We start from the raw sequence: 72,089 nt of genomic DNA on the forward strand, positions 1-72,089 counted from the left end.
CGCAGGCACTGGAATGGAATTAAGCACATATTCCGCTATCTTTAAGGTACGATTGACTTTGGATTGTCGTATCGTAGAAACTCTGTGTTTGGTCTAGTTGGTTTTGCAGATGCAGGATATTTATCAGATCCACATAAATCTCGATCCCAAACTGGATACGTTTTCACAATTGGAGGAACTGCAATCTCGTGGCGTTCACAAAAACAGACTTTGGTCGCCACCTCTTCGAACCACGCAGAACTAATAGCGCTTCATGAAGCATGCAGAGAATGTGTATAGCTCAGATCCATGTCAAACCATATAAAAGATGCAAGTGGAATGGTCAGCAGTAAGGAGCCAACGACACTATACGAAGACAATGCAGCTTGTGTTGCTCAAATTAAAGAAGGTTATATCAAGAGCGACAGAACAAAACATATTCCTCCAAGATTCTTCTCCTACATTCAAGAACTCGAGAAGAACAAGGAAGTCAATATCCAATATGTCCGATCAAGTGACAACGCAACAGATCTCTTTACAAAATCGCTTCCGACTACCATGTTCAGAAAGCATATTCATAGCATTGGAATGCGTCATCTACGAGATCTTTGAAGAAAAGACCACTCATATCTTTTCCAGGGGGAAATTACGTCACTGTACTCTTTTTCCCTTGTCATGGTTTTTATCCTAATGGGTTTTTCCATGATAAGGTTTTTAACGAGGCAGTACATAATTCTCTAGTGATGGATAATCAAGGGGGAGTATTGTAAAACAAGTGTGATTAATCCATCAACACATGTCATCACACTTTTACAACTGTCATCACCATGTTAATAAGTGGTATGACTCATAACTTCTTTATTCCACTATAAAATAGAAATTGTACAACATGAGAAAAAGATACAATAATAATACAAAGCTTTTTACTTTCCCCACTCTCGTAGCCTCTCCTTCTTCTCCCTCTCTTTAATATTTTTTGTTTTACTTTATAGAATATATATACACATATAAGTGTATTATAGTTATAGTTTACATCAATTTCACTATTGTAACTTGTAAGTCCTTTTATTTTATCAAAAATATGTGTATATCTTTGGAATAGCAATTGGATTTAAAAAAATTGAGGAGATTGACAGATTGTGGAGGGTGATCACGTGGGCTTTTGGGCCGCGGGGGTCTTGTGTGTATATAGGGGGAGAAAAGTGCAAGTCACGTGGATCATTGAGGGCCAAAATTTAATATTAGTTAAATCACAAGTTTTTTTCTAAGTTGAGATTTGACAGTAAAGTTAACGGTCAGAAACGGTGTTAGTTGAAAAAAGGTGTTAAGAATCACAAGCAATTTGATTGCGAATCATATATTTCGTCGTCGGTGTGCTACACTGAAATATATGCTATTTTCATTTTTCAGCTTTAATTTTTTATTATATTAGTTTCAAGCAATTGCTGAATTATTTATTTTAATAGTTAAATAAACTTTTAACATCAATTTTAACTGTTTCATGTTTTTATGTATCTCTAAATTATTATTTTTAATACGTTCTAAGATTTTTGAAGGAAAGGTTGGTCATAAACTTGAAGAGTACATGAAAGCTCAAACACAAAGACAATGTGTTTTGCAGCTATTTTTTGTTTAAAAAATGTGGGTTTTTGTCAAATATTCACAAAAATATGGCACATAAACTTGTTTAAAATTTTAGGAATTTGGGTATAACTTTTTAATAAGTTCATAAATTTTATTTTATCAAAACAAAAATATATAAATTTTCTAATATCTAATAAGAAGATGTAAACCCAATTTTTTTTATATAGTTGCAACTATACAAAGTAAATGTCGAGAAGTAGTTTTCCGTTGCTTTTTCAATTTTCTATTGTAATTTTTATATATTGTGAATATGATAATTTTTCTATTGTAACCGATCATTGTTTTGATCGTAAATGTAGATAAACGAGAACTACTAAGATATAATAAATAATAAATACTAGTTTAATTTCGAAGAAAATAAACACAATGGTACATAATTTTTTTTTTTTTTTTGCGTAAAAATTGAAATAATCAAAACCCACAATTTTGTTCAAAGAACTTTCTGTTTCTTGTAAACCGTTGAATCTTTGTCACGTGCATCACAGAAGCAGTACTTTATTGATGATGAGTCACGAAGACATAAGTCTCAGATCTGACTGACTACGAATCTTCTTTCGAGTTTCCCTAAAATCCATTGAAACTGTCTACTCAGTTTCTCGTGTCCATTACATCAAATTTTTCTTTTCTTTTATCGAGACAAATACGTTTGTGTGTACTATATAAATTAAATAATTATCATTTCAAAAGAATAAACAATGTCTAGAATTGCCTCATTAACGTAGTCATGCACTCTAAGTAATTATATAATTGAGCTTTTGAATCATGCATGTCCATGATTACTTCTTGTAATTCCATTCAAACATGTTAAGTTAAACGATCTCTAGGTGTTGAAAATTCGTGGTATTAATTCAGCTAAAATATACTCCCTTCTTTTCAAAACATAAGATGTTGTAGAGAAGTTTTTTGTTTCATAATATAAGATGTTTTCAAGTTTCTATGCAACTTTAAGATTAGTTTAATATTTTATATTATGCAGTATTGTTTTTGATTAGTTGAACTTGTTAAAAGTAAAAGCTTATTAAACTGCGTGCTTTTGTTAAAACATTCTATATTTTAAAACGGAGGGAATAGTATAATGGAGTCCATGTTTTTTTTTAAATATGTCTTCTTCTTCTCTATAATTTTAAATCATATTCATACGCTAAACCAACTTATAGTAGTATATATTATATACTAGAAGAAAGACGACGGTGCGTACTGCCTACCAAACTCATTAATGATTTTATTATTGGTGGGTTTTACCCTAATAATCTTATTTCAAATATATTTGTATATAGTATAGTATTTGAATACGACACACGAGACAAGAAAACAAATGTAATTTAAAAATCGAATGTTAACTTTTTGTATCAAGATTATTAATGTAATGTTTTTTGATATCGCTTTCGTTGTTGTGGTGCTATAATGTTATTGTTATCGATGTATCATAGCAATACAAACACATTTGGTTGATGAAAGACATTAGTCAGGTGGCCCGCTGAAAATTAGTTGCCGGTTAAGGATAGACATTATAATCGAGTTGAACACATATCAAACCGATTTTACAATAGAAGACATGAACATAAGACACAATCAAACCAAAAATTAACCGAACCAAAATGGCTTTGGTTTGTTTTCAATTAAAATTTATACTAGTATTTTAATTTTTAACCAAACCGATTAAACAAAAGAAAATGTACAAATTGGTCTACCTTAAACATGTTACCCAAATTTTGCATCACCGTCATCTGCAGTGCCCGTTTTGACTGTTGCAAACAAAAACAGTCATCGTAACGTGATTTGTGTTTGGTTAGATCATGTATGTAGACGGGATCGTGTTATCTGATTCATTCTTGGTTAGTTTTTGTTGTTGTTTTTTTTTTTTTTTGGTATTTCACATGTTGATTTCAAAATTTTCATTTATGGATGCTTTACGATTTAGCCATTTATAGTGTCCATCAAAATATCACCAAAGAAAAAGATCGAATTTTATCAGCCCATGGGCCTAACATTGTTGGTTGTTTTTTGGTCACATCGGCAGTTTATCTCGACGGTCCAAATATTTCCTCACGGGTATGAAAATTATAGAATGAGCTTTAGAGATTGAATCGTCCAATCATCGAGCTGGAATGTACTATGCCTTGTCCCACTGGTTTGTTGAATACGAATCAATATTTGTCTAAGGAAAAGGGAACATTGACTTTTAATGATAAATTTAGTCTTAATAATTTTTTTTCTTGTCTCACATTTGTTCATTCAAGTATCGTAGTTTGTTGCGGATTCAGTTTTTCTAATGCAAAATACTAACAAAAGGGTGTCGTTAGTTAGAATCATATAACAAGATCGTTGACTACATATCAGATAATTGTATTAACTGGATATGTCAAACCTGATATTCGTCCAACAACATTACGATTGTTTGCTAACCATAAAACGTGGTAGATCACGTGTAAAAGAGCAAAGTTTATAGCTATACCAACAACGGTCTATTTGAAGTCAGAGTACATGAACAAAAATAAATTTATATATTTTTAACTGTTGTTCAAAAAAAAAAAAATATATATATATATATATATATATATTTTTAACTATATATTATTTCATAATAACTTATACGAATTTTACAAATTTTTCGGACAATAACATATGAGAAATGTCATGCTGGTTTTTTTCTAACATAGTAATAACAATAATAAAATAGGATATCTTAAATCGAACAATCTAACCAATTTTATTGACTGATTATTATTAGTTAACCCATATGGTGGTGGGCTAAAAGTCATATGGTGGAAGAGTCGTTTTATTAATCTAGGCCATAGATCGATTCTCTCCTGATACGAATTACTCGTTCAGATTGATTTCTCTAGATACAAATTACTTTTTATTTATTATGTTGTCACATAGATATGGGTCTTTGGTTTTGACTCTTTTAAATATCTGGTGAAATGATCTATCCGTCACTACACTTCCTCGAAAAATCAATCTTAGATTTATTAATTTATTAGTTTCTTAAAAGAAAAAAAACACATGGCAAAAAGAAGTTTTATATTCCAGTGCACACTTGAAAAAAACATCATTTCGTAAATAGCCTAAATACATTACAAAGTTTTGATCTCAATTTAAATCTAACTTATTTTTGATCGTGTAATAGTCAAATTCTGACCCTTTTTTTTTAGCAACAAGTCAAATTCTAGTTTAAAAAAAAAAATATAACCTATTTCTGATCGTAAATAGTCAAATACTACTCTAAAGATGAATAATGTGAAAATATTTTTTTGGATGCAACCTGGTTTGGTGATCGATTTGGCTTTGCGGTGATTTGATTGCATTCTGCCATATAAAACAAAGGGAAAATAGCATCCACACCCATTTTGGTGTGGATTTTTTTCAAGAAAACATACTTTCCAAATTCTCTATACTTTCTCAAGTTTGCTGCTTATGTATCCATGTCCCTTTTACATTTTTGTCCTCAGAAAAATAGAAGGTAAGTGGTAAGTTAAAACTTACCTATACTTTATGTTACTTTATTCTCTGCTGTTGGATTGGTTGTTGCCAAATGTTTTAGTAGATGGGAAGATTGTTTGTGGATAAGAAACAAAAGTTGAAGGTAGGGTTTTTGTCTCCATGAATGAGACATGGCTGCGCATGTAGGTTTTGTGTTGTGTGGATAGGGGCGTAAAAATTCAAAGTAGAGAAGGGTGCAATACCTCTGTGTCTTCACTGTCAGATTCATTGCTCTGTAGGGGGGGGGGGGGGGGGCTAACGCCCAAAATCCTAATGAAGCAAGTTGGAAAATTTAATATGAGGAAAAATAGAAAAAGAAAACAAATTGTTTTTGAAGTAAGATTTTGCCGCGGTACCTCAAGGGCACAAGCTCTGTCAATGTCAACATTGGTGTCCTGCAATATTGAAACGATGTTGCATATCCATGTGGATATATAAAACTTGTCAATAGAAAGGTAGACATCGAGACGTGTCCATGTGGATATGTACAAAATGATAGAAAATTATCGGAATTGCTTACCTCAATACTACAGATGGCTAACGCTAGGGGAGTGGCTTCCAACACATTATCAGCGTCAATTTTCTTCATCAAGCTCATCAATTGTTTGAGTAGTCAGATATACTTGATTATAGAGACTTACTCGGAAAGTATATTAATTTGGTAAATAAATACCTCAATACCGTTGGAGGGTGTACCATCAAGGACAGGACTAGGAGCAGGTAATTGAGGGTTGGCATTTGAGTTCCCTATAAATTCCTGTACCAAGCTGGTGTAAGGTTGTAGGGGTTGTGGAGATACATGGTCAGCGGAGTTGACTTGGTTTTGATCAATATGTGTTGCAGCCTGTATATTAAAAATGTATCCACATGGACAGTGTAAGTTTTGCAAACTGAGGTAAATGTTGAAGCTGGAAAGATATGGGATATGTACCGATTGGTCATCGGGGATTGCAGGTTTGGTGACAGTGTCATATACCGGGGATTGCTGTTTTCCAAAAAGTAGTTTAGGTAACAAAAAGGAAGATAGTCGAAGTTTCATAGAAAAGGTACATGATAAGCTCAAATTAATTCCTAGAGCTACTCTCTCAAACAAGAGATCAATGTAGTACTTAGGAGTCGAATCCACAGAGACTCAAGATCAAACACAATAGATTATAGAGTTTTGTTATTACGCTAAACAAGTTAATTTAAATATTAAAAAGCAATGCAAATATTAAATTAAAGCTGTTGTGAATTCAGAAAATCAAAGGGTTAAGCCTAGGGAATTTCTCAGGTAATTATGAAATATTAAATCAATAAAATAATTAAGGTTCGAGCAATAAAAATCAGATCTAGAACTCTAAACTTTTGGTAAAATAAATCAGTTCTCACTGCAATTATTATCTAAATTTAAAACAAGAAAACCCAAATCTCTTTGTAAAATTATAAGTTATAAATCAGCTTTAAGAACAGGTTTAGATAAGTTCACAAAATCACTAAATCAAATCTCTTTGCAGAAAGTAATTTTGCTCATCAATGGTTTAATCAGGAAAACAATTTTATTCTCATATCAATTTATTTCCCTAAGATAATAATTCTAGGTGATCAATCAAGAATTATTGTGAAGAACAACCAAAGATTAATATCATAAATGATTAAGAACCCTAAAAATTTACAGATCTAATAAATTATAAAACCCCTGTGAAAAACCTTAAACCTAACAAACAAATTACTCATACATGTTTAATGAAGAACAAATCATAATTCTGAATAACATGCAATTGAAATTAAAAGAGTAAAGGAAGTTCAAGAAATTCTTCTCTACAAAGCAGTTCAAATTCTCTCTCTCTCCAAAGCTCTCAAGGTCGCAGGAAAATAATAATTGCTAGAAAACAACTTAATGGTTTGGAAAACCCAAAAATACTATATATACATCCTAAAACACGTCCATGGGCTTATGTTGCAATTGTAGAAGACTTTGGCCAAATTTGTAAATCTTCCAATTCTTGTTCTCTTGTCGACTAAACACGGGTATCGATCAATGCTCATGTGGTGTCTGTAACACCCCGACCCGTCCTAAATATAAGAAAAAATCGAGAGCGCTACGTAGGACTCCCGTAGTCGGCCGACCAAGGCTTTCGGAACAAAATCTAATCACCCTGGTCATCCAACCGCGAGCGCCCAACCTCCCGAACATGGCCTAAGGCTTTGCAACCCGTACCGCAAATGAGAGTTGCGTTAAGTCCGGACTAGACTTAATATCAGTTGGAATAACCATTTAGCCTTTGAAAAATTCGAGTCTTTACATAGATATAGTATACGCGAAAATCGCTACCAAAACGTTTATATATAGCTTTCGGATCCTCTTTGAAAACCATACATAATATACATAGTAAAAGAATTTACAAAAGCTGTAAAACCTACATTGATTCACTTGGTCACGTTGCCTTCACTACAAAGATCTTTCGGCTAAGGATTCCTGGAAAAATAGAAGTAGAATCATAAGTAATCTAGTATTACTTAGTGAGACCGATATCTAAGGAAATCTTACCCATCTACCTATAGAAGATCTACTCATCTACCCAAGGAAATACTACTCATCTACCCAAGGAAATCCTACTCATCTACCCATCCCCAAGCAGCAAGCAATACGAAACCAACAATCAAACAAAGATACAATGCAGCAAGCAAGGAAGTGCAATGCATGAAGACTCAAATTTAAGTATGCAGTTGAGATAACAAATATGCATGTTTCTACTCTAAGTTGGGCCCCTATCGAATACATGATCTCCCCAAGGCAATGCCCCCACCCCTAGACACAAAGTCTACAGAGGATATACATTCCTCAAGGCAATGCCCCCACCCCTAGACACAAAGTCTACAGAGGATATACATTCCTTCATACTACATCGTCATGTAGCATCCGGCCGGGCATGACCCGCTCCGAACCTTCGTAAGCCATCACGTTACGGAGTTACACGCAACGCACAGCAGACGACGGGATCCTCATGATTTGCCTAATGCAACTAACTAAATGATACTAACTAACATGCAGCAAACAATAGCAATATAACAATCGGACAGCATAACGGCAATGCGACTAACCGTCCAGCATCACGGCTATACCATCGCGACGCTATATTAACAAACACCCAAACAACAAAACAACTATGCAAGCAAGCAACATCACAATGGAAGCAATCACACAAGCAACATAACAATGCAATATCACAAACAAGAGTATCCAGTCACACAAAAAAAATGGCGTACCAAGTAATCACACAACAATAACAATCAAGTAGTTCCACACCTACGCGCTAATAACTACTAAGCAGTTCTAACTTAGATGCTAAACGCTAAGCATTCCTAAACCAAACACTGATCACTACTAAACAATCTTAATCCTAATGCTAATTACTAAGCAATTCTAGCTTAAGAGCTAATTACCATCCTAATCTTAATTAGCATCTTAATCACAATTAACTAAACTTAATCCTAATTAACTTAATCATGATTATCTAACTTAATCTTGATTAACTATCTTAACCTTGATTAACTACCTTAATCTTACTTAACTTACTTAATCCTACTTAACTAACTTAATCCTAAACTAATCAAGTAATTAGGACTAACCTCAATCAAATAATTAACAAAAGAAAAATTAAACTAACCTATTCACGTGCTACTCACACGTGATCGGGAAACTCACCTTGATTTTTCCCGCACTTCGCAGCTCTCCGCGCGATCGACCTAATATAAAGGTTTTTAGTGGTTTTCGGGTCTGAGGAGAAATGAACGGGGAAGGGGGGTTTTTCTAGCCTCCCATGGTCGGTGTAAGCAAGCAGGACGTGGCTCAAGGCGTTCCTTGGCGTGACACATGGCAGACACTCTTCCCAGCTCCGGTGGCGACACCTAGCGAACGGATAAGGATGACCGGTTTTGGATAAGCATCACGGCCATATGGATAAGGGCGGACGCTGATCGGATAAGCATCACCTTGAGGAAGATCCTGGCCGTCCATTCCCTTAGCAAGCATCCGTGCATCACGACCGTCCGTCCGTTAGCGTACTGGTACGGTCGTTTCCGACCACCGGGTACCGAACTGGCGGGTGATACACAAGGTACCTGCTCGCGTACCAGCTTAAGAGAATGTTGTGTACCAGACCCGTCCTTTATTCGTGCAAATTACTGACGGTGATCCGCATCGACCGGTGATACCACTATCCGCCTTACCGATGACCATTCTGCATTGGCTGGTGCCACCATTGCCCGGATCGCCTATGTCCGCTGGTACTACCATGGCCAACCGTCGAACTTAACCCGTACCAACCTTCCTTAGTCCAACTTTCCTTAACCCTTCCTAATCTCCTAGACCAGCTAAGGCTTCCTAGATAAGTCTAATCCTAAGATCTTACCTACGGGTTCCTCGACCAACTTAGGGACATTGCCGATAGCCTGGCCTTCCATACCGTTTTTCCCATTTGACGAGAATCAATCTTGACATAACATTTCTCTCTCGGTCCTTAGGTGTGCCTCATTACTCTTTTGTATTGGCTCTTCGAATGTCCAAACCAAAATTGTCCTTCCTTGCCGGAATAATGGGTTTTAGTTAGCCGGCCGTGGCAAGGCTGTTCCGTCCGGGTATTAGTCACGGTGAGGGGTATTACAGTGTCGATCGACACTATCACTCTGATCCGACTCCAAGTTTATTTCCTTCGGTAAAATGCTCCAAAATGATCCAAATTGCTCCACATTGCTCCATCCGTGCCAAATTCTTAGACAACCTGTAAAGACTCGAAAACAACCTAGAAACAAATCAAAAGACTCAAAAAGCACACTTATATCATGGTTAAAAACCGTAAAAACCATGATATATCAACTCCCTCAGACTTAGCCTTTGCTTGCCCTCAAGCAAAACAGAAACTTAGACCTGTGAAAGAGGTTTGAAAACATAGAATTCACTCAACTGCTTGTAACTGATCTGCGCACTCTTTATCGCCTTGAATCTCAAGAACTTACTTCATATACTTTGTCAATTGAAAAGCATCAACATTCCTTACTCAAATCCCACAATCCTCTGGAATCTCTAGTCTCACCATTGCCATCTCATTACATAAATTAAAGCAAGTACAGGTGAGTTCTTACCTTGGTGTATCGAATAGTGGCATATGGACTCTCTCCAAGCCAAGACATTCTTCTTACATCTACTTTCCTCTCCTTTTTCTCACTTCCATTTTTTTCCTTTTTTTCTAAACCAAAGGTGTAAGCGAATACCGGGGTCATTGGTAATTTACCTACCCCTCGCTTCCAAGTTTTGTGTGATCATTTGACTCAAGAGTAGAATAATGAGGTCACAGGTAATTTACCTACCTCTCTAAACTAATCAAAATCATCTCATCTTTTATTCTCTATTTTTTTTTCTTCTTTTATTTTTAAGCACTGAAGGGAAGAGAAAGGGAAGACATACTTTGAAAAATTGCACTGTCTTGTATGGCCTGAAGAAGGAGTCTAGTCCACTGATTTCCAACTCCAAAGTAAGAGATTAAATCCGGTTAAAATCCTGATAAAAGTTGAGATAGCGTTGGTTGAACTAGATATCCTTTGAATAAGGGCTTTCAGGATTGTTGATACAGCTCATAGTCTTTTCCACACTTCAGTTCTGAGGTCAAGCTTAGTCAAGAATCATTAGAGTGTTAGCCAAAGAACAAAAACCATTAGTTAGAGATCATAATTCAACAGAAAGTTTTTGAAAAATTTGACTCAATTAAAACAAAAATACGGTTTTGACACAATAAAACAAAGACCAAGTTAGTATTTAGTACTAACCTCCCCCAGACTTAAACAACACTGTCCCCAGTGTTATCAAGAAAGGGAAAAGTTAAGAAACAAAAATGTGTTGAAAAATTGGTAAAGAAAAACAAACTGTGTCGTTTACCCATTGGTGTCGACCGACACCATTGCAGTGTCGATCGACACCCTCGGCGAATGCTGAATTCTTGGCCGAATCTCCTTGTTAGTTGCAGTTAATTTTGTTCATGTGTTGTTGGATCAATCCTTTGATGTTAATTCTGTTAAGAAGCACTCAAACTTCAAACACAGGTTAAAAGCAACATGATAGATAGATAGTTCATAAGTTCAAACAAATTTCAAACACAAACTGACTCAAAGCAAGAATATAAATGACTCAATCCTAAAAAGGGAAAAAGAGAAAGAAAACCATGATTAGAAGCTAAAATTCAGCAGAAACATCATCAAAGACGGGATCAGTATCAGGGGGAAATGGCGAAGGTGATCTGCGCCTAGTAGGCCTGGTAGGACGAATGCAGCCACACTGAGAAAGTCGAGCCATGCCATTCCAGATGGCACGCAAAGCAGAAACCACATAGGTCTGATGAGCTCCCTGGTCCATAGTGGCAGGATCCTGCGGTGGCTCTGGAAACTCAAATGTCGCAGTCCCAGAAGAAGAACCAAACTCAAAACCCCCAGCAGGGTTAGGAGCAGCTGCAGCATCAGTAGTAGTCCGTGAAATGCGATGGCGACGTGAAGGAGGACAAGCAATGTAGTCATCAACAGAAGGGTGAAAACGTAACTGCTCTGGATCATTACTAATGGTAGTAAGATCAGGTCACGGAAGGCGAACAAAGTGCTCTCCTGTGTCATCAACAAACCTCCACAACAAACCCGGTTTCAGCCAATGTGCACTCCTCAAATACTACTCATCCATAAGATGTCTCTTAGTGATAACACTATAACCATCAGTAGGAATTCTTTTGAACTGAAGAATAGCAATAATAAGGCTCCCCACAACCTCTTTCTTAATGCCAGTACCCAGAAGTAGCTTGGTCTGGAGATCAACCAAGTAGTGTGCAAAAACAGCTCCAAAGTTGAGGAGCATAGGGTCACGACGCTCATCAGTAGACATAGAAGGAATCATGTTGCCAACACCACAACTCAAAAGTAGAGCTCTGCAGCTCTCATCTTGTTAGGCTCCATCTTACACTGAAAAGTGGTAGCAACAGCTCTAAGGACATATCTGAGTACAGGATGGCGGACCTCTGATTGAAGCATTCTCTTGGAATTATACAAAGGAGAGAGATCCTCATAATGCTTGGACAAAGCAACTTTTTGATACCAATGGACCCAACCAAATACATCACAAAGATGAGCAAAAGCGATACCATAAGGCACTCCGTTAATGAAGAAATGCAGTTCACCGTCTCTTGCCATTGGTGCCTGCTCATTCTGATAAGTGATCCTAACAAAAGCCATGAATTGTCACACTAAATCCGGATAAAGATCATACTGCCTAGTACAGATGGTTCCTAAACTCATTTTATCAAGCACATCCAAGACCTCATCATAAATTCCCATCCTATGAAGAATAGCATGATCAACAAATCTTGTAGGCTCAATCTCAACTTCCTGCCATGCATTGTAGAGCATTGTCTCATAATCTCCCCAAACACCCACTGGCCTATTGATGAATTCAGGCTTTCCAAGCTCAGCAAGCTTGTTATTGGGCCATTCTCTCTCAGTTGGAATTGGTTGATTCTCTTCTTTTGGCCATGGGAACCGAGATTGGATGGGAGATGGAAGAGACAAGTCAGGTAAAGTCGTGGAAGCTCTCGTCGGAGGTCGCGGAGGCGGAGCAGCTCTCGCCGGAGCTGATGGAGGCGGACGGCGGTTGGTCTGGCGAGTTGAGCGAGTTGAAGAGGAAGCTTCGCCGTCGTTGGTTCGAGCCTTCTTGTTGGATGCCATCACTCCAAAATCCGAAATTGACACTGGATCCAGGTAGAGGAGAGAAAATCGAGTGAGTTAGCACTTGGAATCACTCAAAACGGTTAAAAATCAAGAGAGTTATGGTGTCTTGAAGATTCTCGTCGAGTTTGAGAAATGAAGAACATGAGAGACGGCCGAGGGTTTATGTCGCGATTCGCTCTTTTTCAACAGTGTCGATCGATGCCAATTAATGAGTGTTGGTCGACACCAATTTTAATTTGGTCCGGCCCAACTTCATTCAAAGCCCAGTAAGCTAGAAACCCATCAAAATCAAATTCGATGGCCCGTTTTCTCGTCTCTGGTCCATAATAGTGTCGACCGACACCCAGGTGGTGTCGGTCGATGCTAGCTCTGATCAATGATAATTGAAACTTTTCCATCTTTTGTTTTTATTTTTCCTGAAACAATGAAAACTCAAAACCCAAAATTAATATGTTAGTAATCCTAAAAGCAAAAATTCAAAATAATTAATTCCTACCAGTGGGTTGCCTCCCACTCAGCGCTTGTTTTAAGTCATTAGCTTGACTTGGCAGCAGATTAGGCAGATGGTGCATCATCGAAACGCACAATGTGTCCGTCTGGTATCTCAGCTTTCACCCAATAGTGTTTCACCCTTTGGTCATTAACAGTAAATTTCTCTCCTTTGGAGTTCAACAGCACAATAGCTCCATATGGTCTGACTTCTAGAACAATAAAAGGACCAGACCAGCGGGAACACATCTTTCCAGGAAACAGCTTCAAGCGGGAATTATAAAGGAGAACCTGGTCATTAGGCTCAAAGTGTCTGGAGATGATCTTCTTATCATGATATGCCTTGGTTCTCTCCTTGTACAGCTTGGAATTCTCAAATGCATGAAATCTCAGCTCATCCAACTCATTCAACTGCACTAACCTTCTCTCTGAAGCTGTCTTGGCATCAAAATTCATCAACTTAACTGCTCATGCTGCCTTGTGCTCTAACTCTACTGGTAGATGACATGCTTTCCCATAAAGCAGATGAAAAGGTGTGGTGCCAAGTGTTGTTTTATAAGCAGTTCTATATGCCTAAAGTGCATCATCAAGCTTTGCAGCCCAATCCTTCCTTGTAACACCCACTGTTTTCTCTAGAGTCTGAGGATGATATGGATTAGCCACTCTATGTTGAACACCATACTTCTCAAACACTTTATTGATAAAGTGCTTACTTCTATCACTAATGACAATTCTAGGAACTCCAAACCGCGGAAAGATAATGGCCTTAAACAACTTAAGAACCACAGCAGAACCATTTTTTGGACTTGCAATTGCTTCAACCCACTTGGAAACATAATCAACAGCCACTAAAATGTATTGATTCTTGTAAGAAGAAGGGAATGGTCCCATAAAGTCTATGCCCCAGCAATCAAAAACTTCAACCTCAAGGATAAAGTTTTGTGGCATCTCATGCCTCTTACTAATCTGACCTTTCCGCTGACAAGCATCACATCTAGAGACAAACTCATTAGCATCCTTGAACAATGTTGGCCACCAAAATCCAGCTTGTAGCAAAGTGTCCAGCATAATCTGATCCATGGCAGTGAAATAGAACATCAGGAACCTCTATCTCAGCTAGACATCTTCTGTAAACGCCATCACTGCAATGCTTATACAAATAAGGCTCATCCCAATAATATCTCCTTAGCTCTCTCAAAAACCTCTTCTTATGATAGCATGTAAAGTTGTCTTGTTCTACCTCTGCAGCAAGATAATTGGCAATATCAGCATACCAAGGTTGATTGGAGCTAGCCACAACAGCTAAATCCCCATCATTTGACCAATCTGTTTTGGGAAACAAAGGGTGTCGATTGATGCTAGTATGGTGTCGATCGACACCACATGCATCTGAAGACAAATTCTTCAAGTCATCAGTCCGAAACCCAGTATCAACAAAATAAACATGTTCTTCAGGTAGACAATCACGAATTGGGACATCATCATCAATCCTAATCCTGGACAAGTGATCAGCAACACCATTCTCTATCCGCTTCTTATCCCTTACTTCAATGTCAAACTCTTGTAGAAGAAGAATCTATCTCAAAAGTCTAGGCTTAGCATCCTTCTTCTGCATCAAGTACCTTAATGCAGCATGATCAGTATGAACAATGACTTTTGAACCAACCAGATAAGACCTAAACTTCTCAAAAGCAAACACCACAGCCAACAACTCCTTCTCTGTTGTTGCATAATTTCTTTGTGCCTCATCAAGTGTCCTGCTTGCATAGTAGATTGCATGAAGCTTCTTATCTTTTCTTTGTCCCAGCACTGCTCCCACTGCAAAGTCACTAGCATCACACATTACTTCAAATGGAAGATCCCAATCTGGTGGCTGAACAATAGGTGCACTCACAAGCTCCTGCTTAATCCTCTCAAAGGCTATGCGGCATTCATCAGTGAATTCAAACTTGACATCTTTACACAACAAAGCAGAAAGTGGTCTTGCTATCTTGCTGAAATCCTTGATAAAACGCCTATAGAACCCTGCATGTCCAAGAAAGCTCCTCACAGCCTTCACATTCTTTGGTAGTTGAAGACCTGTCATCACTTCTATCTTAGCGCGGTTAACTTCTATTCCAGCTTCTGAAACCCTGTGGCCAAGCACTATGCCGTCTCTAACCATAAAATGACATTTTTCCTAGTTAAGCACCAGATGCTTCTCTTCACACCTTGCTAGCACCTTACAGAGGTTGTCCAAACAGCTTTTGAATGAAGATCAATAAACTGAAAAATCATCCATGAACACCTCCATATAATCTTCAATCATAGCACTGAAGATAGACATCATGCATCTCTGAAATGTCGCAGGAGCATTACAGAGACCAAAAGGCATTCTACGGTAAGCGAAGGTATCATAGGGACAAGTGAAGGTGGTCTTCTCTTGGTTATCAGGATGAATGAGAATCTGGAAGAAGCCTGAGTAACCATCCAAAAAGCAGTAGTATGAATGATTAGCTAACCTCTCCAGCATCTGGTCAATGAAAGGAAGTGGGAAGTGATCTTTCCTTGTTGCAGCATTCAGCTTCCTATAGTCTATGCACATCCGATGACCAGTAATTGTCCTTGTAGAGATCAGCTCATTCTTGTCATTCTTCACCACTGTGACTTCACCCTTCTTAGGAACAACATGTACCAGACTAACCCAATTGCTGTTAGATATCGGATAGATGATCCCAGCATTCAGCAGCTTCATGATCTCCTTCTTGACAACATCTTGCAAATTCGGATTCAGCCTCCTCTGATGCTCAATAGATGTCTTAGCTCCTTCCTCAAGATGAATCCTATGCATACACAAGTCTGGAGAGATTCCTGCAATATCATCAAGAGAATAGCCAAGAGCTTTGCGAAACTTGCGCAGCTTACGTAGCAATAAAGTGAGCTCTGCATTGTTCAAGGAAGCACTAACAATAACAGGATAAGAAGAGTTCTCACCTAGAAATGCATACCTTAAACCTGCAGGAAGTGGCTTGAGATCAAGCTTTGGAGCTTTTTCAAGACTCCAATCAGAAGCCTTTGCAGCTTGTGAAGAAGTACTAACCAATTCCTCTTGTGCAACTAGCTTCTTCACTTGTTCATTAGCATCAAACAGTTTGAAATACCCAGCAGCAATGTCATCTAGATGCTCAGCTTCTTCAGCAGAAGCAACCAATGCTCTCTCTAATGGATCCTCAGGATGCAGCTCCTGAAATATCTCTTCAGCCAGATTAGACAATGTGTCTACATAGTTGGCCTTTTAACCAGGTTCTCCATGTCAAAGCGCATTTGTAAATCACCAATGTTGAGACCAATCTGACCCTTCTTTACATCAATTATAGCTCCAGCAGTGGCTAAGAATGATCTTCCCAGAATAAGAGGGCCCTTGGGTTCCTCCTCATACTTTAATACCACAAAATCAGTAGGTATCAAACATTCACCAATCTTAATTAAAACATCTTCAAGAACACCATCTGGAATACGAACAGACCGGTCAACAAGGATGAGAGTGAGCTTAGTAGGCTGGAAGTCTGTCATTTCCAGGCTGAGTGCTACTGATCTTGGCATTAGGTTGACACTAGAACCAATATCACACAAAGATCTAGCAAATCTGTCAGTGAAGATTGTACAATCAAGAACAAAGCTCCCTGGATCAGGAAGTTTTTCTAGGATCTTGTTCTGAATGATGGCACTGACTTGGGCTGAAATCATCATCACCCCCCGCTCAGCACTAAAATCCTTGGTTACCATTCTCTTGACATACATTCTAAGCATTGGAGAAATCTTAACAGCATCAACCAAAGGTAACTCAATAATAAGCTTCTCCATCATGGCCTTGCATTTAGCATCATCTAGCTCTTGTTTAGACTTCCTTGGATTTTTGGGGAATGAAACCTTAGGTATGTAGACTCTTTCTGTAACTGGAATAGGAAATTTCTCGAGCTCAGGTTTGGTTCGTTAAGGGTGTCGACCGATTCCAGGGTGGTGTCGATCGACACCATCGTTCTGTGTATTGCGCAAGACTTTGGGTGACTTAGGTGTCGACCGATGCTCAGTAGTGTCAGTCGACACTGGCTCAGCAGAAACATCCTCTTCGTCTCCTATATCAATCAACTCTTGTAGATCATCAGTTTGATTCTTCTGGGGTATAGAATGGAGTTGTTTGCCACTTCTCAATGTGACTGCATTGCAAGAATGTTTAGGATTTGATTCAGTTCTTGAAGGGAGATAACCTTCTTGCCTTTTCACAGACCCAGCAGTCTACGCAACCTGACTTTCCAGCTTCTTGACATGAATGTTCAAAGCTTCAAACTTTCCATTAAGGTCAGTGTAGACATTATCTAGCTTCCCATTGAAAGTCATTGTCATTTGCTCTTGACCTTGCAAAAGCTGCTCAAGCATAGCTTCCATCTTACTAGTCTCAACTGACTTAGGAGGTGGAGATTGATATGAATTGTTGCCATAAGTCCTTGTGTATCCACTGTTTTGTTGCTGCTTTTGATATTCAGGGTTGGGTGTGAAACCAGAAGAGTTGCCCTGAAAGTTACTGCGCTGGCTGTTTCCATTGTAAGGTCTACTACCTTGCTGATTTTCAAACCGCTGTCCTTGGTTTCCATAGACATAGTTCTCCTCCTCTTCCTCATGATTTCCTTGATCAGGTTTGGGCTCATATGTCTCAACTTCAGCAGCAAAATGAACAGATTTCTTGCCCACAAGGAGATTATGCACTGAATCCAACTTAGCATTAACAGAAGCTAACTGGTTTGAATCGAATCCTCCATGTAATCTTTTCCTTTCAGCATCTGCTCTCTTAGAACTATTGCTAGCAGCTAAGTTCTCAATCAAACATTCAACATCTTCTGGAAGTCTTGTCTTGAAATTCCCATGACTTGCAGCATCTAAAGCCAACTGATACTCCCAGTCACACCCTCTGAAGAAGATAATTAGCAGTTGAACCTTTGAAAAACCATGGTGTGGACAGTCCCTTTGGTAAGCCTTGAATCTCACCAAGCTGTTTTGAAAGCTTTATCTGGTCTTTGCTTGAAAGAGGACAGCTTGATTCAACTCATCTGACATTGCATCATCATAGAAGTAGTTGAGGAAGGCCACCTTGACATCACGCCAGTTTGTCAATGATCCAGCAGGCAACTGTTTCAACCACTGAAATGCCTCTCCTGCAAGTGAGTAAGGGAAGAGTTTTCAAAAGATGTAGTCCTCAGTCACTCCATTAGCCTTGATGCTAGTCACCAGATCCTCAAAATGCTCAATGTGGTCCAAGGGCTTCTCATCGGGCAAAGCAGAGAAAGGTCTCTGCCCAACTAGTTGAAAGTACGCAGGTTTCAACTTAAAATCATTCCTCTAAAATGGAGGAGGAACAATAGCAGACCGGTTCTCATACATAAGATCAGCCTGGTTGTAGTCAGCAATGGTCCTGATCAGATCCCGGTTTTGATCCTGTCTTCGAACTGGATTCTGGACGTGGTTGGCAGCTCCACGTAAGTCTACTGCAGGTGGGTGTCGATGGACACCCTCAGGTTGGTGTCGATCGACACCAAAATTTGGCTCATCAACGACACCAGCTTGCTGATTCACGACAGCCTGCTCGTTGACAACAGGTTCGGCAATCACATTGCCTTCTAAATCAAACTTTTGGCCCAGCTCATTGCGCAAGTGGCCCTCTTGATCCCTCAAAACACCAGCCTCATCACGCATCAGAATGATTGGGTTAACCATCTTCAAAGATTTGGCTGTTTTTCTGTTCTCACGCTCAAGTTTTCCCAACTCTTGATTTGAAAAATTCACAGTAGGACCAGACTTGTTGCTCCTTGTGTGAGTTCTAGGAGGCATGCACCTGAAACACCAAAGAGAAGAAAAACAAAAACGTGTAAGTAGAAAATAAAAAGAAAAATTTAGACGAAATTAAAAACTCAAATCTAATGGTAGATCAAAGCCCCGGCAACGGCGCCAAAATTTGATAAGCTCAAATTAATCCCTAGAGCTACTCTCTCAAACAAGAGATCAATGTAGTATTTATGGGTCAAATCCACAGAGACTCAAGATCAACACCATAGATTATAGAGTTTTGTTATTATGCTAAACACGTTAATTTAATTATTGAAAAAGCAATGCAAATATGTTGTGAATTCAGAAAATCAAAGGGTTAAGCCTAGGGAATTTTTCATGTAATTATGAAATATTAAATCAATAAAATAATTAAGGTTCAAGAAATAAAAATCAGATCTAGAACTCTAAACTTTTGGTAAAATAAATCAGTTCTCACTGCAATTATTATCTAAATTTAAAACCAGAAAATCCAAATCTCTTTGTAAAATTCTAAGTTATAAATCAGCTTTAAGAACAGGTTTAGATAAGTTCACAAAATCACTAAATCAAATCTCTTTGCAGAAAGTAATTTTGCTCACCAATGGTTTAATCAGGAAAACAATTATATTCTCATATCAATTTATTTCCCTAAGATAATAATTCTAGGTGATCAATCAAGAATTATTGTGAAGAACAACCAAAGATGAAGATCATAAAAGATTAAGAACCCTAAAAATCGCAGATCTAATAAATCATAAAAACCCTGTGAAAAAACTTAAACCTAACAAACAAATTACTCAGACATGTTTAATGAAGAAGACATCATAATTCTGAATAACATGCAATTAAAATTAAAAGAGTAAAGGGAGTTCAAGAATTTCTTCTCTACAAAGCAGTTCAGATTCTCTCTCTCTCCAAAGCTCTCAAGGTTGCAGAAAAATAATAATTGCTAGAAAACAACTTAATGGTTTGGAAAACCTAAAAATACTATATATACATCCTAAAACACGTCCAGGGGCTTATGTTGCAATTGTAGAAGACTTTGGCCAAATTTGTAAATCTTCCAATTCTTGTTCTCTCGTCGACTAAACACGAGTGTCGATCGATGCTCATGTGGTGTCGATCGACACCATCACTCTGATCCGACTCCAAGTTTATTTCCTTCGGTAAAATGCTCCAAAATGATCCAAATTGCTCCAAATTGCTCCATCCGTGCCAAATTCCTAGATAACCTGTAAAGACTCAAAAATAACCTAGAAACAAATCAAAAGACTCAAAAACACACATATATCATGGTTAAAAACCGTAAAAACCATGATATATCAGTACAAGTGTGTCTAACCTTAGTCTCGGTGTCATAAATGGGATTGAGGCAAGAGTCCGGTTTGGAATTATGTGAAACATCCTGAATCACATCTTTCATAGCGGACGGGCTGTTTCCAACAGAAGGTTCCTGTATAAAATGATTAAGATGAATAAAGATGCAGAAAAACTAGATTCCGGATGATTGAAAACAACTACATACCGTTGTCCCAAACAGGTGGACATATTGTTCTCAGTCGTGTGGGTTAAGAAGGATATCATCAGGAGATGTGACTGCTTTGCTAGGAGATTGTTGAGGAGTTGGGGTGGCGTCCGAACAGTCACATTCTCTGCAGCATTCTCTGGACCAAAGGTAAACTCATCGCCTGCAACAGTGGAAGGTGATGATTCCTTAATAATGGAGGGAGTAACGGATGCATGCCTCGTAATGGTGCGCCGTAGTAGTAGTGTTAACCGCCTACGGAATCAAAGGGTGTTTATCTGAGCCTGTAGTTTTATGTTCTCAGCTTCTAAATTTTTAAACTTACTATCTCCCGCATCTCTAATAGAATTAAGTTCTTTCTCTCTAACAAATCAGCCAAAACGTTGTCGTCAGTATTGGTGAAGATAACACGGGCATCTTAGAACTCGAGCATTTGGACTTGGGTGAAGAGTGATTGACACAAAGTTTGGCAGAAATCTCTTTCCGCCTAGGAACAATGTGCTTCCTGTGTAGCCCTTAACCCTTCTTATCTGGTAAAGTTATTAAAGGCAACGAACAATCATCCCTGGCCATTCCTTTTTGGTGAAGATATGTCCTGCCTGAATGAGACTTTCCAAATGAGCAATCTTTTTTTCTTTAATCTCGTCGTCCCACTCTCCCCAACCAGATTCTTGTTGGACAGCTTTCAAAAACGGAGAAACTAATAGCTGCGGTTGTGACAGATAAAATGTCATTATGTGTGTATCCACGTGGATAATGTAAGCCAAAGATTAATAATGTGTATATATGACAACTTACATCTGGATAATGCTCAACACATATGACGTCTGTCAGAGGTAGATTATATTTTGGTAGGCCAACTGAAGACCATTCCAGGAAAGTGCGGGTGTCACCAGCACATTGTACCTTGTCAAGTAATCCAGAAATCTTACGATATGCGAGCAGTTGAAGCGCAAGAGGGAAGCCATGCAAACGGAAGGACTTCTGTTGTAACTTCTCGGTGAAACTCTTCAAGGGGTCCGTTGGTTTAAGAACCTTGCCCTGCCTTTTAAGTCTTTTAGCCACAGTTTTGGATGCGATTTGAGATCAGGTCTCATAGTTGAAATAGTCTTCAAGAAGGATTCTCTGCCCCAAGGAAATGCTAGGAAGGAGTCGATGTCTTCAAGCATCTCAACATACTTCCAAGTTGGTCTATCGTTTGGCTGGAGGCTATGAGTACACCACGACTATGAGAAGCAATGCAAGCCGAAGCTTCCAATCCAAATCCTTGATAGTATGGTCTTCAAAATTATTGTGGACATCAGCTAGGGTTGCCTTGCGATCTTCCCCAATCAACTTATCCTAGTAACATTCATCATCAGAGTCGGGAGCAGGTTCGTCTTCGGGGTTGTAATCTTCCGGAAATTCGCCATAGGGAAGGCCAGTTACATCACCAAATTCAACTAAAAGAAATCTCATAGGGTATCCACCAAAAACAATCCACATCTCGTACTTCTTTTTGGATAAAACCTGCCTACAAAGCAGAGCGTGGAGTAATTTGCATGAGATAGAAGACTCACTAATACGAAGCCTGAATAGAGAACCCAAACTTGAACTAAGAATCGTATCAAATTGGGGAGTGCCTTTGAGGACCTTGTAAATGGCCGTCAGGATATCAGGTCGTGAGTAAACATTCAGCCTAGCGTCGGGATAACGGTCAGTTGCAAACAGACGGCGAGAAAGAAGATCATCCCACTCTGCAGATTATTCTCCAGAAGTATCCCCACAGTTTTAGATGACGGTTCATTGGCCGAGGATTTGGATATGCGACGGCGGGTCTCTGCCATGTGCGAAGGAGGTTCACGGCGGCAAGTTAAACGGAAAACGGAACAGATGGAGGTAATGGGACAAACGGAATGAGTGGTAGGATTCAAGGGATTCGGAATTGCGGACCTGAAAATTGGTGAAATGCAATATTAGGGTTGATGAGAATTGGGGATCTAGGGTTTGGGGGAGAATTAAGGATCTAGGGTTTGGGGGATTGGGGATTTTTTGTTTTTACGGTTGTGAAAAAAAATCTACTGAATAAAGAAAGAATAGACATAGGTAAGTTATGTTTGATGGAAGAGAGTTGGTTTGTTTAGTTTGAGGGATAAGTGGTAATTTTACAGAAGAAAAGTATTGTGATAGTAGAAAGTGGGTGTGTGTGTGTTAATAGTTTATGAGAAAGTGAGTGTAGATGTAAAATTCTCTAAAACAAAAGAGTATGCATGCTTTGAGATTTGATTTAAAATCTGTCGTTGGATCAGTCCATTAATCGATGGTAAAAAGACCAGACCGTCAGGCTATATTTGAGTCCATTACAAATTACTTAACGATCAGAGACAAGTCTATTCATTATTTTACCATCGTTTGGTCGTGATTTTTTAATATAGTAAATTTGTAGCATCTATAGTTTTGTAACTTTTGTTTATTTGTGTTTAGTAGCTTTTTTTCTTTTTACTTTTTTCAACATGGTTCTATTAGAATTAGATACTAGAAAACTCACCGTTTTAAAACAGATTGCCAACAATTACTTTTTCTCACAACACACCGAATTTTTTTTGAGTAATATTAGTAACTACCACTAGACTCAAAAAGAATTGAGAAAATACCACTGAGTCACAAAACTTTGGAAACTACCATTTTTCAGTGATGTGAAAAATCAAAACTGCCCTCAAACAAAAAACAAAAGATGTATCAGCATTACATGTGATCTTAATAAATAACGTGTAATACAAAAAAAATGCATGTTATAAAAAAAAAAACGACGGAGATTCCAAGAAAATTTGATATTCAGTGAAATAAAAATGAAGATCTTTGACTATTAAAGGAAGAATGTACACATAAATATGTAGAGAGTTAGGATGACACTACTGTTGATGGCATAGGAGAGGTAAAGAAGGTGGAGAATCAAGAGCAGTTGGAGAATGAAATAAGAGGAAGTGATGGTGGTGTTGGTCTTCATGACTGTAGTTAATGGTGAAAAAGAGAGAAAAAAAAAAAGTAAGGGATGAAGATGAACAGAAATGGAAGTTGTTGTATCTTTTAACTCAAAAAAAAAAAAGAGGGTATTATGGAAAAGATGAAAGCATATTTTGGATACTATTTGGTAAAATGATAGTTCCTTAATTTCTTTTAAAAATTGTGCTATCTATTACATATACTTTTTTTTTTTCTTATAATTTTTGCTATATGTTTGGGAAGTTATTGACTACCCCGCAATTTTTTACAACCGCCATATTTGTGGGTCGTTTCACGCATTTGATATTTTGATACATGAATCATACAGCTCATATATATTTTCTGTACCACTATATAACATTCTATATTGTCCTAAATCAACTTGACTTGGTGGACATGAACGGTGATGGGTAACTGAATTTTGTTTTAAGTACAATGTTCTTTATATATAAAAATTACAAAATCTAAATTACTTGTTTTAAAGCATTTAAACCAGTAAAGTCTTAAATACGTGTCACAAAATCTTTGAAATACCCTTTGTCCCCAAGAATTCATCTCTTATGTATCTTTATCGCATGTGATGATATGACTTGTGACACAATATATGATCAAGACATTTTTATTTATGAATTAAACAATGTAAAATCAGATTTTATGCAATAATGATTTGATAGACAATAAAGGAAAATTAGAAAATAAAAAAACAAAATTATGACCAAGACATATAGTATATATATATATATTGCATGTTGTGTTGCGGAAAAATATAAAAAAGAGAACAAAATTACATTGTAAAGGAGTGAAGACTGAGGAGTGATAAAATGGGAATGTAGAATGGCCAATCACAATTCAAAAGGTGGTTGCCTTTTAGGCTTTTTATATTCCAACCACTGTCTCAAACATTAAATAAGATAAAAAAGAGACATCACTTTTCTTTTCACTATTTTCGTTTTTTGTTTGTTATGTATTCTTGTTGAAAATAAAATATTATTTTGCATTATTCAGTTTTTTATATATAGAAAGTTGTAAAAATCTATCACAACAGATTTGCCACTATTATATCCCACTCTTCATTGTGGGATATTATAGATACCATTATGTGGTCTTTGATCTGTTTTTTTTTTAAAGTTAATAAACAAATTAGTTTTCAAAATTACATTGGGGAAACAAAAGAAAAGTTGTATATGTATATTTGTGACAAAAAAAGGTGTATATGTATATATATTGTAATATACGCAATGTGGAATATTAAATATTGCATTTTAGATGTGCTTACCTTTGAAATCATAGCAAATTATGGGTCTAGCGCAACCTAATAATTCGAGATTTTGTTCTGATTTTATATATGACAATTTATAAGAAAAAGATAAAATTCTAAAACTAAGATAAAAAAAATTGTAGCCAGAATATATGGTTCTATTTCGTTGTTATTTCCTAACATATACATTGTTGATGGTGACAAAATATATACATTTGTTGGATAAAAACAACTCTTAACATGTATATAACGTTATGGTGTAGAATTATGTTTTTACTATATAACGTGGTTTAGAATTTTTCTTAAGAAAGTGCATGCCAAAAGTGAAAGAAAAAAACTAGAATATTTCAGAAAAATATATATATATATATATATATATATATATATATATATATATAAACCGGTCAGCTACATTTTATCTCCTTCTACAAGTTGGATAATTTGACTATTCCCATTCAAACAAAACATCATTAGAGAAAACTCTAAAAATGATCACGCTATATCATGATTTCTTTTTTGTCGGCAAGTTTATGTTTCCAGGAAAAAAAAAACGGAGAGTTCAATGTCGTCGCATAATGTAGAAGATAAGATGATGCAATAGACCATTTGTACTTAAACGTCGTGAGAAAATCTTATTACATATTTCTTTATAATCACTGTTTTATTACCCCTAGAATGAAAGAGCCATAATAAAAGATGGTTAAAACTTAAAAGCAGTGTCCTGAAACAAGCGAATTCGCTCAATTGCATCATTATTTTTTGACATCACTGCACACATCATTTTTCACCTAGAATTTTAAGATACTTTTTCTTTTAGTTTGAGAAAATTAGAAAAACTGAATGAGTTAGTTACGAAATTATATTTGATTTCAGTCAAATGCAGATAGCCGAGATTTGTTTTATTATAATGTTTGTATTCAGTACAATACTCGTTAGAAACTGTTAGGTTGTTAAATGTTATGAACGTAAAGTCTGAGTGTTATTGATAGATGTACAAGAGTCTTTTATATAAGAGAGATCCTAAACTTTAGGGATATGAACTAATCCTATATAACAAATAGATTACAACATAGTTTAGTTATCCTTATTTCTATACCCCCCTCAAGTTGGGGGTGAGAGATCCTGAATGGCCAACTTGGAAAGTAGATATTCGAACGTTGGAGCAGGTAAGACCTTGGTTAGTATGTCTGCAGGCTAGTCCTTTGTAGTGATATGATCAGTAGTAATGAGCTTCGCCTGGACAGCATCACGAACAAAATGACAATTAGACTCAACGTGCTTTGTCCGCTCATGAAAGACTGGGTTTGCGGCAATGTACAAAGCCGACTGACTGTCACAAAACATCCTCATTGGTGCAGGATAAAGAACCCCAAACGAAACCAGTAATTGCTTGAGCCATTTCAACTCCTTCAAAGTAAAAGCCATCGAACGATATTCCGCCTCGGCGGAGGACTGAGAGACAACATCTTGTTTCTTGGTTTTCCACGAGATCGGAGAAGACCCAAGCAAGACAATATAAGCACTAAGAGAACGGCGTTGGAGAGGAAACATTATCCGATACTGCAGTCGGAGTAGAAAACGACGGAGAATCAACAACAGGAACCGGAGTAGTAACAACCGGACACGGAGGCGAATCCACCATAGCGTCATGAGTAAGTGGTATAGGGGAGGATGACACTGGCGGAATAAGAGGAAGAGGCCAATCATCAATAGCAATATCCGGTTGATAAACAGGAGGTGGCACAGTGGTAGCATGAGAAACGACAGGGAACTTATCTTCAAGAAAAATAACATCACGACTAACAAAAAATTCTTGACGTTCAATATCGTACAAACGCCACGCCTTCTTGCCGTAAGGATATCTTACAAAGATACATTTGCGACTCCTATCACTGAATTTATCCTTGTCACGTGGCCTCCGATGAGCATAACTTAAACAACCAAAGATACGCAAAGAAGCATAAGTCGGAGGGGAACCATAAAGCATCTCATACGGCGTTTTGCCCTGGAGAATAGGTGTAGGAGTACAGTTGATAAGATGAGCGGCAATCAATACACTCTCTCCCCAAAACGAAACCAGAAGCGAAGCCTGGAACAGAAGGGCACGAGCAACATTAAGAATATACCGGTGTTTGCGTTCAACACGGCTGTTCTGTTGCGGTGTATCCATGCAAGAAGTCTGATGTTCAATACCATTGGCACGAAAATAAGCAGAAAGAGCCATAAACTCGGTGCCATTGTCAGATCGAACAGCTCTAAATGGTTTGTCAAATTGTTTAGTACACATAGCACAAACGTTTTGCAGCAATCCCTTAACCTCAGATTTGGCCAACATCAGATAAATCCAAATGGCCCTAGAGTAGTCATCAACAATGGTGAGAAAATAAGCAGCACCACATGATGAAACAGTACGATAAGGTCCCCAAACATCGCAGTGAATTAAAGCAAAAGGTGCGGAAGCTTTATTAAAACTCTCAGGAAAAGTGGAACGTGTTTGTTCGCACGTAAGCAAATATCACAAGGATGTATTTTGTCAAAATCAACCACTAAACTATTAAAAACCGGTAATGTAGAAAGCACTTTGTAAGATGGATGACCAAGTTGACAATGCCACAAAACAGAAGGAGAAGCAGTTCCCTTGCTAGCTTGATGAGCTCTTGCAAGTCGAACACCCTTGAAGTAGTAGACCCCCTCTCGCTCTTCACCGGTGCCAATCAGGGTCCTCGTAAAACGGTCCTGTAATACACAAAGAGTATGAGAAAAGATAGCAATGCATCATGTTTGCTTAAGTAGGCGTGATACCGAAATAAGAGTACAATTGAAATCCGGAACATAGAGAACATTGGGTAAGAAATAATCAGTATTCAACTGTAATGTCCCTATCTTTGTAGCACGAGAAGCCGTGCCATGAGGAAAAGTGACCGCAGAAGGCATAATATCAATAACTTTGTGCAACAAGGACAAATTGCCCGTCATATGGTGAGAGGCACCAGTGTCTATAATGACATCAGTGAGATTGGTTTTACCAGACAAACGTTCAGTAGAAAGTTGGCTCTATTGATTCTGAAGAAGACTGATTAGGGCGGCAATCTAGTCAGCAAGAACCGGAGGAAAATAAGCAGGGACAGGAGCGGAAACTGCATTCGCATGAACACGTCCAGAAGAAAAAGACCGACCACCACCACATCCCCTTGTACTCTGTCCAGAAGCAGAGCGTTGTTGTTGTTGTTCAAGGAACCACTCGGGATAGCCGTGTAAGAGAAAACACTCCGATGCGTCGTGTCCCTTACGCTTGCAGTGAGAACACATCCGATTGGGATCACGACTCCAAACATTAACGGCGGCAGCAGTAGCAGGACCTGATAGAGAAACAGGGGAAGATTCGGTTTTAACAGCAAATCCCACAGCTTCGTGTCTTGTATCAGTAGAGCGCATGTTGTTGAGATATTGTTCGGCCCGGATAACACGTGAATAGACGATGTTCAAGTCAGGAAGAGGCTCCTCGTCAATGATTTGAGATCGAATGTGACTAAACCGCGACTCATCAAGACCAAAAAGAAATTTGTGAACCTTCCTATCCTCAGGTTCTTTCTCAAGGTCAGCCGCAGCAGCACACGTACATGTAGTAGTAGATTGAAAAGCTTGTAACTCTTCCCACAGTTTAGAGAGACGACCGTATAACTCAAGAACAGATTGGCCGTTCTGTTTACAATTTGTAATCTCATCCTCCAGAAGATGTTTACGAACACCATTCTTTACCGAGAACCAGCGCTTAAGAGACTCCCAAAGCCTGAAGGCTTCAGGAACATGAGAAACAGTAGAGCGGACTTGTGGATCGATAGCAGTGCGTATCCATCCCACAATCATAGAGTTAGTAGAAATCCATCGGGCAAGATCAGGATTAGAGGTAGGTTTTGGAATAGAATCATCAATAAACCCAATCTTTTGTTTAGCTTGGAGAGAATTCCAAAGCTCTGTTGTCCATTCTGAGTAGTTATCACCACGAAGCAAAACAGGGGTGATAAGGGAGCCAGGATTATCTGAAGTATGTAGAGTATATGGAGTCTCCAAAGGGGTGTTCTCCGCCATAGTAGAGGTAGTAGTAGAGGAAGTAGTAGATGAAATAGTAGAGGAAGTAGTCATGAGAACAAGTATGAATTGTGATTTGAAAGAAAACAAAAAAAAAAGAATCAAAGCCAAGCACAGAACAATTCTAAAAAAGAAATCGCTTGTTTGGCTCTGATACCATGTTATGAACGTAAAGTCTGAGTGTTATTGATAGATGTACAAGAGTATTTATACAAGAAAGATCCTAAACTTTAGGGATATGAACTAATCCTATATAACATATAGATTACAACATAGTTTAGTTATCCTTATCTCTATATTAAACTTGGTTAATTATGTTTTGCTTTTAATACAATTTAAAGATTTCATCTCCACAAGATTTTTTTTGGTTGTAGAGAGAGGACGTTTGTAATCATCCCGAACTAGTAAAATCTTTCACCAAGGCTTTTGCGGAGAAAGAAATCATGGTGTCAAATTTTCCTAAATCACTTTCATCTCTTTACAAAAAGCATCAAAATTTAATTCCGCAATTGTCTTGACGAGATATTTGCTTCTTCGATCCATATATTGTTAGAACAAACTTATAGTTCGTATTATTAGACAAACAGTCTGTTTGAACTGCAGGGTCTTGTTGTCTAATACGTATAATGGTAATAGTTTTCATATAAAATATTATTTTTAAAAACATATATTCTTTAATTGACATAGTGTCGTGAATATTTGGAAAAAATATAAATAAAATAAGTATTATATCGTTTTGACAGACAAAAAAATAGGTTAAAAAAACACTTGGAAATAAAATAATATTACAAAAATATTCTCTTTATAAGTAAACTCGTATGGATGCCTTCTCTTTCATTCTCTCCATGAACTCTCTCTCCCTCTCTGTACTCTTTTTATCAATTCCTATTTGATTCAAACATTTCCTTTGTGGGTTCTTTGAGTCTAGAAAATGTCTGAGAACGAAGTCAAGGATCCTCGTATCGATGGCATCAAAACTAAGATCCGTGTCGTTCCAGATTTTCCCAAGAAAGGTTAGTTTTATTTTCTTCCTCAGTTTTATATTTAATAATTAGATGTTTCTTTTAAGGTCTCTGTTTTTTTTTTTTCGGTTACTGAGAAAAATTGTAACATTGTTTGTCATCACGGTCCAAAATTTCTTACACGACTTGGGAAGTTATGGATACAATGCAAGTACTGTTTTCTTGATTGGAAGTGGGTTTAGATTATTTAAGAATAATAATGTGAAAATTGCAGGAATAATGTTCCAAGACATAACAACACTGCTGCTAGATCCTAAAGCTTTTAAAGACACTATTGATTTGTTTGTTGAGAGGTATCGACACATGAACATCTCGGTGGTTGCAGGTACTATTATTTATAGATAAATAGTTTTCTATATATATAAAGTCAAAACATAAGTAATTCATTTTATTTGTCGTAATTTTATTCTTTTGCTTTATCTAATTTTAGTTAATATATAAACCTCGTGTTGGCAAACAATATAATATATATTTATGTTGATGCATTTAGTTGAAGAAGATAATATAAAAATTGGATGAAGTTGGTCTGTGTTGTTTAGGAATCATGATTCATAATAAGACAATTGTGCCATAGTGGTAAGAATGTTTGCTACAAGTGTACCAAATTCAAGGTTTTACTATTTCTATATAAAACCTTAACCAAACCGAGATGAAACTTTAACATGAAAAAAACGAAATGCGAAAAGTGCGATTCTTTATTATTCGAATTTCCAAAACTAAAACGACACCAAATGAAATGCAATTTCAACTTGATTTTGTATTTCATAAACTGAAAAAAAAAAACTGAAACATAAAACGAAAATTATCTGATTAGACATTCTTAAAGTGTAAGTGGTGGAATCTGGTTTGGATAAATGGGTGGTTGATTTATGAATGCCACCTTTTTAAAGGGTTGGCCCCTAAATAAAGTTTAGTTCTATTTTTCCTCTCATCATTGTTTTTCAACGGCTCTCTTTATTTCTATATGTTGGTGATAGTAACATAATTATTTAATTACTCAATATAGTTTTCTTATTTTCTTTTTCAAACGACTTTTAATATGTTTGGGTGCATTAGACATAAGCTGTAGTGCAAATGCTAAACTGGAAGCATCTTAACACCATTTTGAATTATAAAAAAATATATATCCGATTTCGGTTAGAAACCAATTATGAACATACACATAACAGTAGACTTAAGGGTCATTGCAACAATTGTATATATATTATATAACTGTAATTTCTAATATTTTGTTGTTACAATATATGGTCGTTTCAAAGTATTTCGAAGACTTAACCAAACATTTATCTTATATATATATATATAATATTTTTTCTTAATTATTGGACCTCAATTTATAAATATAAAAAGTATGAGAACTATATGATATATTCGGACCCTATTCAAATGCGTATTCTTGCACGTGGTATTTGTTAAAGGAATTTGATATCATTGTATACATACTGGGATATACACATAAAAATACATAAGAATTTATATATTAGAAGTTCAAAACCATATGTAAACTTGGTCCTTTGTAGTTTGTATCATTTAAGTTGCCCTGTGCTATAGAATATGTCTCTTGCGATTGTTCTACGGACAAAAGAGTAAGTTCTTTGGTTTTTTTTCTTTTGTTAAAGTCAATACTTTTGACTTTGTCTCTTCCTTTACAAGAATGTTTTCAGGGAATCTTCATTTAACAGTAGGAGAATTAGGGTTTCGCGTGGGTGGCTCTCGCATGCACGTCGTGTTGTAGTGTCCTATTCGTATTGACCCTAGCTACCACTATATATATATACAATTGGCAGTTAAAATGTGGTAGTCGATTTTCTTTTAAGGTATAGAGGCTCGCGGTTTCATATTTGGTGTACCCATCGCATTAGCCATTGGAGCAAAATTCGTTCCTCTTCGTAAACCCAAGAAATTGCCCGGTTAAACACTATACCAAACTTTTATCAACAATATTCTTTTTTTTTATAATTATTCTTAAAGGCCAAACAATAAAACAAAAATTAACTTTATATTATTCATAATCAGGCGAAATAATATTCGAAGAGTATGAGTTGGAGTATGGAAGTGACCGGTTGGAAATGCACGTCGAAGCTGTAGATTCCGGTGATAGAGCATTGGTCGTAGATGATCTTATTGCTACGGGCGGGACTCTCTGTGCTGCCATGAATTTGCTCAGTAAATTACAATTTCTCAAATTTTCAAGAATATAACTTGCAAATCATTTGCCACTTCTTTAAAATACGAAAACGCTTACCATCATACTGACATTAATTTATTTGGAATTCCTCGAATTAAAGTTTTCAATGGTGTTCCTACTCTTAGACCTACTAGATTCAATTATAAACTCGAAACATTTTTCACTAATCTTGATGAATATATATTTACTGTATTAGGAAGAGTTGGAGCAGAGGTCGTTGAATGTGCATGCGTTATCGAGTTACCCGAATTAAATGTAAGTTAACGTTCATGAATTTTATTTTCCGGGTTACTTTCATAGTAATATAATTAAGTACGTGGAGGTTTATATATTTTTCTTTGTGTGCAATATTTAAAAATTTGCAGGGGAGGGAGAGATTAGAAGGAAAGGCATTGTATGTTCTCGTTGAGTATCAATGAAGTCATTATTATTTTTAAAATTGGAGAAAATTAGTGGGCAAGGCAATACAAAAATCTTAAGCATAATGCGATGGTTTTTAGATTTGGGTCAATTGGTCGGTTAATTTATGTTTTTTTTGAATTTATGGAACAACGGGCGAAGATTACAAATTTAAATTTGGCGTTTTGCAAAATTTCGTGTCCCATCTATGTATGAGAAGCTCCCATGGGAATTGAATGGCTTGGTTCGTATCTAAGTATAAATTAGTTAATTGGTTTTCTATATTCTAGTATTGTGATGTTATATATTGGAGATTAAATAAATGGACTCCAGTGGGAAAACAATTGATAAATGAGGGTTTTAATTTTAATCTCTCTATATTGATATTAATCTTTGATGATATGAAATATAAATGGGAGTAGCAAATTATCGCATGACTAATGGTGCTTAAACTGAAGGTTGCATTTTGCTTTTGTTCTATACCCTACAACCATCGACATTGTTGAAATAAGATATTAGAATAAGACCTGGGTCATGGTGCACGTAGGAGTTTTGATATCATCATAAAGATGGCCTAGAGGAGGGCCTACCTGTAAGAGAGGCAAATGTTTCATCCCTCTCCGATGGTTAAATCAACTTATAAATCCGATAGTGAAGGAATGGAATATATTTTTGTTAAATGAATATATGTGGACTTGACGGATAAATATACATCGTATTCTAGGGTTGACACATTTAGCAAAAATTACAAACAAAATTTTAGAACTCTACAATTTAAATTTCTCAAAATTCAATTCGATCGACTTAGACTAATATTAATATTGGTCAAAGACTAATAGCCTATCCTAATGATGGCCTAAGACTCTAGTTTTTTTTTTATTTTTTTATTTTTTTTTATTTTATAGAAATCTAAATATTCATATTAATGAAAAGTTTGAGGTTTACAAAAGAGCCACCTATAATTTTTGTAACCTTGCCAAAAAAAGAAATAAAAAATAAGGGTTACAAATAGCGTTGAGTGTAAATCAACTAAAAAAAATTATTTAATCCAAAGTGCCATGAGCATCCTGAAATGCTTTCAGGACTTTCTGGCATCGATGGTGTTGCGGATCTCTGTCACAATCTCCTGATAGGCAGCAGTAGGAGAAAACAAAACCTGGTTATGAAGAATAGTGTTCCTAAGCTTCCAGAGGTGATACACCACAGCTTGACACGCAAGCTTCCGGATGATTGGTGGAGCTAAGTCCGATTTAATCTTTGTCCAGGCGAGAAGTGATGGCCAGGTATGAAAAGCCAGTGGACGCAGCCGAAGATGGGACTGAACCCGCGACCACACCTGTTTGCTAAACGGGTACCTTAAGAAAAGGTGAACATGAGACTCCTCAGAGGCCGAACAGATACAACAAGAGGTAGGAGTGGAGATGCCCCAGGCATGTAGTCTATCGCGGGTTGGCAGTCGATGCAGATATGCAACCCACATTATGAAGGCGTGTTTAGGCGTGTTTAGGCGTGGCTCCTTTAAACCATATCAACGATGACCATTCTTTGATATTGGATCGCTCTCTGATACAATCTCAGTTTTTTGCAGTGTGGAAGTTTGAGAGCTTTTGATTTTGAACGACCCACTTGTAGCAGTCGATACCAGCATCAGGCCTGATTGAAAAGAACATGTCAAGGAAGGAATGCAACTCACGCTCCTGGTCCGACCTTGGAGATGGCAAGTGCCAAATGTTTCCCTCACACGCATCAGCCACAGAGAGTTGGGAAGAAATCCCAAACCGAACAGGTCCGTCATTACCAGTCAGGTTTATTAACGGACCAAGATGGCACCAAGCATCATACCAGAAGCTAGCACGCTCTCCATTGCCCAGATCACACTTGATCAACGAATGAGCCATAGGGCGAAGTGCCAAAAGGGATTTTCAGTTCCATGAATCATTCGTAGAAGCCTTAATAGACCAGAAGCTTTTACCTTTGATGTGGTGGAAATGATGCCAGGCAACCAAAAGGGAGCCACTCCCTGAAAACAACAGCCATACAAGCCTGAGACAGAGAGTGGAGTTCCAGGTACTCAGTCGCCGCAGTCCTAACCCTCCCTCCTGCTTTGGATAGCAGATGTCAAACTATGCAACCTTCGCTCCTTTACTACGGTCTATCGAGCTAGACCAAAGGATTCTGCTACATAGGGATTCTATCTTCTTGATACACGCCTTTGGTAAGATGAAGGTTGATAACCAAAAGTTGATCTGACCATAGATGACAGATTTCAACAGTTGGAGCCTGCCCGCATAAGAAAGAGATCTAGTTGCCCAGGCATTGAACCGTTTCGTTAGCTTGTCGATCTGGGGGGAGTATTCAGAGACTCTCAGCTTCCTACTCATCAGAGGGAGTCCCAAGTAACGAATAGGCAAGGAGCCCGTAGTGAATCCAAAGTTTGCAATGTCCAAGGATTCACTAGGCTCCAGACCCGCCGTGAATAGTTGGGTTTTTTCACAGTTCATACGAAGCCCTGACCAAGAAGCAAATAGATCCATAGCATCACTGATTCCTTGTAAAGATGAAGAGAAGCCATCAAAGAACACCATTACGTCGTCTCCAAACATAAGGTGGGTCTGTCTAGCTCTTTGGTTTTTGGATGGTGCTGGATGAACCCCGCTGCACAACTTGACCTCATTAACCCACTGAAGATCTCCATGGCTATAACAAAGAGGTAGTGAGAAATAGGGTCTCCTTGGCGTAGTCTGCTCGAGCTTCTGAAGTATCCAGAAGTAACGCCATTGACGGAAACAGAGAAGTTTGGAGTGGAGATGCACTGTCTGATCCAAGTTATGAATCGTTTCAGGGAAATGAAGAGCTTGCATTGTGGCAATTATGAAGTCCCATTTCACCGAATCAAAGGCTTTGCGGAGGTCAACTTTAACCATTCCCCTAGGGCCAATATTCTTCATACTGTATCCATTGACCAATTCCGAGGCTAAGAGCACATTCTCAGCAAGGAGGCGGCCGGGAAGGAAAGCTGACTGGGCGTTAGAGATTACCAAGGGCAGGAGAGCCTGTAGTCTTCCAACTATGAGCTTCGAAATCACTTTGTACACGGTGTTTGGGACAAGAAGACTCTAGTTTGGGACAAGAAGTTGACTTCCGCCACCACCATATCTTTATGGTTCCATACTGTCTTTCTTCAAATTTATTTTCATTAATCGATAAACTAAATATGCACTTGTTAAGGAAATTCATCTTTCAAGCAGTTGTTTATGCGCTGTGGAGAAAAAGAAACTCAAGGCTTCACACCGCTATCTTTAAACCGATCTACGTCACTTGTTAAGGAAATTTAACTCTTTATTCGGGCAAAGCTTAGCTTGCAGGTCTTGACCGTTAACCAGTTCTTATTCAACGATTGAGGGTACTTCATGAACCTTCCTTGCATCATGGTTTCGTTCTTTTCAGAGATAGTTCATCCTTCCCAAGTCTTTCATCCCAATTTATTGCTTCACTTAAGTTTCCTGTCTTGTTTCATCTCAGTTTTTTTCATTTTCCAGCTTAAAGTGTAATCTCAAATGTTTTTCTGTTTTTGGATTGAAGGAAAATGAATTAAAAAATACTATGACTATGTATTAGCAAAAGAAAAAGAAAAAAAAACTAGAGATGGATCATATGTACACAGGTTTTTTTTTTGGTGAATATAATTTTACATTAATATATAGAGAAAAAAAGTTTTTTCTTTAAAAGACAAACTAGTTGTCTAATACAAACTCATGCGTCGAAGGTAATTAGCATGACCAGCAAAATAAAGTTGACTGAATCTTAAAGTATACATAATAGTCATGATATCGTATTCATAGTACTACAGATAATTATTCGACCGATTTAGGCTTAATATTGGTTAAAGGCCCAAACATCTGTCACTCACAAGCTCATACTTGTAAGCAAAACAACTAGCAAAATAAAGCATTTAGTCTGACAAAAATGAATGCATAAACATGTACTGTACATCAAAGTACTGTATATATAAAAATAAACATGTAGTGTACTATACGTCCATATTTGATCGAATGGGGTTCTTGACCCAGAAACAAAATCATATATGTTTTTGTTACCTTTACCTTGTGCAATCAATCATTTAAATATTCTTTTTCTCTTAGTATTCAATTTGTTTTTGTTTGTTTTGTTTAGGTTTTACATAGTCACACCTTTAAATAGTAATATAATAAATGAAGGATTATGATTAGAAAGTTAGAGGTTCATGCTTGGACACATATGAGAAGTTGAATGGGTTCAGTATAAAGAATGAAACTTGAAATATAAGTATCCAATCAAACTTAACAAATGTTAATTGCTTGTATTTTACTTCTATTTTTTCATTCATATCTGTTTGGTTGTCCCTCTCATCTCATTGTTTGATAAAAATCATCTACTATATACACATATTATATAATGTGGGATAAACTTCTTTAAGATATCTTATTGGTGGTTTTAGATTTCCTATAATTCCATATGAATGCCATTAAACAGTAGAAAGTTAGATACAAAACGGATAATTAAAATATAATAATATCAAACTGTTGCTTGAAAGCAAATGCTTGCTGCAATAAAAAATTTCAAAACTTTGTCTAAAACAGTTGACATACTACCACATGTATTGTCTATTTTTTTTTAAATATATGTTATCATAGATAAATTAAATAATTAAGTGCATAATGTAAAGAACTATTATTAGGATTTCCACTTGGTCTTGTAATTATAGATCATCATCATAATGTAAGTTAGTCATCCACCAAATCTTTCAATTTTCATGATTTTTTTTTCTTTCTGATCACGCTTTTTCATAGTCAAACTTTAATCTGCCTTGATGACCAACAAATAAGTAAAGTTAATCCATAACTAACTTCTGTTAGAAATGTTGAAGTGCATTGTATCGTACTCAAATCTACGTTTATATGACTCAGAACGATGGTGACGGATTAATATTGTGTAGTAGACAAAACGAATTATAAAATATAATGGTGATATTCTTTTGTCAAATAAAATGTTTGGATTTCTAATAAAGAAAATAATATTTTGACTGGCTTTGTTTGACAACTTCATCACAATGAGTGGCATCATGTTTTAATGTAAAAAAGTGAAAATTATTTACACCGCAAATATATATACTATTGATTGACATTTCTACTTCAATTCGAGAAAAGAAAAAACAATAGAAAAAAACAAATTCATGTTTTGTTTTGGCCTCGTTGCTCCTCTCACTCTTCGACCAAAACAAGACCACGTCTATCGGGTTCACGTATGCATGTATCGGTTCCTTAAATTTAAATTTAAAGACGAGAATATTTCATTTCGAATCAAAACCCATAATCTTTATCATTCACGTATGCCTCTCTATAATTCTTACGTAATCATTTTGTTCAAATCAGAATGTACCGTATTTAACACATTTCCTCATAATGTATCATTCTTCTGAAAACTCATCTTCATTTCCTCACATAACTTTTGTAATAAGACCAATAACGACAAATATTCTTGTGTAATTCAAGATTCTCAGTAACTTTAACAATAAACTATATATATGCATGATTTGCATTTGAGTTGTCTCTATGGCAGTCAATGAATTATATAGACCACTTGGTGATCTGTTTGGTGAATAGACGAAGCTCATTTATTAGTGGATTAAAACGACAAGATCAACCTACACCGTATTCTGCGGTATAATTTCGTGGTTTCCATTCCTGTTTGGGTGCACCATTAATTTACGAATCTGTCTTAATACATGTGCATTCAAACAAAACAAAACAAAGAGATACTCTTATTTAATCAAAACATCACTTATACTAATGAATAGTTTATCCATTTCAATTTTGTATGCATCAATGACTTTTATTCAATATCGAATCCTTCCTAACTTTCTGAACCTTAAACATGAGAATGTATATATTGGTCTCCAAAACAAAAACCCAACAAATTGAACCAAATTTTAATATAAATAAAAAATACCAAGCCGATAAAACAAACCAAAAAAAAAAAATGGAACCAAATTATATAAAATTTAAAATTCTGTTTTTATTGTTATAATTATATTTTTTTTTTTACAATCTGAAAAAGATTAGGAAACAAGGCAACACGGCGCGTGCATCGAAAACAATCAACTCACCAGCTCGACCCGCTACTGAATCCGACCCGAATTCACCTTTCTTCGCAACCCGACCCGCTATTACTCTACAAATCAGCATAGCTCTCCTCCCTCCTCCTCCGCCTGTGCTCGCGTGCGCTTCACCGCTCCCTGAAAACGTACAAACCGCCGCCCCTTTACCCCCGGGAAAAACCCACGCGCCGCCGTTAATCCCACCCGGAATCGGACCCATCGGAAAAAACCTCATCATCTCATTCCCATCAGCCGAACACCTCGCGTCTTCGTCACACGCGCTGCCGTCGACGTCATCGGAACCCAATTCGTTACGCGATCGCGATTTCACAGCCTCTCTGTATTCCTCAAACCGGGTCACAGCTCTGGACCCGTTTTCAACTTTAAAAATCATCTCAACCCGACCCGGAAACTCATCGGAGCTCCAACTAGATTGGAATATAATCTCCACGACGTTTCTCGACGGGTGACCGTCTGGCAGATCGGTCAGAACGGGCAATGCACCAGATTCAGAGGAAGCTCGAGCAGATACGCTTCGTCGGGTCGGGTGATGGGAGTTGGATTCTGATTCCGGTCGACGAGAAGAAGAGCGTAAACGCCGTAAACTTGGATCGGGTTTTGGGTTTTTCTTAACGGATCCGGGTCGGGTATCGACGACGTCTCTAACGTTTTTTCTGCAGCTGTAACTTGGCAATACGAGTTTACCATTGTTGTGGGAGTGATGATGATACACATCGTCGAAGGCTCTTGATTTGCAATGTAAAGATTTGACCCACCCGATCGGCATATTTGGGTAGGTATAGGATTCGGATCCTGGTTTGTGTCTGAAGAAGTTAAAGTTTCGAGATTTGTAAGGGCTTTGAAGCTTTTGGTTTGTGTATTGTTGTTGTAATGGTAACGTATGAATTGAACATTGTCGTCCCGCCGTCTTAAAATGAGCGTTTTATCGGTTGGTGTTTCTTTTATAATAAATGACGATGTTACCCTTTTTTTAATCTTGAGGTATTGACTCTTGACCCACGTCAACGTGAATTCTCAGCTTCTTGTCTGATTTTTGTAACACAAACGTACTTAAGTACATATGATGCTTTTTTTGTTTTTAAAGAGAATGTAATTCATAAAATACCCATGATTATCTGGTGAACATTATATATGAATATATGAATATATCTTTTATTCAAGTTTTTTTCTCTCTCTAGTGAATTTTAAACTATTCTGAAAAGCATACAAAAATATTCGAAAAACAAAGGTCATTTTAAGTGAAAATAACACATTTTTAATTTAACAAACAAAAGATTTACTCAATTACATTTGTGTTATATTTTAGTGACAACTTCTTGAGAAACCGAAAATTCCTACTTAATTCTTATTGAATTTTTCAAATTTTAAACAAGTAATCGAAGTCATATGTTTGGAAGTTTATTTGATGGAACTCTATAAGACTTTACACGATATCCTAATTCTTATCTCTAACTTTCGTAAAATTATGTTGTTTTTTGTTTTCAGACAAAAATAATTACACAGTAGATATTTTGTGAAAGTTTTTCAACCTAAGAGCAACTCAAATAATGGAGGAAATAGAGATGAGAAACATACCTCAGATTGAATTAACATACATATATCACCTACCCAATTATACAACTATAAAAAGAAATTATATAAATAAAATAATATTTCATTTTAAAAAAAATTTCTGCATTTTTGCCGATAAAACTGCTCTAAATGTAATTCTTTATTGCCCAAAAGAAAAAAGAAACGCAAAATTTGTAATTTCTGGATGTATTGTCATGTTTATCTTTTTATGTATCGTTTCAGTTTAATCGGATGTTCATAACTTTGTTTTGCCTTTTTTAATATCAATTATGCACGTCCTTACGTATGGAGTATACTGTCATTATGAACTGGTAACATTCGTACTCATATGTGTTTGTTTATGAACACGAATTTGAATTTAATGAAAATGATACGCATTCATTGTTTTATGGATTAAAAGTTGTTGGAGAGGGGAAATATATAAACGAGACAATCAGACAAATGTAACAATTTTTCACTTAAAAATAGTTGGTGAAGATTTTTTTTAAAAATCATTAAATGGAGAAAATGGCTACGGCCTATGGGGAATGTGTTTGCTGTTTTTAAACATGTTGAGAGCTAAAATGAGTAAAGTCTATTGTCGGGTGGTGAATTTACTGAGAGGTATTCGTATATTATTAGTATCACAACAATAACAACGAACTAGGTAACAACCCGCACTATGTGTAGAATAAATAAATTTAAATAAATTATTATGAGTAAAACTATAATTATTGAATTAATATTCATTTGTGTCAAACATAATATATAATTAAAATATTTTTAATTCAAATTTTTGTTTATTTCATTTAAAATATGTATCACCGGTTAAAATCTTTGAACGTGAAAAAATTCTAACATAGTCGAGAAAATATTGATAAAATATTACTATTTATAGAAAGTGTCTTTTGTGTGGTTTAAAAACTAATTTATTGAAACAGTACAAATGATTAGATAAAAATATATATTAAAAATTATAGAATTTCTAAGAAGTGTAATATGCATTTACATAAAATATAAAAATATGAGTACTATTAAGTTCAAATTTCTATTTTAATTTGCTGATTTTTTTTTGTTACATTCATTTATTTTTTTAGTGTTTGGGAAAAAAAATTTTATATTATTTAATGAATAATTATTTTTACAAATAAAATTAGATATTACATTTTAAAAGTTTTTAAAAGTACACATTAACAAAATATAGTACACGTAAAATAATAGACATAATAGACATTTAACAACATCTTTTATTATTAGTTTTTGGTTAAACATATAATAGCATGTATTGTAAATAGTATTACCAAATGGGAGTAAATTACTAAAAAGTGTCTGGAGCTCTCTAGCGACGACACTTCAGCATTTTGAGAAAAATGCTTTCCTATTAATATATAGAGGATGGCATTGGTATAATCATAAATGGGAAGTTTCAACTGAGAATTTATAGTTTTATAAAAAATTGAAATGGAATGAAACTATATTAATCTAAGGGAATTTTAATAAATCTACCACATTCCATATAAAACTTTTCTAAAATGCCACATTCCAAAAACCTTTTCAAAACTACCACAATTAACTTTTGTCAGATAATAGAAAGACGAAATTGTCCCTGCAGAAAAAACAAAACTCTCGGATTTTTAATGTGATATGGGACAATTTAAATTTTTCTTTTATTTCGTGTTTTTAAATTTAAATTAAAAACACGAAAAAAAAACAAATCAACAATAGAGATATTTATCTGAAAAGTTATTGAGAATATTGTCGATAATGCCATGAACAGTAACATTGTTTCTCTCCAATACCACTTTCCTTAAAACCTCTTCTAAAATGCCATAGGATCCACTTTCATCTATTTAAAATGACAAAAATGCCCCCTATTTTCTTTCTCCTCTTTTCTCTCTCGATCTCTCATCCCTCATCTCTCATCTCTCTCTTTTCTTATCTCATCTTTCTTTCTTTCTTTCTTCAACAACAAATAAATCACTACACATGATATATATTTCTTCTTTGTTTTTTTTCTTTCTTTCTTATCTCTGTTTTCTTTCTTTCTTTCTTATCTTTGTTTTCTTTCTTTCCCTTCTTTTCTCTTTCTCTATTTGAAGATATTAATTTTCAAATCTGCTTATTTTTTTGTTCTCTACTACTCAGATTTGCGGCTCAGGTGGTGGACACAAGTGTTGAAATCCAAGAAGCCATCATTGGAAATCAAACTAGGTATTACTTAATAGACCAGATTTAGAAGAGAGGATTCGGATCTGGTCTACCGACATTTGTCTATCAGTGGACTCCGCTTGTCGATTATACGATTAGTGTGGGCAGACCTACAGAGGTGGACCAATTTTTTGTTATCGAAGGACAAATGCTGTCATCAAGCGGATCTGGTCCACTAAGAAAAACCGGTGGACAAAAACGTGGTGGACATTACTTTATAGACCAGATTTAGAAGAGATGATTCAAATTTAGTCTACCGATATTTGTCTATCAGTAGAATTTGCTTGTCGATTGTACGATTAGTGTGGACATACCTAATGGGATAGACCAATTTTTTGTTTGAAGGACAACTGTTATCACCAAGCGGATCTGGTCCACTAAGAAAGTCGGTGGACAAAAACGTGGTAGACAAAAACCTGTCCAAGCATTGATTTTGGTCCACCGGAGGCATCTGCATACATGAAGGGTGGAAAAAACTTGGTTGCACAATTTTTTTTATTTTTTTTTCTTCTTGTAATTAAAGGGTAAAAATTTTTACTTCTATGGCATAAAACAAAAAAGTGGCATTTCTAAAGAGAAAACAAAAAAGTGGCATTTTTCACAACTTTAATTTTGAAAATGGCATTTCTCATAAAATTCCCAAAGTTATTTTGTTGTTTCTTCTGTGGACCAAAAAACAAATAATTGTTGTCTACGAGATTTGGTGGAATATTATAAGACGGTGGACAAAATTTAGTTTTGTGAATGTCGCGTAGACAGGTTGAGGAGTACAAACTTGTCCATTAGCTTAAATTACTTGTCTACAACAAAAATAAATAAAGGACTAGTTGTCTCTCCGAGTTTAATCTGGTCCACCGAGTTAATAAAAATGTTGTTTACTAGAGTTACTTGTCCACAAATATAAAACTTGTCTATCGAGTAAATAAAGTATTGTCTTTGTAAAATAACTTGTCTATGATAAAATTAATAGTGGACAACCTGGTGCATTTAATTGGTCTATTGGTCTTGCAAGGAGAAGAGGAAGACTATGCCAACGACGAATGGTTAGATCCGGTAGTAAAAGTAAAACCAGCGACAGAACTAAAGGCAAGGACCAAGAGATATATATGAGGAGGCGATTTGGCGGTTCCGGTTGGTCCGGCGAAAGAGCTATGTCGAAAGAACTCCGGCGATGGCGGTGGTAAGAAAAGCTCCGAAAAGAGATGAAGACTGAGATGCAGAGGAGGATGACGGAGCTCCGAACGGAGAAGAACTAGGCTGAGAAATCCCGTCATGGCCGTTACTGATTCTCTTCTTCTTCCTCTCACTGGTTCGACGATCTACGTCCTGGTCACCTGCGTCAGCGTTAGTTTCCATCTCCGGGAGGGGTCCGCCGTTGAAGTTTCGTTTGGTTTCTCTTTGTTTTCAGATTTTTCATTTTGTTTTAGTTTCTATAGGAAAGATGAAGGGTTTCTAGACAAATGCAAAAAATAAAAAAAGAGAAATAACTAAAATATTTTTGGGACAAAAGCATGAAACGACAAGACCTTTGTGACCTACAGAAAATTAAAATTTAATTATTAAAAAGCTAAAAGGTTCGACTACTCTGAGGTTATATGCATCTTTTGCAATTCTCTAATGTGGTATATTCAGAAAGGATCAGGTGAATGTGGTAGAATCCACGAAGTTTGTTTTAAATGTGGTACATTTGCTAAAAATCTCTTAATCTAAGATATCAATCTTAGGCGATTTTATTTGTATGATAAAGTTCGTTTTAATGAACTCTCGGAAACACCAAAGCGTGCAATTTACGTATACGAGTATTAAATATTGTAAGTGAACGAAAATCATGAGAAGAAACCTATGAGTAGTGTTGGTTTATTATTCCTTTTTTTTTTACAGCAAAAAGGTTTATTATTCTTTTTGGTGTAAAATCAGTGTTATAAATATCGGTATATGGGGGTATGTGGATGGTAATTTAGTGTTTAAACACTATTCCTTAAACTACTTATCTCAAAACCTTAATCATAATTTTAAAATCTAAATCTTAATCATTAACCTTATTGAAGTTCATCAACACTATTTTGTTGTTGTAAGCTTGTAGTAACTAAGAGATAAGGCTTTGTGTGTTTAGGAGAATCTAAATATAAATGGGATAAGGCCAATTATATTTAGGAGGATCTAAAATATATTTTAGGAGTTATCCAATTGGATTTTGGTTTTGTGTTTTCCCTATAAAAGGATGTGCTAGCTTGTGGCACAACTTATGAGTTTTTGAGCTTAAGGTTTTGAGTATTTTCTTTAAGATTAATAAGAGAGTTATTCTTACTAAGCACTTGTGTTCTTTTTCGGTTTCTAAACGTGGTATCAGAGCTTAATCAATGGCAGGAGAAGACGTAAAAGCTTTGATAGAAGGAGGAGGTGAAGACAAAAGCTTGATGTCAAGTCAAGGAGAAAAGACAAGTTCATCACAGGCTCCAGGATCGTCACCATCAACAGATGGAGGATCTTCCTCTATCAAGTGTCCTATGTTGAACTCGAGCAACTATACAGTATGGTCGATGAAGATGAGAATCCTGCTCAGGGTTCACAAATCATGGGACGTAATCGAAAAAAAGGAAACATTGATGAGACAAAGAACGATTTGGCAATCGCTCTAATCATACAATCTATCCTTGAAGCTATTACTCTCTAGATTGGAACTTTAGAAACTGCTAAAGAAATATGGGAAGCTATAAGATCAAGACATATATGAGCGGACATGGTTAAAGAGGCAATACTTCAAACCCTGATGACTGAGTTCGACCGTTTGAAGATGAAAGAAACTGAGAGGATTCATGAATTTGTTGAGAAACTGTCTGCAATCTCAACAAAATCAGCATCTTTGGGCAACGAGTTGGCAAAACCTATGATCGTCAAGAAATTTCTGTCAAGTCTCCCTCGAAGAAAGTTCATTCACATTGTGGCTTCTCTCGAGCAGGTACTTGACCTGAATAAGACAAGTTTCGAAAACATAGTAGGTCGACTTAAGGCTTATGAAGAAAGAATCGGTGAAGAGGAGTTAGAACAAGATGATGATCAAGGCAAGCTTATGTTTGCTAATTCAAATCCTTTTGGAAGCTATAGAGGTCGGGGACGAGGAGGTCGCTCTTCAAGAGGTAGAGGAGGATGCGGCAGGTTTAATTTCCAACAAAAGGACAGAGATAAAGAACAGGACTTGTCACATATCACTTGTTTTAGATGCGATAAACAAGGTCACTATGCCTCAGACTGTCCTGATAGGTTACTCAAACTATAATAAACAGTTGAGAAGAAGGACAAGGAGACTCACCCAGCTGATGAGCTAATGATGGAAGAAGTAGTATATCTTCAAGAAGACAAAGTGAAACCTAACAGCTTTGAGACCAGTATGGACAACACTAACATATGGTATTTGGATAATGGAGCAAGCAACCATATGAGTGGTGTTAAGAGTTTCTTTTATGATCTGTGTGAGGAAGTAACGGGCAAGATTAGATTTGGAGACGATTCTCGGGTTGATATCAAGGGAAAAGGCTCCATACGGTTTGTATTTGAGAATGGTGAAAAGAAAGTGCTCCACAATGTCTACTACATACTGGATTTAAAAAGTAACATTGTGAGTCTAGGCCAAGCTACGGAAGCAAGGTGTGAGATACGGATGAAAGAAGATAAATTAATGCTCTATGACAAGTTTGTTAATCTACTTGTCACGACAGAGCGGTCCAAAAATCGTTTATACAAAGTTCTGTTGGAAGTAGAGAGCATTAAGTATCTGCAACTTGTCTCAACAAATCAATCTTCTACTTGGCATGCGAGACTAGGGCATGTTAACAGTGATACAATGAAGCTGATGATCGATAAAGACTTTGTTACAGGCATACCTAACATCAAAGTTGAGAGACAAACATGTGTGTCATGTTTGCTTGGAAAACAAATGAGGGATCCATTCCCATGCGCGACCATGTACAGAGCGACACATCCTCTCAAACTGATACACGGTGATCTCTGTAGACCGATCACACCTTTAACACCAGCTGAGAAAAGGTATGTCTTCGTGATTGTAGATGACTACTCGCGTTACATGTGGACAGTTCTTTTGAGGGAAAAGAGTGAAGCATATGATAAGTTCAAGAAGTTTAAAACGATTGCTGAGCAAGAAACAAAGTGTGTGATCAATACACTCAGAACTGATAGAGGAGGGGAGTTCACTTCAGCTGATTTCTATTCCTATTGTGAGAAGAATGGAATCAAGAGACAGTTGACAGCTCCATATTCTCCTCAACAAAACGGGGTAGTTGAAAGGAGAAACAGAACACTCATGGAAACGTCGAGAAGCATCTTAAAACATATGGAGTTGCCAAATTATTTGTGGGGTGAAGCTGTGAGGCACTCGACATATTTGATCAATAGAATTGTAACCAGGTCTCTTGCAGAAAAGACTCCATACGAGATGCTGAGAGGAATGAAGCCAAATCTTAATCACCTCAGGACGTTTGGTTGTATCGCATTCGCAAGATCAGAAGCAGTTGGAAGGAAAAATTTGGATGACAGGTCAAGAATCCTAGTGCACCTGGGAACTGAGCCTGGCTCAAAAGCCTATCGTCTGCTTGATCCATCGAGTAACCGCATCATTGTGAGTCGAGATGTCCGCTTTGATGAAAGCAGAGGATGGAGCTGGAAAAGGATAGAAACAGAGGAACTCGGTAATGCTCTGAGTTTTTCTATCACCGTAGGTTCTTTTGGCAACAGATGTGTTCGTCTCATCGAGCACGCATCAGAAGAAGAGGATGGTAACCCGAAAATTGCAGAAACAGAATCAGACAAAGATCTTGGTGAAGAAGAGGATAATGGTGAAGTGGATAATGATGGAAATGAGGAACAACAGCAGTCATTGGTGAGTAGACCTGCTAGACTTTGAGCAAAACCAAAATATTTGGATGATTATGTCACTCAAGATGAAGAGCTGGAGCGTCTTTTGCTGTCTATTAACGAAGAACCCTGGGATTTCAAAGAAGCTTCTAAGTCAGAAGTATGGATAATGGCATGTAAAGATGAACTGGCATCAATCGAGAAAAATAGAACTTGGAGTCTAGTTGATTTGCCATCTGGAGTTAAGCCGATTGGGTTGAAGTGGGTGTGTAAGATAAAGAGGAACTCGGATGGAAGCATAAACAAGCATAAAGCTAGACTGGTAGCCAAAGGATATGTTCAAAGGTATGGGATTGACTATGATGAGGTTTTTGCACTTGTGGCTCGCATGGAGACAATTAGATTTATTATAAGTCACTTAGATTCATACGGTTGGAAGATACACCATTTGGATGTTAAGACAGCCTTTCTGAACGGTGAGCTAAAGGAGGAAGTGTTTGTTTAACAACCAGATGGTTTTGTGGTCAAGGGAAGTGAGAGGAAGATATACAAACTGCATAAGGCTCTCTATGGCTTAAAGCAAGCTCCTAGAGCATAGAATGCTAAGCTGCATATGACTCTCACAGATATGAAGTTTCGTAGGTGCTCAAAGGAACCTTCACTATACTTTGAGAATGAAGATGGAGAGCTTCTTATAGTGGCGGTTTATGTAGATGACTTGCTTGTTACTGGCTCTTCTCAGTCTGAAATTTGTGATTTTAAGCAGAAGATGGCGGCTAAATTTGAGATGAGTGATCTTGGATTATTCATATACTATCTTGGGATCAAGGTGAGACAGTTGGAATCATGGATTTTTCTAAAACAAGAAAGGTATGCGCTTAGAATCTTGGAAGAGACTGGAATGAGCGAGTGTAATTCTACTCAAGTTACGATGGATATGAACTTAAAGCTGTCTAAGTCAAAAGGTGAAAAAGCGATTGCAGGACTCAAGTATCGCAGAAGCATAGGATGTGCTGCACACTCGACCGGATCTTGCTTACAGTGTTGGAATTCTAGGAAAGTACATGCAGGAGCCTAAGGAGTCTCATGGAGCAAGTTTGAAGCAGGTTCTTAGGTACCTTCGAGAGACATGTTCTTTTGGTCTCTTCTACGAACGTACGAACAAGACGTGCTTTGTAGGTTACAGTGATAGCTCTTACAGTATGGACTTGGATGATGGTAAAAGTACCACAGGACACATGTTCTACTTTGGTGATTCACCAATTACTTGGTGTTCACAAAAACAAGAGATTGTAGCTCTATTTTCTTGCGAGGCAGAGTTTATGGCTGCTACTGAAGCTGCCAAACAAGGGATATGGCTGCAAGAACTTCTTGAAGAAGTAACTGGTGAGGAGAGTGAAAGAGTGATCATCCGGGTTGACAACAGGTCGACAATTGCACTGACCAAGAACCCTGTGTTTCACGGACGTAGCAAGCACATTCACACTCGTTTTCACTTTATCCATGAGTGTGTCGAAAGAGAGCTGGTGAGTGTTGAGCATGTTCATGTGAGTGAGTAGAAGGCTGATATTCTGACTAAGGCTCTTGGAAGAATGAAGTTTAAAGAAATGAGAACTCTAATGGGAGTGTTTGATGTGAGTGAAGATGGTCTCAAGCTTAAAGGGGAGAATGTTGTTGTAAGCTTGTAGTAACTAAAAGATAAGGCCTTGTGTGTTTAGGAGAATCTAAATATACATGGGATAAGGCCAATTATATTTAGGAGGATCTAAAATATATTTTGGGAGTTATCCAATTGGGTTTTGGTTTTGTGTTTTCCCTATAAAAAGATGTGCTAGCTTGATGTGTCTGTATTTATAGGTTTTAACCATAGTTTTTAGGTTTGTTTTGAGTCTTTTATTGAGTCAAAGTGTGCTTTTAGAGTCTTTTTAGTCTTTTGTGAGTCTGTACAGGTGCTAAGCTACTTTGGAAGGAAACTGAGTGTTTTGGGGATGAAACAAGCATCTGAAGCCAATTTGGTGAAGACTGATCGGACTAGCAAGCAGATGGAGCAAACAGAGAAAAGCATCCAGGATCGGCTGATCCGCATTCAGGATCGACCAGTCCCGTACCCGAAGCAAGTTTTCCTTTTTTGTTTAAAACCGACTTTTAGGGTTTTATTTTGATATTTAAGTTAGAGGCTCGGCCTCCAGAGACAGAATCTTTATTTTCTGAGACTATTTTGTATTGAGAGCTGAAGGGAGAAGATCTCTAATCCTTCTTGACACTTTGGAGAAGATTTCTAAACTCTATTTTCTATTCTTTTGCAATTCAATTATGTTTTTTTCATCATTGATTTGCTGTTCTTTTATTTCTATGACTGAGTAGTTTATCTGTTGGGTTTCGGGTTTCAAAACGGGTTTATGATTCTCTAAACTTAGGTTGTTAGATTTGGGATTGATCTTATTGTTCTTCACCTATTGTTGTTCTTAATGCTTAAGCTAGACTGATCACCTAGATTAAGATCTTAGGTTTAATTCATCGTGGCACCAAAAGTGTTGTTGAGTTGCTTGAAAGGAACATAGGTGAGCAAGGTGGACCTTAGCTAACGGAAGTTGAAGTTGAGGCACCTTGTGAACTTATCAAACATGAACTTGTTAATGCTTGCTTGTTTTGCTGGATTCAAGCGGAAGTTAAGGATTTAGTAAATTCATTGCTTAGATAGTTATCGCTGCGGAAGTAGGATAGCTTTACAAACGTGATTTGAGTTCAAGAATTGTGTTTAATGCATCCCTATCTAATCATCTAAATTCGTTATCATAGTCCCTAATGATTCCCTGCGCCCAATGTTTCTCTTTTGATTTTAAACACTCTTTTATTTACTGCTTTCTTAGTGACTTTCAAACACAAAATTTTCCATTGTCTTAGCTATATTCGGTCTATATAATTTTATAGTGTATTGCTTGGTCTCTGTGGATTTGATCCTGAAGTATTACAACAATACTACTAGATCGTGGTGGAGTACACATTAGGTTATTAATTGACCTTTGATCATAGCTTGTGGCACAACTTATGAGTTTTTGAGCTTAAGGTTTTGAGTATTTTCCTTAAGATTAATAAGAGAGTTATTCTTACTAAGCACTCGTGTTCTTTTTCGGTTTCTACATATTTCCTATTTTGTTTATTTTTCTGAACATGGAAAAGGTTTCCCTAGCTCATAAGCTAATTCGTAGTATATTCAATTTTTTTGTTTTTTGTTTTTTTTTTGTTTCTAATAACACCGTCAAATTAAATCATAAATGCAAATTAAGTTTTTTAAAGAGTTGTTTTTCCTAATTCCTCAATGAATTATATTTGTTAGATTATAAATTTTAAAAAAAGAAACAAAATTGGTTCATTAGTGTTGGAGTTGGGTTTCGCCGACTCAAGGCCCGTGTATCAAGTCCATTAGTTAATGGGCTCTGTGTGTTTGATTAGGTTAATCCAATCGATGATTTGTATCATTGTATTAATTCACGAGATTATATATGAGTGGCTGTACAAAATAGCCGTTGGGGACTATTAACTAAGCTTCCTAATATACACAGAAGAATATATGTATTCCTATTCTAATACTGTGAGCTTTTGGGCCGGATTCTGGACGGGCCCAGAAGGTTATCGGACGATTGGAGGGCAGCAACAAATCAAACGGTTGAGAGAATCTCGGGGAGATCGCGGGTGAACGGAAAGCTATCGTCGAAGTAAATCCAGGGATCTTCGTTGTAGCTTTAGGATTTAAATACATCGAGATAGCATGTAGAAACACATGTAACAAAACACATAAAAGAGAATTAATACTAATCCAGTTCGTCGTTCCTTCACTGTTCTTGTCGATTTCTACTGAAAGCCTGAAACGACCGACCCTTTTTTTTTTTTAATAAATAAATAATAAATATAATATAATAAAATAAACTACAACTAGTGGTCCCATACCCACTAGCCACCTAACCACAAACACATTCAACAGCGGAAATAACCAACCAATATTCAATAATAATCCAATAATAAAATATAACCATATTCCAACATAATCAATATCCAAAACAACAGGAATCATAGAACCAGCCACCTAGCAATGTTCTAATGACCCAACTCTAGCAACCTAGCAAAGCCAGACAACATAAAACCGAGTCCCTAGAACATCCTCCTCTTCATTACCTTGATTCCACGATCACACCTTGCCTTTACCTGCACCACAAACACATATTGCAGCCTTTACCTGCACCACAAACACATATTGCAATCCATGAGTATTTTATAAACACTCAGTAAGGCAATCCTCCCATCTACTGGGCTATACACATAAGCAATATAGACATCTCTAACCATCAAACAACATTCAACAATCAACAATAACAAACCAGGACTCTGCATCGACCGATACCAATATGCATCGACCGACACCAGATGGAGGTTGCGTCGACCGACGCAAGATCTGCGTCGACCGATGCAAGGTTAACTTGCATCGACCAATGCAAGATATGCATCGACCGATGCATGCTCGACATAACACGAAAACCCTAGAGTTTACGCGCCGTCCTCGCATCTGCATCGACCGACGCACAAAGTGCATCGACCGATGCAATGCCGAGCATCGTTTTCCTCCAAAGCTTCTCGCTGGATCTTCGTTACTGCAACCACGAAACTCGATCCCAAGCCACAAGAAAGCTTCTTAAGGTCCCAAACAACAATCTAACCAGCCTAACAACACATAACAAGCAAATCAGAGAGATCTCTAGCTTAGATAAGCCATGGTCATGCACTTACCTTTGCCACAGAAGAACTAAACCTCAAACTCTCAAGAACAAGCCTCTAGGAAGCTCCTACAACGATCCCATCTACAGATCTCTACAGGAACGCCCCAAATCTCCAAGAAATCACCAAGAACTCTCAAGAACTTTTCTCTCTTTTCGTTTCTCTCCAACAACGGCTAAAACACGAATGAGACCAAAAAGAATCGAGTTAAGGGTTTTCCCTTTCTCTTTACCCCAAAGACCATCTGTCCTGAAGGATCGTCACAAAGACCATCTGTCCCGAAGGACCGTCACAAAGACCATCTGTCCCGAAGGACCGTCACAAAGACCATCTGTCCCGAAGGACCGTCACAAAGACCATCTGTCCCGAAGGACCGTCACAAAGACACTCTGGCTAAACAGCCCGCCACAAAGGCCAACAATTGGCTAAAAGCCCGACACAAAGGCCACACAATTGACTAAAAGCCCGCCACAAAGGCCAACAACTGGCTAAAAGCCCGCCACAAATGCCACACAATGTCTAAAAAGACCGCCACACACAGGCACACTGACTCGAAAGTCCGCCACAAAGGCCACAAAAGCCCCTCCAAGGCTTCCCACCGCTAAAATGGACAAATTCTAACTCCCATAAAACTTTCCATATTTAGCACTTTCCACTTTTGGAAACTCCTATTCTCGGAAACTTTTCTCCAAAACCCCGCCTCACGGAAACTTTGTACCCCGAACACCACCTCATCTTGTTACTGAGTCGCACAACCAACCACCCCAAACGACCGAGTAACAAGAGAGATGGGCTGGAATACTCCATTCCCGCTCCAGCCACGGATTACAGATGGGACCAGGCTAAACAAGCTCAAGTCGCGGCTTGCTTCTCATACCACTTCTTGAACTTTGCCTTCATTTTTGCCTCAGGCTCCCAAGTCTGCTCCTCAACACCATCACAGTCCCACAGGACTCTCATCAAAGGAATCTTCTTCTTCCGAAGTTCCTTGATCCTCCTCTCGAGAACCCTCACTGGTCTCGCCTCCACAGTCATGTTAGGCTGAAGATCCTCAGGAATCTTAGCCAACACCTGCTCACCCTCACGGAGACACTTCCGGAACATAGACACATGGAAAACCTTATGGAATGCACGCATAACCTCAGGTAACTCCAATCTATATGCCACTGGTCCAACCCGCTCAATCACTCTGAATGGACCCATATACCTCAGACTCAACTTAGTCTCTGACAATGACCTGTTCGGACCCCGCAACATGGCCATCTTGAGGTACACTCTGTCTCCTACCTGAAACTCAAGATCTCTCCTCCTCTTATAAACATAACTCCTCTGCCTATCCTGAGCCTCTTTCATGTTCAGCTTGAGAACCCGAATCTTCTCTGAGGTCTCCTGAACAAAACTAGCACCAAACATGCTCCTCTCCCCCACCTGAGTCCAGCATAATGGTGTACGACATGACCTCCCATACAAAGCCTCATAAGGAGCCATCTTAATACTCGCCTGATAGCTGTTGTTGTAAGCAAACTCTACCAGGTTCAGGTAATCTGCCCAATGGCCACCCCAATCCAACACACACATCCTCAGCAAATCCTCCAGCGTCTGGATCGTCCTCTCAGACTGTCCATCTGTCTGGGGATGATAAGCTGTACTCATATGCACCTTAGTGCCCATCTTCGCCTGAAATGCCTTCCAGAACACCGAAGTGAACTTAGAATCTCTATCAGACACAATGCTCGCTGGCACCCCATGCAATCTGACTATCTCTCTCACATACTTCTTAGCCAAGACCGCTGCTCCATCAGTCTTCTTAATGGCCAGAAAATGTGCAGACTTAGTCAACTGGTCCACAATGACCCAAATAGCATCAAAGGTCCGTGACACTGGCAATCCTACCACGAAATATATGGTGATCATATCCCACTTCCACTCAGGAATGGGTAAACTCTTCAGTAACCCGCCAGGAACCTGATGCTCAGCCTTCACTAGCTAACACACATCACACCTCGAAACCCAACTAGCTACATCCTTCTTCATCCCGACCCAATGATAGTACCTCTTGAGATCACGGTACATCTTAGTCGCTCCTGGATGAATGGACAACTTGCTCGCATGAGCCTCTCTCAGAATCTCCTATCTCAACTCCTCATCCTTGGGCACACAAACCCGACCGTGCACCAAGATAGTACCATTATCTGAGACCTGATACTCTGAATCCACATCCTTAGAGGCATTCACCAGCCCCAAATCCTTCTCCTGAGCCAACCGCACCCTACTCAGAAGATCTGCTCTATCTACTGCTTCCAAACCCAACGGTTCCTGTGAAACAGCACATAAGCTCAAAGCACTGATCTCCCCTACCAGAGACTCCATCTCATGCTCCTGAGCCAAAGCTACCCTCTTCCGACTCAGAGCATCTGCAACCGTGTTAGCCTTACCATGATGATAGGCTATCTCCAAATCATAATCTGCCACAAGCTCCATCCACCGCCTCTGTCTTAAATTCAGCTCAGGCTGAGTGAATATATACTTCAGGCTCTTATGATCTGTAAACACCTGTACCTTTGCACGATAAAGATAAGATCTCCAAATCTTCAGGGCAAAAACCACAGCACCCATCTCCAAGTCATGAGTAGGATAGTTGCCTTCATGCACCCGCAACTGCCGTGAAGTATAGACAATCACCTTCCCATGCTGCAGCAGAACACACCCCAAACCAACTCTAGATGCATCTGTATAAACCACATAGGGTTCTCCCTGCTCAGGCAAAGCCAACACTGGCGCAGTAGTCAGCATCTCCTTCAGGCTTGCAAAACCTTCCTCACACTCTTCAGACCAGACAAAAGGAACATCCTTCCCTGTCAACTTAGTCATAGGACGTGCTCTGCTTGCAAACCCCTGCACAAATCTCCTGTAATAACCTGCCAATCCAAGGAAACTCCTGATCTCTGTGGCATTCTGCGGTCTAGGCCAATCTCTGATAGCCTGAATCTTCTCTGTATCTACAGAAACGCCCTCTGCAGAAACAATGTGACCCAGAAAGCCCATCTCACGCTGCCAAAAACTGCACTTGCTCAACTTAGCAAACAACTTCTGCTCCCGCAGCTTCTCCATAACTGCCCTCAAATGCACGGCATGCTCCTCAGGACTCTTAGAATAAACCAGGATATCGTCGATGAAAATGATGACATACACATCCAGAAACTCCTGAAACACGTTGTTCATCAATCTCATAAATGTTGTTGGCGCGTTAGTCAACTCAAAAAGGCATCTCCACGAACTCATAATGCCCATACCTCATCCTGAAAGCCGTCTTTCTCACATCTGCCTCATCTATCGGTATCTGATGATAACCCGACGCCAGATCTACCTTAGAGAACCAAGTAGCACCCCTCAACTGATCCAACAACTCATCGATCCTAGGAAGAGGGTACTTGTTCTTCACAGTGACCCGGTTCAAACCCTGATAATCAATGCACAACCTGAAACTCCCATCCTTCTTCTACACAAACAACACTGGCGCTCCCCACGGTGATACACTAGGACGGATGAATCCCTTACTCAACAAATCCTCTAGCTGCTTCTTCAGCTCTGCCAAACAAACACTCAAGTATGCCGACATCAACTCGAAGCCACATGAATGTCAACCCTCTTGTTCGTCCAAGAACCTCTAGTAACATGTCTCTTAGGGAAAACTTCCAGAAGATAGATTAATCCAAAATTAGCTTTCCGCTTAGCTATTCTCCACAGCAAATCATCAATACGAGCGTAATAAAACAAACAAGTACCATACGTTCGCATATTCCGATTCACCGCATCAAATGCTTTGCAGACCGCCAACTTAACCTACTTGACTTGTTTCCCCTCAGCAAGCTTACCAAAACCTTAAATCTAGTAACCCTGTCCGTCTCCAATGAACTTCATCCACCATCGTCGAAACAATTAGTTTATCCTGCCATGAAGGCTTCTCGTGCATCTTATGTACCTGGCAACCATGCCCTTACCGGCTCATATCTGCTGCAACTCTCCTTCCTGGGACTCCAACACCACCGGCCACTCAATCCTGGCACATCAGCCACATATTCTTGACCACTCCGGTCATAAAACCCTGGCCCACCGGCCAACATAATCCTAAAATCTAAGATTAAACCATCATCACTCTCGAGGTCTACATTCCGTCGTTATGTTCATACTCACGTTCTATACATTGCTTCCTGTGGTCCGAGTATAACATTGCAATGTTACACCTACCCACTAATCTTCTAATATCCAACTGGATTAACCCCCAAACAGAGAAATATCTGCTCCAACTGCATATGTCCACCTATCCGCCTCTCTAGGTCCGATACCCTTTGAGAATAATCTCATACCGGTCATCTACAACCGCTCTATCCTGTTTACATAAGGTGGAAAGTCCTCAACATCCGCAGCCCTCAGCTGCACCCGCCACATGCGGCACAACTGGATCCTACACTAGTACCCCTCTCGGTAACCGCTCCAACAGCACGCCAATCGATCTGCCAAGCAATCATCTCGACCCAGGGCTCCACCTGCTGCAACCCCTTACCTGGGTTCCCAGCACCACCGACATGCTCACCGGCTAACCCCCTCTGGTCCCTCTTGATACACTTGCGATCCTCTGACGTACCTCCTCGTGGAACTCTGGACCACACACTCGCTGGCCTCGGGACCCGCCCAACAATGACCACGACCACGTCCCCGTCCACGACCAACAACTCAAACACCTTAACCACTGATCTTCCAAGAACAGAGGCTAGCAAGCATAAAACATATCAATACCACACAAAGAAACATAACAATAACTCACCGTGGAATCTCATGGAAGGCTCGAAGAGGATGTTCTAGGACTCCATGCCACACACAATTGACTAATTCACATAATCAATCAAAAGATGCAATCCAAAACATCACAACAAAAACCTAGCGAACCCAAACCTAGAACCGTAAGGGCTCTGATACCAAAATGAAACGACCGACCTTTTTTTTTTAATAAATAAATAATAAATATAATATAATAAAATAAACTACAACTAGTGGTCCCATACCCACTAGCCACCTAACCACAAACACATTCAACAACGGAAATAACCAACCAATATTCAATAATAATCCAATAATAAAATATAACCATATTCCAACATAATCAATATCCAAAACAACATGAATCATAGAACCAGCCACCTAGCAATGTTCTAATGACCCAACTCTAGCAATCTAGCAAAGCCAGACAACATAAAACCGAGTCCCTAGAACATCCTCCTCTTCATTGCCTTGATTCCACGATCACACCTTGCCTTTACCTGCACCACAAACACATATTGCAATGCATGAGTATTTTATAAACACTCAGTAAGGCAATCCTCCCATCTACTGGGCTATACACACAAGCAATAGAGACATCTCTAACCATCAAACAACATTCAACAATCAACAATAACAAACCAGGACTCTGCATCGACCGATACCAACATGCATCGACCGACACCAGATGGAGGTTGCGTCGACCGACGCAAGATCTGCGTCGACCGATGCAAGGTTAACTTGCATCGACCGATGCATGCTCGACATAACACGAAAACCCTAGAGTTTACGCGCCGTCCTCGCATCTGCATCGACCGACGCACAAAGTGCATCGACCAATGCCATGCCGAGCATTGTTTTCCTCCGAAGCTTCTCGCCGGATCTTCGTTCCTGCAACCACGAAACTCGATCCCAAGCCACAAGAAAGCTTCCTAACGTCCCAAACAACAATCTAACCAGCCTAACAACACATAACAAGCAAATCAGAGAGATCTCTAGCTTAGATAAGCCATGGTCATGCACTTACCTTTGCCACAGAAGAACTAAACCTCAAACTCTCAAGAACAAGCCTCTAGGAAGCTCCTACAACGATCCCAGCTACAGATCTCTACAGGAACGCCCCAAATCTCCAAGAAATCACCAAGAACTCTCAAGAACTTTTCTCTCTTTTCGTTTCTCTCCAACAACGGCTAAAACACGAATGAGACCAAAAAGAATCGAGTTAAGGGTTTTCCCTTTCTCTTTACCCCAAAACGCAGCGTTTGACTTAAATCAAAACGCAGAGAATTGAACATGCATCGACCGATGCACCCTATGCATCGACTGATGCAACTCCCAAACCGGGATTCCGGTTCACGGATGTTACAAAGCCTGCCGCAGATCTTTCTTAATTAATTAGCAAATTACGTTGTAGTTTCTCACACCTACAATGTAGAAAATAGCTTTATATAATAATGTATAAAATAATGTTGGAACGTCGATTCAGCAAAACGAACTACAAATTTATTTTTGATATATTACATTCAACATTTTTTGTAAACGACTTGTTGGTGAAAATACCAAACTTAGTTAATTTTTGAGATGAAAATTATATAGAAATATGATTAGGATGCGACAGGTAATGCGTCACTACTAAAAATTGTTTATGTACAAATAAGACAAAAAGTGTCACATTTCACGCTGCAAGTGCAATAACATGAAGCGACAAGTTTTAAGATTTGTAATTTTGTACACTCCTCGGTTGGATTCATCTTCCGATCAAAAATTTTATTTCGGATTTAGTCCTTTCCCTTTCAATGAAAGATTCAAGGAAGATTATAGATTCTCGTAATTTGTATCCAAAGACTCTAATCAATTGTAAATTTGGATTATGAAATTCCGAAACATAATTTTTGAATTGGATGACCAGCACATCTGTTTTTCAATTTATTTATTTTCAAAATTTTGTATATAATAAATACATAGCTTTTCAATTATGTTGAAGTGATTAAGAATATTTTTTACTGGTGTCTTAAGACTATAGTTTATTCCATAAAAAATGGAATACAACACAGCAACAATAAATAATTGAAATTTTCTCAATTTATTTATTAGTTCTATTTTTAGAAATAAATAGTGCATCGCACATTTTAAGCTAAAATGTAACTTTTTAAATGGATAATCTACTTTATTAAATTCTCCATAAAATCCATGAAAAACTTATACTTAGGATCTGAATGATAACTGCAATCAATAGGTCAAATTCGTCTGCGGTTTGGATCGCTTTATTTGTAAGACAGATAACAAACCGATGCGGACCAAAACGACATCGTTTTGGTCATTTTCGATGTGTCGTGGTTGCTACGAAATGACCAAAACGATGTCGTTTTAGTAAGTTCTAGTTCCACGTGGATGTCACAAGTTGTCTAACTCAATTCCGTTAAACTCTGATTTAAAATTAATCAAACAAATGTTGAAATTGACAATATTATTATATAATTTATGTAGCAAATTTAAATTTTAACACCATTCAGATTGTTATTTACAAGATACTGAAGTTTAGATATGAAAAAAATATTAGACAAATAGTTGAAGTTGATTTTAACCATTTACCCTTGATCAAAACTAACCATAAGGTCCATGATAGTTAAGCTAGAAGAAGGGCTACCATATTAAGGAATAAATGACTTATAATATAAAACTAAAACAATTTTTTGGTCTCGCAAAACAAATTTCCCATCTTAATTCTATAATTATTTTCTAGATTTAACACTTATACATACATGTAGTAGTAGTATCATACTACGGGCTTGATTGGAACAACATATACTAGAGCATGAGCATTATGCAGCATAAGCATTAAGGTGTATAAGCTGTATACTATGATTAATATAACACATTTAGTTGATTGGTATAGCAGTGGAGTATTAGATATTATATTTATATTTAATATATGATACTAATTAATTAAAAAAAAAATATAATTTAAATGTGTTTCATTAAAAAAAAATAATTATCACTCATTGCTATATAATTTTTTTAAAATATATTTTATATTTAATAAATTTTATAAATTGTTATATATATAAATGTGTAATTTAATAATTTTTAATTTTATATATTTATAATATTACACATTAATTACAAATAATTAATATATATTATAATTTTTTATATGAGTTTATATCTATATTTACATTTTTAATTTCAATAATTTTTTAATATATATATATATATATAATATAACACACTAAACTATAATAAAACAATAATATATATTATAAACGTTATATCCACAATAATATTTTAATATATTAAATAAATTATTATATTATTTTAAATAATAACATGAATTAGTTTCTCATATATATTATCTTATAACAAATAATTTTATCTTTTATAAAATCATAATTTTTTATTTTTACAAAATAAATTAATTATTTAAATTTCTTTTAATATATATAAATATTTTAGAGTTAAATGCTTGGGAAATGCTTCAAATTAAAGCATATAGGAAGAGAGCATAGGAGAGCATCTACAGCTTCTAAATGCTCTCTTATATGCTCTTATAATAAATATTGACTGGATGATAAAATTTAAAAAGCTTCCTCATATGCTCTTCCAATCAAGACCTACGAGCATCATCAAATCAAGAAAAATTTCCTGAATTATATAAATAAATTATAAAAACAAATATTTTTTTGTTATAAATCTACGAAAAAGGCGTACGGGTATTCTTTTATAGAAATTTTATTCTTCTGTAACGTTTAACTTATTATATACAGTATATTTTAGTTATATTATATTTTAATTTTTTTTCAATGGATAATAAACTAATAAATTATTCGAAACGTGTTACATATATACAACCAAAGCACACCATTTCTGATTATTTCCATATTCTCGTCTTTGAACATCTCAGTTATTAATCAGCATATATCATGTTTTTATTCGCATATATATCATCATGATGACGCATATACACATATGTGTATGCGCATAAAAATTAGATATTACGCTGTCTCTCTCTCTCTCTCTCACTCAATTTCTCTGGGGAAAAAAATCTCAAAGTTCTTGAGTATGGGAAGCTTGATGATCTAACAGATCAAATCATCAATGTGATCTGTCTTCTCAGATTTGTTTATCATCTTCATCTCCTTCTCTGTGTTGATTCGTTAATTTTTTTTTCCTTCTAAATCGGCGGCGATGCCTTTGACGAGATCGAAGAGTCTTCCGGCGACGGAGAACGGTGAATCCGATCGGGAGAAGTTGCAATCAGGAAGATCAGTAGCTGGGATTCTCTATAAATGGACTAATTACGGCAAAGGATGGAGATCTAGATGGTTCTTACTCCGCGACGGAATCTTATCTTACTCTAAGATCCGTAGACCGGAGAATGTGAATATGTTATCTCCTTCCGATGATGTGAGGTTAATCGGAGATATTTCTACCGATCGTCTTTCCAGGATGAAGAGTTGCAGTGGCCGTAGTCGTCGGAAACATCACAAAACCATCGGCATTGTTCATCTCAAGGTATATATAGTTCGATTTCAAATGATGAGATTGTTTCGCTTAGGTAGTTCCCGGAACCTTTGCCTCATAATCTTGCTCTCATGATTAATTTGGTTTGTGTTCTACAGAACCAGTTGGTGTGTGTGTGTGTGTGTGTTTTTTTTTTGTGTGACAGAGTAAAGTACTGTTATATCATCGTCTTCTTCTTGCTTCTTCTCTCTATTGGTTGTACTTCTGTAGTTTGTCATTATGCAATTTCAATTCTGGTAAGCTTTTTTTACTAGCTTGCTTATCTGTAGTGGGCCAGATGAACAGGTATTGCAGTACTAAAGAGGGGGTCTCAACAGTTTTTAAAAGTTCATTACTGATAAATCAAATAGCCAAGATACAAAAACATCTTTTGGCTGGTGTCTATTACAATCTAGTATTGCAGGACCAGTTTGTTGAACACATTTTTGACTCATTTACACATTTTACATCCGTTAAAATTTTGCTTTATGTTTGTAGTAAAGCCAAGAAGGGTAGAAATTTGTCATCTTTGGTCACATGTAAAAAGCTCTTTATCTTTTGTTTTCTTTTTGTTTTGTTTTGTTTCCTCAATCTTCTTTCCAGGCATGGGCTTGAGTTCTTTTGATTTGTATATGATTTTTTTCTTGGCCATCTTATCCTTGACCAGTAGGTTTTGTCATCTCTTTTTTTTTTTCGTGGGGTTACAACATGATTGGTGAATGGTAGGTATAACTAGTCGGTAGGAAATAGTGAAGTGTGGATATAATGGAGTTTGGCTGTGTGGGAGCTGAAGGCCACCTCTTGGGGAAATTCTGGCCATATATGTTTTCTTAACTTGTAAGAGTTGTATTTGCTTAATTTAAGTAAAAGCTTATCCAGACATAAGCTTTGCGTGTGTTTTTTCTTTTTCTTTCCGGGTAACTGCATTATTGTGTGTTTGCTTTCTAATTGTTCGTTGGAACATGGAACTTGTGATTTATTGGTTATTCATAGTTCATTTTTGAACATTAGAGCTTCTAGTCTGATCTCAACTTATTTACTTTTATAATTGGATTTTTTTTTTAATTGTTTGAGGGACTAAGCTTGTAGTTTGATGAATATCATCATCCCATTCTTTTGTTTTTCAGCAGGTTTCATCTTACCGAGAAAGCAAATCTGATCATAGAAAGTTTTATATATTTACTGCAACCAAGACTTTGCATCTGAGGACTGATTCTAGAAGTGATAGAGCTGCATGGTTACAAGCTTTAGCATCTACCGGAGGCATAGTTCCTCTCCAGTCACTTAGTGGGGATTTCTCCTTCGTATCACCAAAGGATTTATCCATATCTACTGACAGACTTAAGAGACGGTTGCTTGAAGAGGGAATGAACGAGAGTCTTGTAAAAGAGTGCGAACAGATCGTGGATTCAGAGTTCTCTGAAGTTCAAGAACAAATTAAACTTCTCCACGAAGAACGGACAAAGTTGCTTGATGCATTGAGGCAACTAGAGGTAAAACTGCTTTTCTTTTATGATCTTATTTGTTTGGTTTAGTTGTTTAGTGTGGTCTTGCACGTTGTGTTGTGTCCTTTCATATAATGACTTAGTATTCCACAGGCTTTACGGTACAGTTGCATAACTTGCTTTAGTAAAACCTGAGCATATGCACAAACGCATGCTAGCTATATTTGACATTGAATCGCTAATGGGAAGGTTATTCAAATATATGTTTTTCATTATTTTTATCTTCTTTCATGAGGATATCTCGTCCAGTGAGTTGATAATTTCTGAAATTCATAAATCTATGCGTAATTATGTATTATGCATACACAATTTGAATGTCATTTAATGATATTTGTGAATCTTGCGAAAGATCTCTCACTGCTTTTGAAATTGGTTAAAGATGATTCTCTTTCACATGCATTCGCTTATATCCCTGTTGGCTATTCTACAGTGAGAATTTCTTTGTGTACAGATGGCTAATCTTGAAGCTGAAGCCTCAGGGATCCATGACAATGCCTACCAATTAACAAATCATAACTATTCCAGCTTAAGACGTGGAAAATATAGTGGTACACACGATTTCAACTGCTTAATTACATCTCTGTCTCTTTTTATCCGTTTCAGTCCTGCCACTAACCAATCAAGCTGCCGAGGAACTTTTTAGCTCAGAGTAGAACAATATTTCTGTTTTGATATTCTATTATTTGTTTCTTTAATGATAGTTCTTCTTATGCTTCTTTTACATACCTTCAGTGGAATTGCATAAAGCTGCCTTTGTTGTTTTGCTTGACATTATTTAGTTTCTAGAATGCAGTACAAGTGCTTCATCTGATGATAAGCAAGAGTTTGAGGATATATCTGAGGAAGACGAGGCTTCCTTCCATGACACAAAGGAATCATTTGGCGAACCTGATGTTGGTTCTGTGCACACGCATTTCAAGAGACGAACCAAGCTTCCTGATCCAGCAGAGAAAGAGAGAGGTGTCAGTCTCTGGTCTATGATCAAAGACAATGTTGGAAAGGATCTCACACGAGTTTGTCTTCCTGTTTATTTCAATGAACCAATATCCTCTCTCCAAAAGTGTTTTGAAGACATGGAGTACTCTCATCTCTTGGACCAAGCATATGCATTCGGAAAATCCGTAAGTGACTTCAACGACTTACTGTTTTGTGTAATTGACTTCCCTCTGTAAATGCGAATGTTTTCTCTACTCTATACGTAAGTTTAATACCAATTACTAAAGATTTTGAATACATAAGTTCTATGATCTTGCATGATATGATAGGTGGTCTGGACTTATGACTTTATCTTGAATTGACCTCTCAGATTGTTGGATTAACAGAGTTTTTCATCATCAGGGGAACAGTCTCCTTAGAGCCCTGAATGTTGCTGCTTTTGCGGTCTCTGGTTATGCTTCCACTGAAGGACGGCACTGTAAACCTTTCAACCCTTTGCTCGGGGAAACTTATGAAGCTGACTTTCCTGACAAGGGAATTCGTTTCTTCTCTGAGAAGGTAATCTGACACATACTCTTATATAACTGAAGTTTTAATGAGATGAACATATATGTCAATGTTCTCCGACACATGATTAATGGTCTATAAAATACAAAATAGGTGATTCGTGCAGAAGCTCTCTGATTCAAGAGCAGCTCTTAGTTTTCGAAACACGTTAATTTGCTTGTAATTGACACTCAGCTTCACTCATCTGTATTTAAAAAAAATGGAATATATGGAGAAAAGTTAGATTGAGAATCTTTTCTTAAGAAGTTTAGCATATAATTCGTCAGGGTATTGTGCTCTCATAATAGGTCAGCCACCATCCAACAGTTATTGCCTGCCATTGCGAAGGTAAAGGGTTGAACCTCAGGGTATTGGAAGTTCTGGGGAGACACAAACCTCAGGTCAAAGTTTTGGGGGAGATCGATTCAACTTGAACCTGTTGGAATCTTGACTCTGGAGTTTGATGATGGAGAGATTTTCCAGTGGAGCAAAGTATGCAATAGAAATAAATTACAAAGCTCCTTTATTTTCCACGTTTTATTTCTGTCCCTCATACTGATAACTATATGCTTTTTGCTCTTAGGTAACAACAACTATATACAATATCCTACTTGGTAAACTGTACTGTGATCACCATGGAACAATGCAAATCCGTGGGAATCGCCAATATTCTTGTACGCTAAAGTTCAAGGAGCAATCAATTCTCGATAGAAATCCCCACCAGGTGATTTTACTGAGATACACACTGTAAATAGTTTTCTAGGTCTTGAATACCTGAAATAACTCCATAATCATATATATATATATGTATAGGTTAATGGTTTTGTAGAAGATGTAACTGGAAAAAAGGCTGCAACGGTTTTTGGTAAATGGAATGATAGCCTTTACTATCTTGCTCCTGGGGAGGGACTCAACAAGGAAGGCGCCTCATTACTGTGGAAAGCGAGAAAGCCACAACCTAATATCACTAGATACAACTTAACATCATTCGCGATTACACTAAATGAACTGACACCTGGTTTGGAGGTATATTACAATGTGTTGCTTTCGGTTTATATTTATAAAACATGGAGTTTGGGTTTCTGCTTTACTTACATCTTGTTTTAGAAGCTGGCTAATCTTGTCGTAATATTGTTCCTTTGGGTTAAGGAAAAGCTCCCTCCAACAGATTCTAGGCTCCGACCAGATCAACGTCACTTGGAGAACGGTGAATATGAGAAGGCAAATGAAGAGAAGCAACGATTAGAGAGAAGGCAAAGAATGGTACAGAGAGGATCTCGACACTAGTTCTCTTGTCCATGAACCTTTTTATGTTTTAACAACCGTAAATTGTTTTTGATTATGCAGTCACGGCAAATTCAAGAAAGCGGGTGGAGACCGAGATGGTTCGAGCCACAAGGAGAGAGCCAAAGTTACAAGTATACAGGCGATTACTGGGAAGCACGGGATAAGAGAAGTTGGGATGATTGTCCTAACATATTTGGAGAGTTCACCGAAGAGATGGCAGATTGTGCATAAGCTGAGGTATCACGATATGGCACATGTTGTGATGCCAAGTGGTTGATACCCTCAAGAAACTTGTTCAACTGGAATCGATCCGTGAATCAGCTCAAGATTAAGATACATTTGTGCCGCACTTCCTCGCCCTAGAGATTGTCTTGAAAAAATGAGCAGAGAGCTTTCTTCCGATTTCAGTTCTCTTTATCTAAACTTGGGAGATCTAAAGATGAAGTATTCTTTTTCAGTTCTTTTGTAATAATGTTTATTTTTTTCCTTTTTCTTTTTTTTGGTTATAGCTTCAAGAGCGTCTTATAAAGAGTTTATAGAGAGAGCCTCACTGTAAAGGGTCACCAAGAAAAAATTTAGTGTGGTTACAACATTTGGACAAACATTCATTGTGATCTATTGTACTTAATTCTATACAGAAGAAGCCACTCAAATATGAGTTTATGCGTATGTTGGTCATTTATATACAGAATGTTTTTAACAAAGCCTTTTTTATTTTTTTGCAAGACAAATTCTCCAAATCACAACTTTTTGCAGTTTCATCTTCCATTTCCAAAGTGAAGAATAATAAGCAGTATAAGCCATGTTCGTAACCTTGCGCTAGCGACAACAACGAATAGTGGTCAAAAATTACATTCAAATAAGTTCTTTGGAAGGCAAGATTGGGGAGAGTTTAACACGCCAGCCGTTGATATAGAGACGCTGCGACAAACAAAAACTGTTGCTGATAAAAAAAAGCAACACCGGTGATAGTTTTAGAGTCAAATAGATGTCGCTAGCAAATGTTGCTGATTGTTAGTGAGAGACATGACGCTTTTGATCAAATGACAAAAGTGACAAAATAGATTTGAATTCCTTATAGCGAGAAATTCGATTTGTTATACTGTTTTTTTTTTTTAATTTACAAATTTGACGGTGACGATGAAATTATTTGCAATCTTACCATTCTTTTTAAGAATTAGAGAGTAAAGATTGCAAAAACAAAACAACTTGGAAAGATTATTTTTACTAGATAAGCCTTTAACAAATATCATAAATTGCGCAATAGTAACATTAATACAATCTTTTTTTTTTTTTTTTATTATTGTTGTTGTTGTTTGGCTCAACTCAGAGACGTGTTTGTTGTCGGCCAAAGATGGATATTTTATTAATATGATATGTATAAATAATGGGCTATCTCAAGCCTAGTAGTAGTCTATATCTCGTCGATGTCAATGAATCGTCGTTTTTTTTGTATTCAACATTAATATGGATTGTCGTTTTTGTATTCATCATTAATAGGGATCGTCTTATACTAGATGTTGACGATCATAATTTTCTAAATAAAGGCTTTATATGTTTGGAGTTTTTGTAGGAATTGATGCTATGCCTGTGCGGTTCAAATAGACTAATACATAATTATCCTACCCAAATATTAGCGGTTTCAAACAATGTCAATCCGATGACGACTGAGATTATTCCGGACCACAAAATAAGAGATATTTGTTTACATGTTCTAGCAACCTGCAAAAACATTACGACAATGTTTTCAGAAGTTATATATATGTATGCGATATAGTGCATGTAGATGTAAGTAGATCCATAGCAAGATAGAGCTACTTTATTTAGTAGAAAGGAAAAGAAAAAAAGGGAAAACTATTGATAAGATCATTAGTAAATTATGAGAGACATTTGATAATTGAGGACGAAATGGTGAATGACAGTTATGTGTGTGTTTCAAGATATATATATCATATACATGCACTTGTCACACAACTCACAATCAAGGTCAGTTAATATAAATATAATTATCTAGTTTAGTTTGTAAAGCTAAATTATTAGTTTTATGTACTATACCTATACGTACTAATTAAATTGATGATCAACTATTACAACGTGTGTGTACATGTAAACACTAAAATAGAAGAGAAATTTTTTGCAATCTTTCTTACCAGTTTACTAAAAGTATGCAAGTAAATTTCAAGAATAGCGAAACACGTAAAAATAATTAAAAATGACAACTTTATCATAACGTAAATAAAGTTTCCTTAAAAGGAAAAAGTTTGCCGAAGCAAATGTGAAACTTGGGATCTATTTTTGTTCCATGAAGAATCTTATCATAACTTTATAAAAAAGAAACCCTACTAACTTTAAATCAAATCAATCATCAGTCGAATAAAAATCGATGGTACACATTCACACACAAATAAAGAGGTTAGTTTACGTTTGAACACTAATTGTCATATGATTAGACCCAAAACTAAGTTTCAACTATGCAATTAACTGATATATAAATATAGTTCTAAACAATCGAAACTAAAATTAGGAAGGAAAAAAAAAACGTATGCATCTAAATTGTATTAATATAACCCAAGCATATGAATGGCGTTGTGAACAGACTCATATTTTAGACAAGTAGAGTAAGAAAAATCATTGATCTTTCCGGAAAAAAAGAATTGTTTACTCTTGTTTAAAGTCAATAAAAAATATTTGTCCTCGTAGAAAATATCACTGTTTCAACGATGATACGACCAAAAATAGTTAAACCCGACAATACAAGAAGATTTTTTTCGAACTTCTTCTAAAGAAACAAAAAACCAAGAAAATTGTTAAAGAGGGTATGTATTTTGATTGGGCAGCTATTTAATACTTTTCGTATTTAGCATCTCATCACTCGATTAAACGTCAATGTCATTTTAATTCTAGATATTTCAAATATCCAGAGGTGTTAACTTGTAACTTGTAAGTAAGGTCTTCAAAATACACTTTTAAATAGCATATTCATTTATAGTATTCTACATATTTGGCATTTATCGCCTTTTTCAAGTAAAAAAAAAAGAACATATATGAATAATATCCACATTCAATTATTTTAAATATCTGAACATATATGAATAATATCCAAGAATGGAACAGAATGTCTAGAATTTCATATATTCAAATCTCAGATCAAATATAAACTTGCTTTAAATGTTACAACTCGTTTAAGTTTTTTTGTTCAGCTAATTCTTCCATTCCAAAATCAAAATGATTACAACGTACTGTAGTATAATCCCCCGAAGTTCAATGGTAAAAACTAAAAATAATTGTAAAACAGCTCATCTCTGATTCATGCAGGGATTAATTAGAGCTATAGAAACCAGTATTAAATAAATGTGAACAACATAGACATTACATGACATAACATGTAAACTTTGAGATTCGTTGGTTTATTTACAGACGCATGCAAAAGGACAAAGGTAATAGGCAAAAAGTACTTGAGTGCATAGTATCGGTTCAAACCGATGGAGGCACTTTTTCACTCGGTATATTAATCCGAAGAGGTAAAAAAATTTCTATAAATATTACCTTCTCTCCAACGAGAGAACTCAGAGAACGATCCAAATTCTTACTCATTTTTTATTCTTCACTTGTGGTTATGTTTTCCGTTATTTTACTAGATTAGGACCCGCGGTACACCGCGGAGCAAATTATTTATAATTAAAACATTTAAATTATAAGTTGTATTTATTAGTTAAATAATTGTATAATAATTGTTAATTTTATAGTTTAAACCATATACTACCGTAATATAATTTACTTTTTACATAATATTTATTTAATCAATTTAATTAGATATGTCTATTTTCTGATAACAATAGTGTTAACAAAATAATGAAATAATGTTTTACCCGTGTAACACCGAATTAATGAAACCTGTCCCGCTATATACCGTCCCGAAATATTTAAAATCGCACTATATCATCTTAATTTTTAATATTTATTGTTTTGTATTATAAATATTAGATTGAGTTAATATGTTATTTATTAAGATTGTAACCATTTACATTTTATAAGATTGACGCTTCTTATAAAATTTAAATATTTATAATACTTAGAATTCTTAAAACGATTGAGTATTTCTCATATTTGAAGTTTCCTATAAGTTTAAATATATTATTAATATTTTAAAAGTCTTCTAATTTTTTTAAAAGTTGAAATATTTTATAATACTTAAACTTTATATTTGAAACTTCATAAACATTTAAATATTATTAATATTAATAAAGTTTAACTTTCTAAAAATATAAATATTTATAATATTTAATATAACATTTATAATATTTAACTTTTTAAAAATCTTTAAAATAAAGAACCGGAATAAACCAAATTAAAGTTTTTTAAGTTTGAATACCTGATAAATTAATCTTTCTATTCATTTTGTATTCTGAATCATTTTGGTCTCTTTTATAGTATGACTCTAAACTATTGCCCAATTTTTTAGGCGATGTGGGAGATTGTACCGGTATTTTTTTTATTTATCTATTGAGTAATATATGTCTGTTTTAAATTTTTTTTATTACATCATATGCAAGAAAAAATCACAATTTTTATTAACTAAATGTATTATAGAATAGTTCAAGATAATTTAAATATAAATTCAAATAAAAATGAAAAAGAATCATATATTTATGTTTAAATGAGGTAGACAGATTTTCTTATTTTTTAAAATCTTACCTATAATTAATTTTGAAATTTTTGGTAACTAATATTAAAGTCAATGCATTAAATGCAAAAACTTTCCAAAAAGTATTTTTGAGCAAAAACTGCTGCAAAAATACTAGTATAGATGTTGCGCTAAAGAGCGTCGGAAAACACATGCTTGTTATGTATGACACATGCATGATACATCGACGCGATGTGTTAGTGTAAAATATTCCACATCGGAAAAATGTAAAAAAATTTAAGTAATATATAAAGGGTTAGAGCCAATCCACTCATTGCCAATTGGTTTTGAGTTGGAAGCCCATAGTAAAACCCGAATCTAACATGGTATCAGAGCAGGTTGATTATTAGGCCACCCTATGGATGTTGTTCCCACATATGCCCACGTTTCAGATGGTCATACCTGAGCGTGAGGAGGGGGAGTGTTAGTGTAAAATATCCCACATCGAAAAAATGTGAAAGGATTTAAGTAATATATAAAGGGTTAGGACCAATCCACTCATTGTCAATTGGTTTTGAGTTGGAAACCCATAGTAAAACCCGAATCTAACATGATATCAGAGCAGATTGATTATTAGGCCACCCGTGGATGTTGTTTCCACATATGCCCACGCTTCAGATGGTCATGCCTGAGCGTGAGGGAGGGTATTAGTATAAAATATCCCACATCGGAAATATATGAAAGGATTTAAGTAATATATAAAAGATTAGGGCCAATCCTGCCAATTGGTTTTGAGTTGGAAGCCCATAGTAAAACCCGAATCTAACACGATAAATACATGTAATTCCGATAAACATCTTCAATTTTCGTATTCAGCTATTCATCAAAATGCTAGATTATATTAGTATTGCTAACTACTTTTTGTTTTTCTTTTTTCTTTGAGTCGGTCTTTGCGACTACTAATTTGTAAATATCTTTGCAACACTTTAAATGGCAAATTCCCCAGTGTCCCCACATACATCAATCTACTTCTGTCATTATACATCATCACGGGTCATACCACCCGAACCGAAGAGACACAAAAACATATTCTTCAAAGTTCCTATCACGCCATCCTAGGTGTCAAACGTTCATACGAATTGATCGAGTTAGACCTGAGTACTCGTACTAACTCTCAATCCTCAATACTGATGAGAAGAAGAAGCTAGCAGAGTTACACCCGAGTACGAGACTCTCAATACCATATTAACTGGTCTCCAATTTCTCTGTTATGCTATAATGAGCTAAACCGGAGAAACTTGAGTTTTAAAGGAATCACTTCTTCAATAGTGAATAAACGAACACTAGCAAAGCATCAAAACGTTCGGCCAAGCATTGATTTCGGTTTAAACTTATCATACCAAAAACTTTCGGTCATAGGCTAATGAAAGAATATGAACATCATTGAATTTTAATGTTCAGTTACACCACAATCTTGGAGAATGGTCTATTCATATTTTAGTGTTTTATATACAATTTTAAGATTATTAAAAATTATCGTTTAAAGGATGTTTAAAAGAAAAAACGATTCTTGGCCGAAAGCAAGAATTTGAAAATGAGACGTTGGTTACAAAATCTCTTTCATTAAACGGGTTGAAATAGAAAAAGATTGCTACAAATTAAGATTCACACATTTATAATTC

At 36.7% G+C, this 72,089-nt stretch overlaps 5 protein-coding genes and 1 pseudogene across 7 annotated transcripts in view; 2 read left to right on the forward strand and 4 right to left on the reverse strand.

Annotated features, from left to right (window-relative positions):
- Window positions 1-27,639: 27,639 nt before the first annotated feature.
- LOC147948686 (uncharacterized) lies at window positions 27,640-29,081 on the reverse strand (annotated as a pseudogene).
- Window positions 29,082-29,768: 687 nt separating this feature from the next.
- LOC104717549 (adenine phosphoribosyltransferase 4-like) lies at window positions 29,769-32,920 on the forward strand. 3 transcript variants are annotated; one of them, XM_010435135.3, is made up of 6 exons: window positions 29,769-30,040; window positions 30,264-30,374; window positions 31,867-31,959; window positions 32,066-32,215; window positions 32,434-32,492; window positions 32,603-32,920. In XM_010435135.3, exons 1-6 carry the CDS (start codon window positions 29,959-29,961, stop codon window positions 32,654-32,656), a joined length of 549 nt encoding a protein of 182 aa, XP_010433437.1. In that variant the 5' UTR covers window positions 29,769-29,958; the 3' UTR covers window positions 32,657-32,920. The 3 variants fall into 3 exon arrangements, with proteins under 3 accessions (XP_010433437.1, XP_087339830.1, XP_010433445.1); XM_010435143.3 differs by having other exon boundaries at window positions 29,846-30,040; window positions 31,873-31,959; XM_087483704.1 differs by lacking the exons at window positions 31,867-31,959; window positions 32,066-32,215 and having other exon boundaries at window positions 29,845-30,040.
- Window positions 32,921-34,210: 1,290 nt separating this feature from the next.
- On the reverse strand, window positions 34,211-34,534 carry LOC109126312 (uncharacterized). Its single transcript, XM_019229784.2, has one exon. The coding sequence runs from the start codon at window positions 34,532-34,534 to the stop codon at window positions 34,211-34,213; it is 324 nt and encodes a 107-aa protein (XP_019085329.2).
- A 4,016-nt stretch (window positions 34,535-38,550) lies between these two features.
- On the reverse strand, window positions 38,551-39,717 carry LOC104737254 (uncharacterized). Its single transcript, XM_010457386.3, has one exon. It carries the CDS (start codon window positions 39,557-39,559, stop codon window positions 38,717-38,719), a length of 843 nt encoding a protein of 280 aa, XP_010455688.2. The 5' UTR covers window positions 39,560-39,717; the 3' UTR covers window positions 38,551-38,716.
- Window positions 39,718-60,879: 21,162 nt separating this feature from the next.
- Window positions 60,880-66,487, forward strand: LOC104717529 (oxysterol-binding protein-related protein 2B). Its single transcript, XM_010435113.3, is given in 11 exon segments — window positions 60,880-61,521; window positions 62,640-63,002; window positions 63,466-63,562; window positions 63,801-64,135; window positions 64,353-64,508; window positions 64,805-64,852; window positions 64,854-64,988; window positions 65,080-65,220; window positions 65,310-65,522; window positions 65,646-65,759; window positions 65,844-66,487. Coding segments are annotated over 11 exon segments (2,100 nt in total). The 5' UTR covers window positions 60,880-61,194; the 3' UTR covers window positions 66,015-66,487.
- Window positions 66,488-72,013: 5,526 nt separating this feature from the next.
- Window positions 72,014-72,089, reverse strand: part of LOC104717520 (lipid transfer protein EARLI 1) — a 736-nt gene continuing 660 nt past the window's right edge. Inside the window, exon 1 of the mRNA XM_010435101.3 lies at window positions 72,014-72,089. This exon is cut by the window's right edge and continues 660 nt beyond it. The gene's annotated coding sequence lies outside the window, so the exon portion shown is untranslated.

Source organism: Camelina sativa, chromosome 2, assembly GCF_030686135.1.
Source record: "Camelina sativa cultivar CO46 ecotype springtype chromosome 2, ASM3068613v1".
NCBI lineage: Eukaryota > Viridiplantae > Streptophyta > Magnoliopsida > Brassicales > Brassicaceae > Camelina > Camelina sativa.

Bases quoted from the DNA above. Each gene is read 5' to 3' on its own strand.
- LOC104717549 (XM_010435135.3), top strand. From the start codon at position 29,959: ATGTCTGAGAACGAAGTCAAGGATCCTCGTATCGATGGCATCAAAACT. The intron at 30,375-31,866 runs GTACTATTATTT...TTTTCTTTTAAG, and splicing joins GAACATCTCGGTGGTTGCAG to GTATAGAGGCTCGCGGTTTC. The intron at 31,960-32,065 runs GTTAAACACTAT...ATTCATAATCAG, and splicing joins TAAACCCAAGAAATTGCCCG to GCGAAATAATATTCGAAGAG.
- LOC109126312 (XM_019229784.2), bottom strand. From the start codon at position 34,534: ATGGCTCATTCGTTGATCAAGTGTGATCTGGGCAATGGAGAGCGTGCT.
- LOC104737254 (XM_010457386.3), bottom strand. From the start codon at position 39,559: ATGCCGATCGGGTGGGTCAAATCTTTACATTGCAAATCAAGAGCCTTC.